This window comes from Lottia gigantea (assembly GCF_000327385.1).
Source record: "Lottia gigantea unplaced genomic scaffold LOTGIsca_131, whole genome shotgun sequence".
NCBI lineage: Eukaryota > Metazoa > Mollusca > Gastropoda > Lottiidae > Lottia > Lottia gigantea.
Window position 1 is genome coordinate 91,669 of NW_008707443.1, and position 72,089 is coordinate 163,757.

General features: G+C 31.2%; 4 protein-coding genes across 4 annotated transcripts; 3 read left to right on the forward strand and 1 right to left on the reverse strand.

Moving 5' to 3' along the window:
- Window positions 1-6,255: 6,255 nt before the first annotated feature.
- Window positions 6,256-19,258, forward strand: LOTGIDRAFT_238104 (hypothetical protein). The gene is made up of 13 exons (XM_009049184.1): window positions 6,256-6,304; window positions 7,746-7,807; window positions 9,302-9,358; window positions 9,942-9,996; window positions 11,223-11,317; window positions 11,541-11,657; window positions 12,022-12,175; window positions 12,588-12,640; window positions 13,057-13,183; window positions 13,780-13,865; window positions 14,417-14,530; window positions 15,416-15,517; window positions 16,069-19,258. Exons 1-13 carry the CDS (start codon window positions 6,265-6,267, stop codon window positions 16,168-16,170), a joined length of 1,164 nt encoding a protein of 387 aa, XP_009047432.1. The 5' UTR covers window positions 6,256-6,264; the 3' UTR covers window positions 16,171-19,258.
- A 331-nt stretch (window positions 19,259-19,589) lies between these two features.
- Window positions 19,590-22,854, reverse strand: LOTGIDRAFT_205122 (hypothetical protein). The gene is made up of 5 exons (XM_009049185.1): window positions 22,754-22,854; window positions 22,152-22,260; window positions 21,619-21,778; window positions 21,067-21,205; window positions 19,590-20,809 (listed from the first exon to the last, which is right to left on the reverse strand). The coding sequence occupies exons 2-5, from the start codon at window positions 22,236-22,238 to the stop codon at window positions 20,686-20,688; spliced, it is 510 nt and encodes a 169-aa protein (XP_009047433.1). The 5' UTR covers window positions 22,239-22,260; window positions 22,754-22,854; the 3' UTR covers window positions 19,590-20,685.
- A 9,238-nt stretch (window positions 22,855-32,092) lies between these two features.
- On the forward strand, window positions 32,093-33,528 carry LOTGIDRAFT_138976 (hypothetical protein; the record flags this gene model as incomplete). The annotated part of the gene is made up of 3 exons (XM_009049186.1): window positions 32,093-32,167; window positions 32,732-32,826; window positions 33,402-33,528. Coding segments are annotated over 3 exons (297 nt in total), but the record flags the coding sequence as incomplete, so codon positions are not given.
- A 14,664-nt stretch (window positions 33,529-48,192) lies between these two features.
- On the forward strand, window positions 48,193-59,479 carry LOTGIDRAFT_138941 (hypothetical protein; the record flags this gene model as incomplete). Its single annotated transcript, XM_009049187.1, has 16 exons — window positions 48,193-48,347; window positions 48,994-49,127; window positions 49,673-49,844; window positions 50,909-50,979; window positions 51,051-51,190; window positions 51,498-51,644; window positions 52,404-52,596; window positions 53,172-53,344; window positions 53,999-54,197; window positions 54,731-54,878; window positions 55,783-55,877; window positions 56,598-56,686; window positions 57,145-57,253; window positions 57,406-57,460; window positions 58,124-58,283; window positions 59,237-59,479. The coding sequence occupies 16 exons, from the start codon at window positions 48,193-48,195 to the stop codon at window positions 59,477-59,479; spliced, it is 2,283 nt and encodes a 760-aa protein (XP_009047435.1).
- Window positions 59,480-72,089: the final 12,610 nt, after the last annotated feature.

Genomic DNA, 72,089 nt, shown 5'->3' on the forward strand with positions numbered 1-72,089 from the left:
AATAATGAAATTTCATGAAAATTTAATCAAGATATTTTCAAAGATATTTTAAAGATATTACTTATTTCTAATTACAGTTTTGATCTTGAAAGAGTTTTTTATCTTTATTACATCTTTAGTTTTTATCTTTTAATTCAAAGTTCAAAATTACAGTTTTTAAATGGCAGTGTTTAATTCAATTTTTCTGCTATTAAATTCAGGGTGGGCAAAGTTATTCTTTAAAGTGATACTACATCTTAGAATGAAGATAAAATTTAAGTTCTCAAGAATGGTCAATATGAGTATATATTCATCAGTTAACATACCTGGTGTCATAAAGTCACAACAGAATCCCTGGAAAACTTATAGAACTAAATAATTATTGACAAATGCTTAATCTTAATATTAAGCGTTTTTTTGTTGTTTTTTTTTTTATAGTTAATTGCATTTTTAAGGATAATTACTAAGTTTTTTTGATTTATTGGATTATATAAGGATCCTGTTATGTTATTTATGACATCAGGTGTATCTACTGATGAATATAACAGCTGATAAAGCTTAATCAAAGTGATATAATCAGTTTCTGTCTTAAACAGCTAATAAAGCTTAATCAAAGTGATATAATCAGTTTCTGTCTTAAACAGCTGATAAAGCTTAATCAAAGTGATGTAATCATTCTTTGCCTTAAACAGCTGATAGAACTTAATCAAAATGATATAATCATTTTCTGTCTTAAACAGCTGATAGAGCTTAATCTTCTTCGACAACTTATAGATCTTAAACAGCTGATATGAATTAATCAAAGAGATACAGAGCTATAAACAGCTGATATAAATTAATCAAAGGGTTACAGAGCTATAAACAGCTGAAAAGATATAAGTTAATCAAAAGGTTACAGAGCTATAAACAGCTGATATAAGTTAATCAAAGGGTTACAAAGCTATAAACAGCTGATATAAGTTTATCAAAGGGTTACATAACTATAAACAGCTGATATAATTCAAAGGATATAGTGCTATAAACAGCTGTTATAAGTTAATCAAAGGGTTACAGAGCTATAAACAGCTGATATAAGTTAATCAAATGGTCACATAGCTATAAACAGCTGATATAAGTTAATCAAAGGGTTACAGAGCTATAAACAGCTGATATAATTTAATCAAGGGATATAGTGCTATAATCACTATCTGTCTTAAACAGCTGATAGAACTTGAATGGATATAGTGCTGATATAGACAGAAACTTGTGAAGATATTACCAATGTTACTTCATCAGCCATTACTGCTTAAACAGCCTGGCAGCTCCAGTCTGATCCACAGATAAGAAGATTTTCTTGCAATTTTGAACAGTAGTGTCTTGCAACTTAACAAAGAGTAACCAGCCATTTTAATGCCAATGTTTTCAATTTTCAAGGGTTGATTTGGGTCTTGAATATATTATGTAAATAGTCTTCAGAAGTACAAGAACTACACAAAAATTGTATAATCCTTTCAAATATACCTAGAAATTTCACTTTATATTCCTTTTGTCTTTTTCTATATCATGGCAGTTTTTCAAGAAAAGACGAGTCCTCATTTTAATTTTCAAATGTGGGGACATGTGGATTTGAAGCCTCAAATTTCGATGGTCAAATGTGTACACGATTACTGATTGGCTTAGCTAAAAAAATTCCAGCTTCTGAGACTACATTGATATCATGATATTGGTGATAATTGAAAATTGAACAATCCAAGTTTTTTGTTAAAGTTTAAGTGTACTGGACATTAGATTTTAATTTTGAAAAGGGATACGGATAGCATTTAACTTTATCAGATATTAAATAGACTATTTAAGCAATTATATTCAGAGAGAGCCCTTGCACCTTAAATAAAGTTTAATAATATAAAAAATTACAATCCAAAGGAGACAACAGAATGCAACAGATCAATTTGATTCATATTTTTTCTTTATTTCAACTTCTGTAGATGCTTGAAAAAATAAACTTCGCGCTGAGTTAAAATTTTTCTGAACATTATTTCGACAAATTTTTATATTTCACATTATAGGTTTCTATTTGGAAAACCCAGGCAAGTAACTTAATGTTGCAGTTAAATTAGAAGTTAAAAATGAATGGATCTATCACTTTTTCGAAATACTTTTTGCCTTTTAAAAATGCATATTTATTTATCTTTTGTAGTCCTATGTTTATAACTACCCTGTGTTTATAAGCATCCTATGTTTATAAGTATCCTATGTTTACAAGTATCATGTTTACAAGTATGCTATGTTTATATATGTTTATAAGTATTCTATGTTTATATATGTTTGTAATTATCCTATGTTAATAAGTATCCTATGTTTATAATTATCCTTTGATAATAACTAACCTATGTTATAAATATCCTATATTTATAATTATCCCATGTTTTTTACCCTATGTTTTATAACTATCCTTATAACTAACCTATGTTTATAAGTTTGCTAAGTTTATAACTATCATATGCTTATAATTATCCTTATAACTATCTTATGTTTATAATTATCCTATGTTAATAACTACCCTGTTTTATGACAATCCCACCCTTATAACTATCCTATATTCATAACTACCCTATGTTTATATCCATGTTTATAATCTATTCTATATTTATAACTATCCTATGTTTATAACAAAGTATCTTATACCTATGCCATGTGTTTATATCTATCCTATGTTTATATCAATCCTATGTTTATAATTATATTATCAATTTATATTATTGTAACAAGTCATTATTGATATGTTTAACAGCTATTAATAATCCATCACAAAATACAGTGTGCTACTTTGTTTTAAATATATTCACTGTAAAATACAACCGTTAAGAAAACAAGAAGCTTTCACCAAATATATTTTAGGATATTATAAAAAAGGGCGACCGATTTTCCCGTGCGATATGCTTGAGTTTGGGTTTGTATACACAAGCAACATGTTAACCGTTACTGCATAATAGCGATTGTTGTATATATATAATTGAGTGTTAGGTAATAGTGGATAACAACCACTCAAAATGGCCGTTTGATTAACCCTCTCTTCACTTCATTTAACTCTCGTATCAATCAAAAACTCGGCTTTATAAATCTCAAACCATATAAAATGGACATTAGGGTAAAAGATTTTTAGAGGAGAATGTCTTTAGTTCAACACATTTGACCTAAATACTGTAGTGCGCCATCTTGGTGTTACCTCATAGGTCGTTCAAAATAGCATTTTTATATGAACGTTGTTTTTAAAAATGTTTAAACGTTTTCAACTTACCTCGATTGAAATTGGTGATTAATATGAAAATCAAGGCGATATAACACCGATATAAATCAATATGCGCCATCTATTTTGTGATAACATGTATGCAATAGGAGCACATAATGCACTGCAGTATTTTCCGCGAGTTGCTATTACACTGTATGACGTATTCACTCATATGCAAACCGACTTGTTCAAATAAACCAAGAGAGCAGGCGTGTTCAGTTATTTAACGGCACTTTTCCCATGTTATAATAGCTACCACTGGATACAACATGTACAATGGCATTTATTACATTTATGGATGGAAAAATCTTACTACTGATCAAAATTCATTCGTGATTATATTATAATAGAGCGTCTGGAGTCTAAAAATAAATAATAGTTATGTCATCGATTTTTTACTTTTGGGCACAGACAGGGAATTAATTGGTTTAAGTGATCGTTTGGACTATTGGCCTAATTTCTTCTCTTGGTTTAGATAATGATCTTTTTCTTCTTGAATAGTAGAGAGTCAAAATAAAGAAAGCTCCGAATCATAAAATTATTTCAAGTTATAGGCTACGTAAACAGTTTGTCTACAGTTTGACCTCGAATTCCTGATAACTTCAATAGATAATTGCCAGAAATCATTTCAAAGGAATTTGCGTGGAATGAAAATCGATTAAATGGGTTCGAATTTCAATATTGAAGTCTTGGTCTAGATTTATCCTTTACATTTCTGCAGTTATATTTTTATATTCGACTATTAATACTTTTAGACCAATTAAACATGCATTGCATTATAGTCGGTCTGAATTGCGTAGTTTACATTTCTTTTGCCTTTTGCGCAATTGGTATTTTCATACTAATAAAACTTCCTTTGTGTCTTGTTTCTTAAAAATATAACTAGAAAAGTATCGGTGTCCTTGAGAATCAAAGAATTCTCAAATATCAAAAAAAGATCTGACGTCACTATTCCCGAATGAGCCAATTACAGGCTAACCTTGAGAATCTGAAACGTTAATAATTTTACAAATACAGCTACAGCTACAAATCTGCATTTTATGTGGATAAAACACGCTTATTTCTGAAGTCCAATAGGCCTAGTATGAAATATAGGACATTCGCGCTGATACTATTACTAATTTTGTTTGTTATGATCGATAATTGACTTCCTTAACTTGGTACTTAAAAAATCATTCACTCATGTCGCTAAGATATTTGTGGATAGAGAGGGGGGTTGGGAGGGGAGGGGGGCGTTGGAATCATTAATTTTTATTGGGAACGAATAGGCTATATAGGCCTATAGTAAAACTCTTTATGATGAAAATTATGAGAGCATATTCCAGTCCCGTAGCTATATTAGAAGGCAAAGAAGGGTATTGCCAAAATGGACACCCCCCCACCCCCCATAATAAAATTCTGACAATCGATCAACTCCATTTCTGTAACTAAACAAGCAAACACCATTGCCCCACCATTGGGTATTATATCACTTGCTACGCCGCCTGCGGGCCTGTGTCGTTCTTTATGACTGTCACGTTTAGCCCATTTCTTCAGGACTCTTTTTTTATAAAGGTTGTGGAAACATGTACCCTTGATGCACCGTTTTCTGAACTTCAACAATTCTGATTGCGCATTTTTGTTATATTTAGTAGCCAAAGGGCGACAACTCAAATTAGTTGTTGTCTGTCTTCTGTTATATCAACATTTTTGTTGTCTTAGAATAATCATTAACCAAAAGAGTTTCTTCCCTTTAATCATAGTTATCAATTTTTGGATCTTGCATTTACTACAGTAATGGGCTGAACATTGGGTAAAATAGCTCTTCGCTGATCGTCAAAAGATGACCCTGGATTCGCCATTTTTGGGGGTTGAATATATTTAGTAAGTCTTCAGAAGTACTAGAACAGTTTACAATTCGCATGATTTCATCAAAAATATCTCAAACTAGAACCTTCACTATATATATAATTATGTCTTTCTATATGACAGAATCTAAAAAAAAAAGACGAGTCGTGTTTCAACTTTCAAATGGATTTAAAGGCTCAAATTTCGATAGTGATGTGTGAAGACTATTACTGATTAGCTTAGCTAAAAAAAATCTAAGGTCCGATTTGTCTAAGGAATGGTGAATCTATCCTTTTTAAACAACGCGAAAAAGATAACAGGGATAATCTAAGAGAAAATCACGAAAAAGGATATAAAGGAGAAGAAGGTTATGCCATCGATCACATGCCATCGATCAAGGATTAATTTATAAAACTTGGAAAATGAGTCAATTTTTATCAGTGGACAAGCTGGTGACTTAATTAAGTATCCATAAACATTATCTTAAGCGTATTTTAAACAAAATTAAATTGACTTTTTTGCATTTACAGGGATTCCATTTAATAGTTATTTTGAAAATAATAATAGCCTATAAATAATCTTATTGGCTAAGTTTCAGAATATTTATTTTAAGAGGTAATATTCCTTTAAGTATTATTAGGTGTATTGATGAAAAATTATTATGACATAGATCACAATAAGTTTTTTTTGTATTAACAGTAAACACCAAACATCGTTTCAAGTTATTATTTCCTATTGAAGGAAATCGTTCTCACTTATATCTACAAAAATCGATACAGGCTGGTACAGGATAGAGATACGTAAAGTTTGGCTCATGAGATCCGAGGAGTTCCTTACTACGGTTGAGAAGGAAATGAAAAGGAAATCTTAAATCCTACGTTTTTGCACCTAAGATTGGGCAACGCCATGCATTGTGCAATGGATGCAATTTTTCCAATTGTCAAGCCTGAAGAGCAACTCACGGAGCCTAGGTTTCTAGATTTCATCTTTGGCTATTATAAGCGGTAACCACACTTGATTGTTCAGGCATTCCATTTTTCGGGAAGCATTGCAAAGAAAACGACCCCACCAAGGATTTGGGATCCTACCCAAAATGACTCCAATCGGCCTGTAAATAAGCCGATATCATAATCTGGTTCTTGCATCGCTTCCCTTTAAATGCTCAATCACGTGACAAGGGAAATCTAAACATGGCGCAGGACAGTAAACCACGCGTATTAGTACTGGGAGGTATGTATGATATTTTCTCTATGTCAGTCTCTCATTTTAATTTAAACAATGGAATTTGTCGTTTTAGTATTCATTGATGACATTGATACCGAAATAATTTCTGTTCTGCGCTCATCTCTCTTGTGTTGTCTTCATAAAGAAAATAAATGAATCACATTATTTTTTATGGTTTTGTTGACATTGACTTGACTGATCAATCATCCAAATTAATCACTGTTAAGATTTTGATTGATTCAGAAATAATTTCAACTTTGAATCATAGTTGGACGCATCATGTATTTTCTTTAAGTTTTTGTTTTTAAAGCTTGAATTATACATCGCCAAATATTGTAAATGAATGCATAGGCGTAGCTTGTTGGCAATAATTTTGTGTAGGCTAATTCAAATTGTTGTAATGTGGAACAGTGTCAGAGGAACTTAATATTTCATTTAGGCCTGATATTAAAAAGTGAAAAATGTTTTGTTCCTTTGTGAGGTGTTACGAAAACCTTCTTGGGATGAAAGATTAAAAATACTTTTGATGTGCATGATCATATCTTATGTTGGGATCAAATTAAAGATTTTACTTTGAGACACATTTTTGTATGAATTGAAATGTTAATCTCCAAATATTACTGAGAGTCTTAGTTTGTCTTTGGGTTGATCAAAATGCCAACCATTGAAAACAAAATTATTTGAAACTATGATTTTACAGAGGGAGATTTTCTGTTAAAAATGTTTCAATTTTCACATGAAATTTCTTGGAGAGAAGTGTGTTCATTTCAAGTGCAAAATTTTCAAAACTTATATATTCATGGACCCAAAGGCAATTTAAGACAATTGGTATACACTTGAAAATCATATTTTGAATATTTGTGACATGAGAGAAAAGTTCAATTTAGAACTCAATGTAGCCAGAGAATAGCTAGTACCACATGTAAAAGTAGATACATGTATAAAATGTAATTTGCAGTATTATTGTAAATGATAAATTTGTTATTTGACTAAGATTATGTCTGAATTAAACCTTTTCCTGGTTCATGAAATTTTACTTACAGATGGAATTTGAAATAGGCCTAGGCGTAGTGTATTTTCAAAATTTCTACCATGATTGCACACTGCATTGCAGTGTCTGTTTTAAGTTTTCGGCTGGAGATGACAATATTGTCAGGGGTGAGACATAGTATTTTAGGATCTTCAGCACAGAGATAACAAAAAAAATCCAAGGGGTTTCATGTTTGCTGTTGTTTAAATTCATTCTGAAGATGATATGGTTGTGTGTCAAACATTCAATGGCTTGTTTATTGACCTTGTTGCCATATTATATTACAATAATCCTTTAGCGATCCTATATTACAATAGTTTCCAGAATATGACAGTACTAATTAAGTTCATTTCTGTTAAGCCTCTTAGAAAGGGATTAGATTCTTTGTAAGGTAACAGAATCAATTTTTATTTACAGGTACTGGATTTGTTGGTAGGAATTTTGTGCACTATCTACTGGAAAATGATTTGGTGTCAAAGGTAATATAAACTTATGTTTTTATAAATGTGTCAGACTATAAAGTTAGGAAGTACCACTAGCTTGATCCTGGAGAAACTAGCATCATTAGCTAGCACCAACTGATCCATTGATCTGAATTCATCTACAACTAGGCCTACAACGTAAAAATGGCAGTTCTTATCGGTCTCTCAATGATTGTTAAGCTAATCCTCTTCTTTTTTTTGTATTCAAAAACTTAGAGATGAAAGCATATTATTTTCCTTAGAAGGGATACATTAATGGCTGATGGCCTCTAGCCAAATTAACAAGTGGCTATATGGCTAGATTCAATATTAATATTCATGTTGTTGACAGCTGGCCTAGTTATTGTTTACTATCAATATGGTATTGTATAGGAATTCTGACCTCACATAATATTACTGTGACATATTCTATTATTGTTGCCACCTGTACCATTGTTTATATTCTTATGTTCAGAACTTACAGAACTTTGTAAAGATATATATGCACAAATTAGATGTTAAGAATTCTTTTCCCATTTCTTACCCTATAACACTGTTCTTGGTATTAAAGGGATAGGTGCGCCATTTGTTTGACCAATCAAAACTTTGTCTTAGAAATGGGAATTTTGTAACTAAGAACACTGTCGAAATTTGGCCTTCAAATCCATGTGTGTCCAGAATTATCCTTGTTTTAAAGTGAGAACTCTTCAACTTAAGATACTCTGTGATATATAGTAAAATTTCTAGTTTGAAGTATTTTTAAAGGAATTATATGATCTTCGTACATTTCTAGTACCAATATTCTGAAGACTTTTTACATATATTCAAGACTAAAATCAACCCTCCAATATGGAGATGGCAAAATTCTTTCAAGTTAAAATTGAAGTAAAAAACTATCATAAAGAACATATAAAGAATTAGTAGCTTTTTTGAATCATACCATTCTATCAGATGTCTGTAGTTTTTCACAGTATAGGGCAGTAGTAAAAATTGCTACAAATATAGACTGGTTTATAAATAAGAGCTGCATTATAAATGCTTGATTTTAATGGAATTTTGGGATAGGTCAACCCTCCGTTTGAGCAATTGTACCTTAATTTCAGAAACAGGAATTTTTTAGCTAAGCTAATCAATAATAGTGTTCACAGCTCACCGTCTAAATTTTAGCCTTCACATCTATGTATGTCCAGAATTATCCGCATTTGACAGTTAAAATGACGACTCATCTTTCTTTAAGACTTTCCCAAAGTGAAATTTCTAATTTGAAATTTATTTGAAAGGATTAGGTGTTTTTTTGGTACTTCTGAAGACTATTTACATAATATTCAAGACCCAAATCAATCCCTGAAAATGACGCAATTGGCCTTTAACATTGATTCAAGCTGATGGAGATAGTCAGTATAAGGATTAGTACAAATTGTATTATTGAGTTATGAATAGTAATAAAACAATAAATAAAGGTACTATATAAGCTTATTAGATTATGATATTATGTAAATATTTATTTGGTAGATTAGAGTTGTTGACAAAGTTCCACCTCAAATGGCCTGGTTAAATCAACAACACAGGGTAAGTTTATATAATTTACATTGTAAACAAATTATTGATGTCTTGCCTAGCCTAGATAGTATCATATCTCAATTACTAGTGTCACTAGGAAAATACTAAGTAATGATAAGACAACATTTTTTTATATAAAGCTTATAAAATATATATATATTTTCTCTCATGTATTTCTTGCTGTAAGCTTTCATAAACTGAAAATGAAGATCAAGTTGAAGTTCAAAGCGTTTTCTGAAAATTTTCTTTTGTCCCCTGTAACTTTGTACAATGAAACCGTTCCATTTTTTTTCATCCGATTTTCATGAAACTTGGTATGATCAAAAACTGAGTTTGGGCAATTTGTAATTTCTAATTTTAACCTCTTTGTTTATTCCCCTTATTTCAAATATAGTGAAAATACAACATTAGTTCCTTAAGTTTATTTTTTATAGCTGTATGATCAAAAAATGAACCCTGTTGTTAAAGGCTATGATCAAACTGTGAAGGTTAAGTGAGAACTTTTGCAAATAATTTGACTTGCACCGTTGTAGGGTACTGGCATATTTCTTCATCTATTAGCACCTGTAAAAAGTGATATTTTTTTTTGAAGGAAAGTTTTACCAGTCCTCTAATTGAGTTTAAACATGGTAATTTGATCAATCCAGGTAAGCAATAGCTTGGAATATCCCCTGAATTTGGTTTTGAAAATACATTTTTTATCTCATCTCAACAACAAATATTGAAATGTGATGATTCCCCTCATGAATCTGAAAATTCTATAAAAACATGTATCAACATAGAAAAATGTATCAAGACATGTATCAACATAGAATAATGTATCAAAACATGTATCAACATAGAAAAATGCATAACCATAGAAACATGTGTAATAAAACATGTATCAACACAGAAACATGTATTGAAAAATGCATAACCATAGAAACATGTATTGAAAAATGCATCACCATAGAAACATGTATCATAACAAGTATCAACATAGTATAGAAATATGCATTGAAACATGTATCACTATCAGCATAGAAACATGTATCACAATCAGCTTGGAAACATGTATCACCATCAGCGTGGAAACATGTATCACTATCAATATAGAAACGTATCTATATCAGCATAGAAACATGTATCGCTATCAGCATAGAAACATGTATCACTATCAGCATAGAAACATGTATCGCTATCAGCATAGAAACATGTATCATCATCAGAATGGAAACATGTATCCTCATCAGCATGGAAACATGTATCATTATTAACATAGAAACATGTATCACTATCAGCATAGAAACATGTATCACTGTCAACATAGAAACATGTATCACCATCAACATAGAAACATGTATCACTATCAACATAGAAACATGTATCACTATCAGCATAGAGACATGTATCACCATCAGCATAGAAACATGCATCACTATCAGCATAGAAACATGTATCACTATCAGCATAGAAACATGTATCATTATTAACATAGAAACATATATCACTATCAGCATAGAAACATGTATCATTATTAACATAGAAACATGTATCACTATCAACATAGAAACATGTATCATTATTAACATAGAAACTTGTATCACTACCAACATAGAAACATGTATCATTATTAACATAGAAACATGTATCACTATCAACATAGAAACATGTATCATTATTAAAATAGAAACATGTATCACTATCAACATAGAAACATGTATCATTATTAAAATAGAAACATGTATCACTATCAACATAGAAACATGTATCATTATTAACATAGAAACATGTATCACTATCAACATAGAGACATGAATTAAAACAAGAAACATGTATTGATATAGATCAACCTCAAACCAAGATAACTAGTTGTTGTTGTTGTTTATTATAGCCACAACAGAAGATGCTTTTATTGATTCTGATGGACATGATTTTGACTATGTTGTTAATTTAGCTGCAGAAACAAAATATGGTCAGTCAGATCCAGTAAGTTCCTTTTGTTTACTAATAAATTTCTTTTGTCCAATAAAATTTCAGGAAAAAAAATCTTAATGTGCCTGCAGTAAAAAATTAGATTTGACTGTCTCAGTGAGTAAAACACATGCTTCTCTAACCTGAATATCCAGGGTTCAATCCCTGAATATGTTGTGATATATTTTTCAATCAGTGGTTTCCCCCTGTCAGTGATGAAGGTATATTATTATTATAGGTATATGAAGAAGGTATTATTAAACTTAGTAATACCTGTATGAAAGCAGCCAGTAATCATCCTAATATTAAAATGTATGTAGAATTTTCTAGTGGACAGATGCACTCTACAGATAAGGTTAGTATTCCGATTTCAGATTGAGAAGAATTTACTGTAATGCAGAATATGAAATTGGGTCAACTAGATAGACATTTTTTTTATTGTCATCTTGAATTTTGTGTTGTTTTTTATGAACCATGGAACAGTGGCAGGATGCTCTTATGTGCTTAGACATAGCAAGTTTGGGTTATTTCTGCTGCAATGGCCTAAGGAAATAAATTGTGTTTACTATTATTTTGATACTAAAATATTAAGATATTTTTTTTTTATGGGTGGTAAAGTACATAATCAGTTGAGTGTATTATTTTTGAGAATTAGAAACCAACGTCCAGATCTCATACAACAAAATGCCACCCTGAAACTTTCAGTTTTATTTTTATAGAAACCTGTAAAAGAAGATACTAAATGTGAACCATGGACACATCTTGCTAAACATAAACTACAAGTTGAAAAAGAACTGTCTAATTACCCTGATTTGAAGCATATTATAATTAGACCTGCTATAATATATGGTCTAGCAGATAGACAGGGACTCAGTAAGTTCATATATATATATATATATATATATATTTTATGCACCTACATTCGATATCTCTCTTTTAATGCTTGACTCAGTTGCATTTTGATATGTTCCTCTTCGGTACTTTAAATTTTCAACATTATAGTGTTTTATTAAAGTCATCACAATGGACTGTGACCATTTGTGATCCTGCAGCGACCAAAAACGTTCCGGATCGCCAGAAAACGTGACAAAAAAGCGAGAAAAAGTCCCATATGATTATAAATTCTTTAACAGTCTTACTCAATCTGCTATATGCAACCATATTGTGTTCCTAAGTCACGTCTCTATTAAATCTAAGGGCTTGGTGCATTTAACTATTATTGCATTCATGGAGATGTTACGACTTTTGTCTCAAGACATTCTCCATTGTCATATTTCATTTTCAGCTCCTAGGCTGATGATTGGTGCTATTTATAAATATACAAATGAAAAGATGAAGGTTCGTTATAAAAACTTTACGTAAAAATTGTACAAAACCATATAAGAATGTGGACTTAGTATATATTATACCTTTGACATTTCTTGATAATTTCATAGATGCTATAGTTTTCATCTGATTTGTATAAATTTATATGGGCATATGAAAAATAATTAATTCTTGGATGGGTTTGAATAAGAGGATATATGAACAAATATTTACTTATTGCATTTGATTTGATAAGTGTCCAAATCAGATACTCATTGTTTAAACATCAGAAGCTATGAAATCTGTTTGATCCTTTTTGATCAAGATTTTACTGAACACAATTTAAAGGTGAATTTTGTGAGATCATGGGTGGGCAGGTGAAGTTATCCACAGTTAATCAAGAAACCTAATATCTATATTAACTGCTATTGTATTTTGTATTGTTGTAGATGTTATGGACTAAAGATTTAAAGATGAATACAGTACATGTAGTAGATGTATGTCGAGCTACCTGGCATCTGTTTACGCATGGTAAATCAGGTGAAATCTATAATTTATGTGATAAAGGTGATACAGGTTAGTTTCTCATTCTTCTGGATTTCTTTCTTAAGGGGACACATTCACCATTTTTTGACCATTTGTACCTTAGTCTCAGAAACAGGCATTTTTTAGGTAAGCTAATCAGTAATAGTGTTCGCAGCTCACTGTCAAAATTTGATCCTTTAAAGCCATGTGTGTACAGAATTATCTGTGTTTGAATGTTAAAATGTTACTGATATCTATCAAATGTCTAGTGGCCCCTTGTCAAAATGATACTATGAAATAGATGCGGGATCATAGCTGGGCCAGCCTCTTTTCCTCTTTGTTTCCATGTAGAAATGCTTCTTGATATCAAAAGCTTGATATTTTGTAACTTGGATTTAAAGGAATATGCTATATGTTTTCTGACACTCAATGGGTTGAAGACAAAAGTCAAACTTGGCCTGACAGAGAACTTATGAGTGCTGGCATTGCCTGTATAATATGGTATTTGAGCTAAAATATCACCCCATTTTCTCATTCTGAAAGTCCAGAAGCTAATTTCATTCTTTTTGCGAAAGTTTGTCTACAAAGAAAATAATAAATATGTCTCTATTGATTTTTTAGCCACAGTTCCTCTTTGATTATTTCAGATCAAGGTGAAATTAGTGAACTAGTATCAGAGATATTTTCTATTAATTATGACTTTGTTGGTTCTATCATGTCTAATATGGCTAAGGTAAGTGTCACAAGTTGTTCAACTATTTTCTTGAATTTAAACTGTTGATTAGTTTAGTATGGATCTAAAATTTCCAAGCATTGTTTTTGATCTAAAAAATTGATTTACTACTAGAATTTGCAGTCAGCTGGATTGCACAAAATCATGATGGCAACTGTGATATTTCAGGCATTTTTGTGCTCAAGTTGTCTAAATTGGAGCTTGATTGAATTATCTCATTTATTTGTGAAATTTTAAGGTTTTACGCATTGGGTTGGTTACTTGTCGAGTTCTGCAGGTTCAGGATTGGTGGGATCAACAGGACATTGAATAAAACAAGTTGAAAAAGAATGCCTTTCACGTGTGCCGAAAAAATAGTAGGTGCATTCAGAATTCAAAATGGCGGAGAAAGGAATAGAAAGGAAAATTTGTCACATAATCCAGTTCAATACTGTTCAATTGAGTCCAGAATTGGAACTCATCTATTGAGCTCCATCACAGACTGCAACAAAGGATTCATAAATCCCTTGCAAGAATAATCCCACCTTATCTCTAATAAATATATATTATAGCTGAATATGAGTAGTATGGTAGAAGATATTAATGATAGTCACCTAGCACCCTGGGCTGATGCTTGTCAAAAAGATGATATTTCTAACACACCTTTAAATCCTTGTATAGATCAGGTAAGATTCCAGTGGCTTCAAAATATTGCATGATGTATTTATGGTGATACATGTTTGGTTGTGTATTGATAGTTTTGAGATACTATGCATTCTGACAAACCATATGTTTGTGTGTATTATACACAGATTTCTAGTCCTAAAGAGCTCTTTACTCATAACTCATAATTTGCTTAATAAGGGGTGTGCATTATTTAAAGTTAAATGATTTTTTCACAATTTCATGGAGGTAAGGTAGAGGTGCGTATTATACATGCTTGTGCACTATACTCACAATTATACATTTCATGAACTATTATATGATAAACATACCTATTTAGATGGTAGTAAATAGAACTATTATTTCAGGAACTATTATATAATAAACATACCTATTTAGATGATAGTAAAATAGTATTATTATTTCAGGAACTATTATTTGATAAACATACCTATTTAGATGGTAGTAAAATAGAACTATTATTTCAGGAACTATTATTTGATAAACATACCTATTTAGATGATAGTAAAATACTATTATTATTTCAGGAACTATTATATGATAAACATACCTATTTAGATGATAGTAAAATACTATTATTATTTCATGAACTATTATATGATAAACATACCTATTTAGATGATAGTAAAATACTATTATTATTTCATGAACTATTATATGATAAACATACCTATTTAGATGATAGTAAAATACTATTATTATTTCAGGAACTATTATATGATAAACATACCTATTTAGATGATAGTAAAATACTATTATTATTTCAGGAACTATTATATGATAAACATACCTATTTAGATGGTAGTAAATTAGTATTATTATTTCAGGAACTATTATATAATAAACATACCTATTTATATGATAGTAAAATAGTATTATTATTTCAGGAACTATTATATAATAAACATACCTATTTAGATGGTAGTAAAATAGAAGAAACAGGGTTTAGATATCTTTATACTAAATTAAAAATAGAATCATTACGAGAGGTTGGTACTCAATTGTATTTTTGATATGAAATTTTAAAGACCACTTTGTTTGAAGTTACAAATATGAGCCAAGGCTTTCTCCTTCCTTACTATGGAGCTGCAGGTGTTAGGTAACCTGAAGGTCTAGGGATCAATCCTGGCATAATAAAAACCCGATTTCCCCCTGAGTGATGCAGGTCAGAGAGGCTGACATGGAAAAAGCCTCTAGTCGTTTCGATAGAACAATAAATCAAGGCCTCTTGTGCTACATGTTGTGAACGATCCCTTGACAGTTAGAAATGGAAACAAGAGTAGGTTAATGCTGCTGTGTTTGCAAAATTTTGTACATAGCACACTGCACGGCATTGCCCGTCTTCACTGACCTATAAGCTGCAGAAAAGTAAAACTCTATAAATTTCAATTCATTTTCCCTTCCTTACCATGTTTATAGTTTAAAGCTGTTATTTTTACTGGCTGCTTTCTTGGGATAATGTCCCTCAGGCCAATCTGAACTAAAAAGGACAATTCAAATTCTGTATCGTTTTTTATCCTATACACTTTTCATTTTTCAGATGTTACAAGATTATTTAGATCTTGGATTATTTCCGAAATGTTTATTATCTGGTGAAACTCATTTTATCAGACCAGATGATGGAGAAGAATATGAATCCTGATTGAGTTATTATTAGATTTTATTACATCTTATACAACGACTCAGTTGTATGCAAATTATTTATATATTATATCATATCATTATCACATTCCATTCTTCCATACCATTTCATATCATTATTACTTTGTTTATCTAATTCCTTGATTTATATGAAGTTTTAAACCTATTTAAAGGTGGAGTATGGACTGAATTACTGGTTATTATATATGTATTTTGGATTATCTATGGAAAATCAGACTATCTTTTTAAAGAACTATAAACAAAGGACTTCTCCCTTAATTTCAATAGAAAAACCTTGGGTTCTCTCAATTGTTGAGTTCAGCACATTTATGAATTTATGAAACATTCAATAAAATGAGTTTGAACAGAATTCATAATGCTTTGCACATGTTCTGAAAAAAATAGTATGTGTAGACAGAATTCAAAGTGGCAGAGAAAGAAATAGATGGGAAAATTTGGAATATGATATATCTATTTTACCGTTTGATGGAGACATGATATGGTAATATTATTTAGAAGATAGTACATACTCCACCTTTATACCGGTAATTCAATCTCACTCTTCTTGACTCGCTACTATCAACTGATAATGACTGCTGAGGTTAAATTAATTCAGTTTCGCCAAGATTATGTGAGGATTATTTTTATCATAAACTGCTTGATGTCTGCTTTTCATCGAGTGTAGCTTACTTAATTAATTTAGCCTCCAAACTGACTGTCTTCCTGATTCCATATTTCAATTTCAACGTCATGAGATGAGCTTGTACTAATGAACTCAAAGAATGGTACTATATCTGTTGTTTCTATGGTTCCTTAAACTTGAATTTCCAATTTTTGCAACATGAGTAATTTTAAATTCCAACTGTTATGTATGCATTGTTTATATTTTCCAAAGAATTATATTGTAGTTATTGATGTTGATGTTTGTTTAAGCTTGGTTTTATTTTTTCGTGTTACTTCTTTGATATTACTAAATGAACATTAAAGAGACAACTGCACCATTTTGGGCGGTTAATTCTAGACACATATGGATTTGAAGGTTCAAATTTGACGGTGAGCTATGGACACTATTTCTTACAATAATAAAAATCTTGTGCAGTAAAAGCCCCAGTCAGATATTACTGGTAGATATATTCAACTCAATTCATGTTCCCTCTTGTATGTCTCAATATCATTAACTTCATATCATTCCCTTCATATTTGATATTTACATCAGTGCCTGCTTCTCAATCAGAAGAGATTTTCTAAGCTTATTGTTAGCTTCTTTTGTATTATATTTGCATAATATAAATTATATTTGATTTAAGGTATAACAGTCCGAAAGAGTTATTTATATTAATTCTTGGATTGCATGGGAAATTGAAACAATACAAGGCAGACATATATTAATAAATTATTTTGAAATAAAATTGCTCTAGATTCTGGGTTAAATTGCCCAAAGATTTTTTAGGGAAGGTTGCATAAAATGCCATTTTTGGGGGTTGATTTTATTCTAATATGTAAATAGTCTTCAAAAGTGCTAGAAATATACGAAAATCACATAATTCCTTTAATAAATACTTCCAACTATGAATGTCCTTTCTATATATCACAGAGTATCTTAAATTGTTGTAACGTGGATAATTCTGGACACACATAGATATGAAAGCATAAATTTTGACTGAGTTGTGAACACTGTTACTGATTAGCTTAGCTAAAAAATTCCCTTTTCTGAGATGTAAGTATGATTGGGAAAAAAAAGGGTGAACCTGTCCCTTTATTTAGTTTAGATGAAAAATGAAAAAAACATTGTTCAGTCAATATTACTTTCAACTATTAAATGTCCTAAGGTTACAGGGAATTATTAAAGGATACTTCCTCTTAGAATGAACATAAAATTAACATTCTTAATCTTGGCCAATGAAAGAGATTCTGTGGTATATTTATGACACCCAGTCCACTGATGAATATATACTCTTATTGAACAAGTTTGAGAATTTAAATTTTAAGTGCATTCTAAGAGGTAGTATCCCTTTAAAAAATGTGCTACATGAAGATTTAGCTCTATTTGAAATTTGCTATAATAATTCAGGGACTCTATTCACAAGCACTTAACCATTATAATATTCAGATATTTGGAAATATGTTGGTACAAACAATAGTAAATGTTCTAATGTTAACGATAATTAGGCAACATACCTACTGTTTTGTTTAAGTGTTTTAATTCTTTAAGGCTAATTATAGAGGTATATTGTTTAATTATTTGGTATCAGTGGTAAAAAAAGGAACAGGTTGTGTAACTCTGTAATTGTAAAGGGATAATGGTACCAAGAATTGAACTCTAACAAATAATTAGATAATATCTCTTTAAACTAACTGTGTTATTCTCATATTCCCATAAAATCTAGGCATTAACATATCCTTGCATGGTTTATTTCATTGATTTTTGCAAATATTTTATCATTTTGGTGCTTTTTTTACAGTTCTCTAATGTTATTGACTGTTTTCAAACTGGTCTGTGGTTTTAGGCCTAGTTTATCCCATTGCTGCCAAAGAATTCAACTGGTAGTATAATTATTTCCATTATGAATAATTCAACAATTAGAATAGTGAAACATCTGCCTCTATTCCAGCCTCTGATCGATTGTGCATGCAATTTTGCATAGTATTCCTTTGATGGAACAGGAGAAGTGACATAAATGGTGTAGGGATATTATGTTGGTATTTCTGATCTAAAAAAATAGCCATCTTTGGCAACGTATTTAGGTTTTAATAAAAATCTTTAAATCCCCTACACCTTTTGAGTTGCAATAAATCCCCATGCAACAGGGCCTTTTTCTGTCTCTACACCAGCCAACAACTTTCAAATTGCTATTGGAGGCTAGAAGAGAGGCACATGTTTTGGGCTACAATTTGAATAGCTTTATTGGATCTAATTTTGATAAGATAATTCCATCAAAAAATTTAAATATATTTTAGCTACTAAGGGTTTAAGGGAATTGATTTATTGAACAAACCGCTTGCTAGCAACAGATAAAATATTTCTTGAAAATTATATGATAAAAACAGAGTTTATGGTGATCAGTCAAATTAAAACATTTTAAACTTTCTGTTGTTGTTTATTCCATACTCTGCCTACATATTACATGCTCAATTTACGTAGCCATTATTAAAGAGATTTAAAAAAAAGTTTAAAGGGTACACTGTTACTGACACAGATTTGATTTGCACCATTCCAATTTTCAGTCAGCCTTCTTTGGATCTTGTAATTCTATTAAAACTAAGCGTCCTTATATAGTATTAACAGATTTTGCAATAGTGGAGTCTTTAAATGTTGAGTTTGAGTGGAATTGCAGGAACCCCAGACATCTTATTGAAAATTGGAATGATATAAATCAATGCTATCAGTATCCCTGATACTCATAAAAAGTTTAGAACTCTCTTTACAAAACTTTAATGTGATATCTTGTTGCAGATCAAATTTTTTATCCATGAACATAACAAAATTGTTGATAATTTCAAGTACTATCATTGATTTCATGGTAAACTTTTCCTTCAAGCAAGTAAATAATTCCACAGCCAACAAGTTAGCCAAAACAATTTAATCCTGAATATAGACGTCATTTTGTTTATATTTTGATTTCCTTGAAAATTTTAATTGATTTTGATTTTAAAAGCTACATATAGTTTTGAATCCAAACCCAGAAAATATGCCTCCCCTATACTTGAACAAGAGATACAAACACAAAATAACTATATTTAAAACCCTCTAGGAAAAACATAAATAAACCAAACCTCCATTTTGACCTAGACCTTAATATTAATGTACAATTGTAATTTGTACATGGTACAGTAAGGTTAATGCCACACCTCTACAGATATCGTTAGCTCGGTATACAAAATTTAACTGTACTTGAATTCCACCGTAATTATTTTTGCCAATGCCAAAAGTTGTTTTTACAATTCCCACAAAAATAATTAGCAAAATTCAATTCACCCACTCAAGTCCACATACAGTAGTGTCTCCTTGAAACGAGGTCATGTTGAGGTCATTATTTATTCTGTAAACTACCCTCATTTATCAAAATGATATTTTTATGTCAGATAACAATACGATTTCTTGTATGCAATTCACCTAACAACCAAATTGTTTCTATAACAAATCTGGCCCTACTAATCCTCGGCCTTAATATTGTCACGGTTTGGGCCAGACTCAAAATGTCACATTTTAAAGGAGTTGCTCCACTCCATGTTTGTATAGCCAGTTGCTGCAAATTTTTACCATTACAAATGCCAATTTTGGAAAACCTTTCAATACTTGCTCTACAATACCCCTGTGCCTCGCAGGGTACCAAAAAACAGTCAAGGGATAGGCGTTACTTACACAGTTCTACAAAAAAAAGTGAAAAGCCTACCCCTTGATTGATACATTGTATGAATTGTTGTATACACTAAAATAAAACCACATTAAAATAGACAACCCATTCCAGCTGAACACAATGTTAAAATCAACCAATACTGATTTCAACATTAACAGCTATGATTTGGGTAAAGAAAATCCCATTATATTGTCTAAAACTGAAGCAAATTTATACGGATCTCCAGGCACATATGGCTTTAAGTCTGTAAAGTTGACTGACTCTAATGTTTCTACCAATTTACTGAAAATAATATAGTAATTGAAAGACAAATGAAACAATCTGACTAAAATACACATCTGATTAGCCCAAAATTCCTTGCATGTAAAGGGGCAGTACACAAAATTTTCCTTATCAAACACAAATTTATAAGCGAGCAGTTATATATTTATTTGACGATCAGCACAGCCATTAATTTGCGGTATTTTTCAAACAATTGCCAACAACTTGCAAAATAAAATAGTGGATAGTTTCATATATAAACAGGTTTATTCACTCACCTAGTGGTACAATAATAAAGATAACCAACATCAGCAAATTTCTCAGCAACTTCATACTGATGATTATCCATCAGTTTTTCATTAATAACTACTAATAGAGGTTTCTTTGCTCCTAATACATCCATAATACTACCTGATCCTGTAAATCATCACAATAATATATAAAACTGATGATTGATAGAATAACTTCTGTTAAGTTATTTTAAGAAGCAAATGGTAACTAGGTGAAATGTGGATCAATGAATTAGACAACACTTAGTTTTTCCCTCTGATCTTATGAAATTCATTAAATGTAAGCTAAAGCTGTAGCTCATTTTCTAATTTAGGAAGGCAGAGAAAACATCTAACGTAATTTCGGCAGTTAGAAGTAGAATAAATTATTTTGTTTCATGGCACCTCCAGTGACAAACTTGTTAATAATTTTACAAATGTCTACTATTTTTTCTATTTCCTTCTCTAATAAATGAATCCCGAAAATTATCGCAATAAATCGTATCATTAGATGAGTATCATATAGTGTATCAAGGCTCTAATGAATTACATACTCCATACCTGCATGACTAATAACTAATGAAGCTGTTTGGATGTCTTCCTCTAAAGAGTTTTTAAATTGGTAATATTCTATATCAAAGTTTTTAACATCTGGAATATCTGGTTCAGTACCATTTCCTATCTGTAGCATTAACTCTGTATATCCTAGTTTCTTTAATACCTACAAAATTTCAACAGTGTTTGCTAATATGGACAAATATCTAAGAAAACATAATATTATCAACTTAAGATTGTTTCATAGAATTATTTTTCACCTCTATAAACCATTTAAGTAGCCTACTGTATAATGATATCATTTTTTTTCAACCCAACCACACCATTTTCCTATTAATCAATACATTTATGCTTAATCACTTAAGATGTAGGAATCTTAGTTGAAGGCAACTAAAGTCTAAGTTGACCCCTCGTCCCAGCTATTTTGAATAGAGAACCATCCTCCTTATATGAAATTAATCTGAGAATTCCCTTTGTGCTTTGTTTAAGTAGCCTACAGGTAGCCTACTGCATTTCATCAAGAAAACTCTGGTTTTTACCTCCACTGTTTGAGATGATGAAACATGGTGTATGAGCTCATCAAATTGTGTGGTTCCTACAGTCACAAATACTTTTTTATCAGACATGGAACTATTCAAATTTGATCACCTAAAAAATAGAATTTCACGCCATAATTTAATTAGTCATTTTCTTCAATGTACATTACATTGCATATAATATTTTATAATCAAATTCTAGCAGTACAATACCATAATCATTTGAAATTAAGACATTAGGCTATTAATATTAGACTGCACACATTGAAAAATGACTTGGCAGCATGTTTTAGCTGGAGCTAAAATGAACTGGTTGTAGCATTCCTAAGCTCCACCTACTTTGATCTAAGATTCTATTTGGCTCTCATGATTGAGTTATCCAAAATTTAAACCATTATGGTTTTCCTCAATCACACATTTTAAGCAAATTATTTTTCAAAACATCAAGAGAAAAATGCAATTTATGTTACGATAGAGTTTAGATGAACATTAAATAGGCCTTGGGCTTGAGTTTAGTTTAGTTTAGATGAACAATCAACAATGCAAGGTGGATCTATTTGGAGTAGCCAAGTGTGAGTTGAAATCTGTCCTAGACAAATCCTTACAGTTTGTATTCACTACCGATATTTTAGATTCAGCTATGAATGAGTAGTCTTCACGTTTCTGCACTGTTATTATATTAGCCTATGTTGTTGTTGACGTCGGTGTATCAATTTCGTTTCGGATAACTTTTGGTACAGAATTTTAAATAATCTTTAATCAGCAGCAAAAAAATAATCTGAAAAATAAAATTATGACTATTTTGGGAAATTAGATATGAAATATTGAATTTCTATATGTCTAATCTTGAAATTCTTTTTAATCATAATTAATTTTTGAGGTTCATGGATTTGACAAAATAACAACAACAATTTTAGCCAATCACAAGAAAGAGAAACAAACCTTCACAGCAATGGCCGTCAACTTTTTGGACTTGGAGGATAAAGACCCCAAGATATTTTGATAAATATCTGGCTATAGATTAAGATACAATTTTGATATAAAGGTACATTTATATAAGCAGTTACTATTTTCACTAATCATTAGAGTAGATTCATTGCATAGTCGTTTTTATTCGTAATACGCATTAATATTTTCAACACCTGCACAGGAAATTAATTTTTATCATCTGTCGATCTCATTGATAACATTTTGATAGAGGCATAGAGCCTAATACTAGTGGACTCAGAGGTTAATAGTATGTCGTAGTCCTCTTTCAGAAAGTCTTTTTTTTTACTTCTCTTCATAATGCATAATAGTATAATATACTCAGGTCAGGCTTCAGTTTCACAATTTGCCCTAGTATCAGCTTAGATCTAGTTGTCATCTTATCTTGTGTAGTTATGATTATCCAAGCCTGTTAGAATCAGCTCCTCGTAGGTGAATTTCTGGGGACAGTTTTCATCCTGATACTTTATGGGGACACATAGATGTACATATGACGATATGTTGAAAACCACCACATTAAATGGTTATTCTTTTACAATATATTGCAGGTTTTAATTTAGAATGAATAATGAAGTGTTGCCAGATTCATCTGGTGCCCCATGGTCCACTACAGCTGTACCAGTAGTGATTAAAGAGGTAAGTTCTACCTTTGCCAGGTTGGATTATATTCCAGCTGATCTCTTAAGATACTGTACCACCATTACACTATGGCTATGAGATCAAATGAATTATCAATAGGTCTACTTCACTTTAGTAAGATGCAGATTATTTGAAGGGGAAGGACAACACATCCAAAACTGAAATCCAATAACCTAATATGTAAGATTAATCAATGAATCAGACATATGGCTAAACTGGATCAATCAATAAATGACATTTTAAATATAAGCTTATATAATAATGTCTAAGATAGCCCTGTGTGCTGTGAATTAAGTATTTTCACAAGAATAGCTGAGGGGAAATTTGATTTTTTGTGGATTCTGTTATTAAGACAACTGAAATCATGGTAGAAGGTCGTCAGTCTTTTAGCCTCTATCACAAAGTTTCCCTTTACTTAACTTACCCATGAAAAACTATACCAAGCAAAACAATGAATATTCTTATTATTTTACTTCAATGACATGAAAATAACCCAGCCCAGCCCTAGTCACACCTATAATTCAAAAGCCATGTTTTAAATTTTTATGAGATATGTAAGCTTATAGTTGATGTAAGTTACTTATTCAATTAGGATGAAGATGAAGAAATTGTAGTAGATGGTGGTGCAGTAGGAGAAAATGATAAAAGTATATCAGCTGTTTTAGATACAGCAGGACCATCACATTTACCAACATCACCTATACCACTCAGTCTACAGTCAGAGTTAAATGTAAGAGCTGAAGTAATTGTAGAGCAAACTTTAGGTATGTGGACTGTTTTCAGATTTTTTCTTCTCACTAATAAGTTTTTGAAAATGTGACTTATCTTTGAGTGCAGAAATAGATGATGATGTAAAGAGGTTTTCTAAATTTTCACTGATAGTATCAATTTGCACCATTCCAATTTTCAATCAGACATCTCTAGTTCTTGCAATTCCACTAAAACTAAGTAATTGATGACATCACTAATTGCAAAGGGCCTTATGTGATATATAAAGCATATTTTGCGATTGGTGACATCATTAAACGCTTATTTTTAATGTACACACGCCTTCATCCAATGAAATGAAGGAGGGGTTAAAAATAATGAACCCCTCAGATGGGTATTAACAGAAATGAAGAGATGATTCAATATTTTTTGCAGGTTTAGGACCAGGTGAAGAAGAAATGTGGCAATCTATTGAAGAAGATATTGATGTTGTTTCATTAGATGCTGCTAATAATCGTAATGTGGTTGAAAATCGAGAAGATAGAGGTAAGAGATACAACTGTTTAAGTTTGGTAGGCAATTGGTCAATAAATTAAGATTTTGATTTACAAATAAAATGACTTACATATATATGAATAGAGCTATCTGAATAATAAGTACAGTTATATTCTGAAGAAACAATATATTATAAAATTTGATTTGAATTGCCAATTGTAATGATATATTTTGACATCCAAAAAAATTTTGGATTGCCAACTGCAATATGATCTTGCCTAAATTGAACCATGGTCCTAATTCAGTCTGATGGGGTAATATTTTCATGGGCTTACAATCATTCTATTGTTGGCAAGATCTAAGTGCATCAATCTAAAAGCAGTGTTGGAATACTAAACGAGAAGAGAAAGCAAGTTGATACTCCTGTGCTGATGATATTACCTCTGTGCATTTGGAGCCTTTTTTTTAAACTTTTTTTAACTGCTTGATTTATTTCATAATCTTATCCTAACTTTGTTTTTCAGTTCCTGTAGATGCAATTCATACAGTTTCTGCTCAGAATCACAGTTTAACAGAAGATTTCAGAAGCTACATGGGTCATCTATCTGATTTGAGAGAAAGTCCAGTTAGTCCACCCATACATCCACCATGGGAAGAGACTGCTTCAGGTGCCTCGGGAGGTTATTTCTGTCCATCAGAGGAGGATGGCTGTATGTGGAATGGAGTGAGCAAGAAACATAGACCATTGCCTCCATGTTCTCATGGGGCATCCAATGTTCCTTACTGTGCAGAAAATCCACACAGTACTGCTGAAAGAAGAGCACAAGTTCCTCATCAATCAACCAGTTATCAAGCCAACTCCCAAACTGATGGAATGTTTGATTCAACCAACCCGTATGCATTGTTCAATCTACCAGTACCACTACCTCGTAATTCTTGTTGTCAAGAGAGAAACAATGATCGCAGAAGATATGGCATTTGTAATTTAAAACGAGAAAATCCATCTCGTAATGGAGGCAACAATAGTCGTAGTCTTCATCAACCAAGTTCTTCTCAGGGTGCCCACATACATAATCCTGGTTTTGTACGCCATTCTCACTCACCTGGTTTTCTTCCCAGACCAGTTGATAATGGTCCAATAGGCTCAGTACATGTACACACCAATAGAGGCCTTGATCATGGAATGCCTCGACCACATTCCTCAAGTTCTGCACATTTTCAAGCTGAAGCTCAGAATCCCAGATCGTTGGATCCTTCAGAAACTTCTAGTCGAACATCAGGACATCCTAATCACTTTGTTCGGCGTGATCGCAGAAGACCACCACCACCGCCAGTTATGGAGGAAAGGACTCTTCCTGATTCTGCTGCAGTAGCAAGATCTGTGCCAACAGTTCCACAGCCAACTCAAGCGACAGTTGACATGGATATGGATCATGACTATGTGACTGATTGTGAACAGCCAATGAGAACCTGCACAACAGTTCAGGACATGGAGAAATCAAACTGTATGAAGAGTTCTGATCAATCTGAGATGACAGCCCAGACCAGTCAAGAGACCAGTGAAGCTGATTCTACTGTAGAATATGATGTGGTTGGTGCTAGGTCTGATTCCCCCATTATTCCTGATGTCCATATCACTGATGTGACTGAAGACAGTGATGTAGAGGTTGTCAGAATTGAAACAAATAGGTGAGTGCATTTTGTGTAATATTATGTGTCAGCTATATCCTTATAAATTATTGAAGGAACAGGTTCATCATTTGTTTGACTAATCGTATGTTAGTCTCAGAAACGAGAATTAGTTCAATATCGATATTTGAGGCTTCAAATAAATTATTGATAAACTGTATCCTATTTTGTAGAACAAGAAACAGACAAGAAGCTTCAGGAAGAGCAACTGTGGTTGTTGATTTAACAGAATCAGATGATGGTAGGTACAATTCTATTAGATACAGAAATTCTTTTATCACCTAACCTAAATTGTCATTGCTGATTTTGATGGTTGAGCATTGATATTTGAGGGAGAAAATTTAAAACACAATTCAATGCAAAGTGTCTGTCAGATTGCTCTACTTTAGGTTTCACTTTACCACAATTCTTGATTTTGACTTGTTTTGATTGGTTGAAAATAATATCATTAGACTGAAACTGTTGTAAAAGACTCGTAAGATTACAATTGAAAAGAAAAATAAAGACAAAAAAAAGACAAAATTGTGATCTAATTTTAATTTGATTAAACCATTAAATAAGCTTATCCATAATGGCTGATCAAAGATGCAGAGAACTGTGCTTTCTGTTGTAAGCCGGAACATATTAAATAGGAAGTGACTATTGTTACAGCAGTATACTATATAAAACAACAGATGTATAAATGGTTTTCAAGTTACAGCAGCGTAACACAATGTCTAATTTCGGGCAAGTTAAGGTGCAGGCACACAAGCTGTCATTGTCAGAGATTTTTGTCTCCGGCTCGAATCTTGAGTGAAATCTTTCATGTGCCCATGACAAGATTATCTTGTCGCCGACAGGATTTATAATATCAAACAAGTTTGATAATTGTCTCCAATAGTTTTATCGCCTACAAGATAGACTGTCATCATCCAATCAAATTCCTTTTCCTTTCAATTGCATGCTTACTTGATTATCGATAAGGTGGAAAACAACAGACTGGAGATTTTTGTCTCCTTGTGTGTCCGTGCCATTCGTTGAAACTCAACACACGACTTAAATCGGCGACAAATGTCTCTGACCAAGACTGCTCGTGTGCCCGCACCTTTACGGATGACTATATCTTGCCTTTTCTTGAATTATAACGTAATGATATGATTTAGAATACATGATAATTCATTAGAAACACCAATTAATCAAATAGTTTGCTTAATTTGACACTAAAAAATAGGAAACTCATCTTTGAATATAGAGGTCATAATGGAAACACATGACTATATACAATATTAGGATATAATAAGTTTTTGTAATTAGAACACTTTTTTTACTGTATATATAACAAAAGATATGTGCCATCTGCCGTAACTTTATAAAAATTGATTGTAAACTATGGCTGCCATAACTTTTTCCTGTGTCTATTAAATAAATATTATGAATTAATATAATGCCAAGATTTTATTGAATAAGTTATATCATTGAAGAAGTGCTTGTAGAAAGCTATTATGGAGAAAATTACCTGTAATTTCAACAACATTTATTGATTGAAGATAGAAAATCAATAACAATTATTTTATACAAGTAGAACATCTCTTCTCTCTTTCTGCTTTTATATTAGGCCAGTAAATAATATTCACTGTCAATTGGGTATTTTTAATAGTATTTTTGGGTTCGATGGTGTCAGTTTATGCTAATTTGTGTAATATTGGTATGATAGTGATATGCATTATGTTGAATATCTGTTTTTGGCTGAACTAAATGATCGAATAGCACAATATTTTTGGCAACATTGACAAAAAACAGAAACCCATATAAATTTGAACACTGGGATAAAGAATTAGTCATAATAACAGTTTTGAAGAAGCTTCAACCCTTCAAGGGGTTAGGAGAGCCTTCAAATCCATGTGGGTCCAGAATTAGCCGCGTTTGAAAGTTAAAATGACATGTTATCTTTTCTTGAGACACTGCCATATATAGAAAAAACATCTATAGAAATAGGGAAAGAAATTCCTAGTTTGAGATATTTTGAAGGAATTATGTGATTTTCGTATATTTCTAGTACTTCTGAAGACTATTTATATATACCAAGGCTCAAATCAACCCAGAATGGCGTAACTGTCCCTTTAAGCAGTATCCAAGCAAAATAACCTCTTTTGCAATCCAATATTTGCTAGGATTAGCCAAATTTAAAATTTATCAGGATGATCTGCCAATCTAATTATATTCTTTAAAGTAAATAACATTTACTACTGGAACATTTTGAATTGCTACCAAATTTTTAAGAAATGCGAATCGCAATTTAACTTGATTAGCCAAAACTAAATTTGGTGTGTTAATCAAAATTTTCAATCTAAACTGAACCCTGTTTGCAATGCTTAAAATTTTGTTGATGTTTTTTTCAAAGAATTACATGTCATGGCCTTACAAATTCTAGTGTTGGTATTGAATAGTAAATATTGACATTGATTATTGTTTTATTTTAATTATAGAGAACAATAATGTTTCCAGTACAGCTAGTCAGACAGTCAATGAGATGCCGATATCAACCCAGCAAACTACTTCACCCCCAGTACCTCTCATGCTTACATCACATATCTCTATACCTAATAATAGTAACATACCCCCACCCAACCCTCCTCATATAACCCCACGCTCTTACCCTAATTTACATCACTATCACCTTCATCAACCACCCCCAGCCCATACTCAAACCCTACAACACCCTAGACCAGCTCATTCTTGTCGATCAACTAACCAACATGATCATATTAACTGTCAAGATTACTGTAATGGGGTGAGTATTTATCATTTTGCCAGTTTTGGTTAAGTACTGTACACAATTCAACATTTTTGGAACCATTATTAGCAACATCTCGGCTATACATCTTATCTTGTATGCAATTTTTATACACATGGCAACAGTTCTGTTACGTGGTGAGCGAAAAGTATTACTTCTAAAGTGGCATGATTTGATTAAATGTAACCAATAAAGTTGTCCAAATGAAAAATGATTCTTTGATGGTAAATTGTCGTCTGCTTTTAAAATTGTAAAAATGAACTAATGGTGTAAAGTTTTGACAAAGGCCTGATGGTCTGAATATGCTTCTTCGCCTTACGTGTCTCATTTTGTTTTTGTAGCATTGCTCATCAAACAACTGTCCAGAAAGATTATTTAGAGATGGCAATCATTGTCGAGCACACAACATGGTGCCTAGTAATCAAGGCTCAAGTAGTCACAATCAACATGTCACAAATCAACATGGCGGACATGGTGTTCATTCAGGATATGGAGGTCACAATGGACAACATCCTATACCCCACGCTACACCTTCTAATACCCATAATCATGATTACAGACTCCATCATCCATGTGTTGGTAAGCAGACACCTCATTATCATTTAAAGAGTGTTGGATTAGGGTTCAATTTGCGGCTTGCAAGATCATGGGGTCCTATGGCTCATGTAAACTTTAGGGATCTGGTTTTTGAATAGCAAGTTGATGAACACTCACTTTAAGGCTGTTTTCCACATGTTTGTGTACATGTGCATGCGTATTGATAAAAAATACTACAATTCAACTTTTTCGCAAAGAAATTTTTCGCGTGAATGTCTTATCCAATCAGATTCGCAAGCATTGGCTAATAACATTCATGTCATATCATCATGATGTCAAAGGTGCTGTGTATTTAGTGAAAAGTAGCTGTTGAAATTTTCATTTGAATTTTACTTTAATTTCAGGATCTTGCAGTCATAATCATATGTCTCAAATACATCGGCCAGCTGCTCAACAACCTCCTAGAGCCCATTATCACCATCATCATCATTACCATCCAACCCCATTTACTGTACCCCACATGACAATGACACCCCATCCACGCTTTGTTCCTCATCAAGCTACAGAGATGTCCTGTAATCATGTTGATCCTACATCTAATGCTGCCATGTATGGTGGTCGCGATCCAATGTGTGGTAGAAATGATCCAATGCACCAGCATCAGCATCCATCTGTGCCTGAAATGGTGTTACATCCACAACCACGCCCTGTACCTGACCCTATGGTACTACATGCTCAACCCAGACCCTCCTGTATGATGACATCACAACACTCACAGGTCCCATTAGCACATTCAGATATTTTGATGCAGAGGTTGGTATATTTTGGTTTAAACATCTTAGAGTTGCTACCAATCTACTAGCTTCTCTAAATAAGTTCCCCACTATGTCTTAAAAAAAAAACTCTGGCTCATTGTGCCTCAAACAGTGCCCATGTAAGATTGATATAACTAGGTTAATACTACTTATCCTGGCCTTTCATTCTGCATGGAGGGGTTTTCTTTCATTAGCTCCATCAGATTCAGCAAACTAATGTAATTCTGGTTTTCATCTTAGAATATGAAATCTTGTTTTCTATTTAATTTATTTTTTATTTTCAGTGGCAGTAATCAGACTGGTGCTGGTCCTTCTCACCAGACACCACCAAACCTACAGCATCAGCATCTACATCATCATCTCTATCATTACCATCTCAATCCATCTCGCCTTAATCCATTCTGGCCAATGAGACTTACCCCATTTATGGTATGTACTATCATTGATTCTTTTTTGGACTGAAAACTGTTTGTTTTTTATTTGGATAAAGTATATAAGCATTTGCTTTTCCAGCCAATAGCTAAGAAAAAATAAGTAAATTACATGATATTGAGATGCTTGACATCTTGACAAGCCCCATTTTAGTCTCATATTAAATTATTGAATCTGTCCCCCAGGCTGAATGTTAGACATTACCATGATACCTTTACATTTCTTTGGTGTAAGTAGGCTTAATTCTGACCAGTGTAAAATAATCGTTGTTATTTTACGCACTATTTTAAATCTGATTTTTTCCCATTTGATTATTCTACAGCCACCAATGCCAGAGATGCCACCATTTCCTCCCCTTCCTGCGTTTGCACATCTACCAAGAAATATGCAAATGAGATTAGGTGGAATGGTTATTCATGGTCCATTTGAGGTAAGTAATTTTATTTAAACAAAATTTAGTTGCTTTTCTATTTAGGATGATAAGCACTAGTGCATGAAAGCTATCTAGGGCTGAGTAAAAAAATCAATTATGGTCATTAAGAATTTTAAATGTCAAAGTTGCACTGTACCTGTCATTGGCTATTTCTTCCACAAAGTTTCCTTTCAGCATGTAACTTTCCCACAATAAACTATAGTAACTGATCAAAGGCAATAAGCATTCATCATTATATGTTTTTGACACAGAAATAACCTATGTAATTAAAGATTTGGACATACTTGATATTAAGTATTCAGAACAATTTTTAAGATATTACTGTCAATATCTCAATTTGGTAATCGATAACCAGCCCTAGCGCTAACTTTTTTAGGTTCCTGATGGTTTCTCAATGTTAATATTTACGTTTTATTTTTAGTATGCTTTTGATGGACGTGGTAGCAGTGCTAATCGTGGAGCATCACAAGCTGTTATTGAACAGAATACTCTGCCCCATAAATATAAACAGGTTAGTTCAGGTTATTTTACTAGTGTTCTATCTTAATAGGTTGGGTACCTTTGAATTTGTTGAAATGTGATCAGTTTTATAGATCTAGATACTGAATTTTGTGTGCTTTCTGACTCTATTCTAGTTCACAAAGGGCCAGTTATTTTCAACAAATTTTTTTTAAGAATTTTCGCCAAAGTTGAAACCCAAATTTTGTTATCTATACAAATCTGAATCTTTTATGAGTTCATCAAGACATTGTCAAATATTCTTCAATGTCCCTGTAACCTATACAGTACTATTTACGAAGTTAAACGAAGCAGGGAAAATCCTGCCACTTGGCTGTTGGCTGGTACTATGTGGTGCACAGGCACATTGAAGAATATCTGGTAATATCTTGATGGATTCATTGATACATAACAAAATTTATACAAAATTCTCAAAAACTAGCGACCCAAAAGTGTGATTTATGTTCGGCCCAAACATTCCTATATTCCACCCATAAATCACGTCAGAGGTATGAGTATGGCCAGCTTTGTTAAGATACTGGAAATTTCAACCTGTTTATGGTGCATATCTAAACAGGTAAAAAGATGTGGAGATGAAGAAGAAGAAAATGATGATCAATTAGAGAAATGTACTATTTGTTTGAGTGAATTTGAAGATGGTGAAGATGTTAGGTAAGTTTCTAATTTTAGTTGTTCTGTATTCTTAATATTTCACTGTCTTGTACCTAAAAGTGTTGATGTATATTCCTCCTGTACTTAGACACTCTCTGTGTTGTAAGGATAGGTATAGAAGCTCAGAGAATTTATGGGGAGCCCTGGTGGCACAGTGACGCTTGCTCCCTAACCCAAAGGTCCCGGGTTCAATCCCAGCATAGGTCAAGATAATACCTTTGGTTTTTTCAACCAAGTTTCCCCCTGTCAGTGAGATGAAAAAAGCATCTAGTCGTTCGAATAGGAAAATAAACAGACTTTGTGTGCTGTGGAAATTGAAAAAAGAGCGGCCTTATGCCACTGTCCTGACAAAATTTCCCTCATTGCACCCAACATGACTTTGCTTGTCTTCATTAGCCCACATGGTGCAGAAAAGTAGGACGTAAAACTCCATTCACTTCATTGTTTTTCAAAGAATTTATGGATAAGATATCTGCTTTTGTTTTCCATATCATAATACCTATTTTGTACATTGAGTGCAGACGGCTAATAATTATTATTATACCATTCTTCAATGAGGTTATTATTTTTTTCAGACGGTTACCCTGCATGCATCTATTCCATATAGAATGTGTTGATCAATGGTTGTGTACCAATAAAAAATGTCCAATATGTCGTGTTGATATTGAAGCTGGATCAAAAGACCAGATATCTGCTGATTAGTTTGTTATATTTATTTATTTTCTTCATTTTAAAATGGTCACTTAAATTCTACATCACTCTGCTTGTAGCTTCATAAAAGATGTAGCATGCAACATTGAAGGTACGACAAACATCAGGATCTATATTTAAAGGTCATGTTTGGTGGTGACTTGCTTTGATAACAGCAAAAACATAAAGCTGAAAAATGGGTAGACTAACTAATTTAAGCTGTTATGAATATTTCTAATTGGTTACAGATAGATATACTTTTTCATCTACATTTAATAGACACATTAATATTTAGCATTTTCAGTATTTATAATTTCAAGTCATTTTATTAAAGCCAATCTTGTCAAATTATTAGGTGCATTTCATTTCTAATACCTTGACAATGTGATAATTTGGCTGGAAATGTTGCATGTTAAAAGCTATTTGATGCTTTCTTAAAGTATGTGTACTTCTAAATGTAATTTAGGCATTGAATATCAAAGCTTGCCTTTGTGTCATGTATTTTTCATCCTTATATAATTACAGTCTAATTAGAATTAGACCTTCGATCCGTTTTTTATTATCTTTTATTTTTAATATAGCCACTTCAGTTAGGGTCTTACTTCAGCCCTCTTGAACATTCGTCAAATTAACCTTTTGTTCTAACCTGAAAAACATAGCATCAGCGTCACGCAAGCGCTGAAGAGCGTATAAATTTGACTACTGGCATCATCGAGTTAGATCATAAGGTTAATTTGACAAATGTTTAAAAGGGCTGTCCTTAGACCCTAACTGAAGTGGCTATATTAAAAATAAGAACTAATAAAAAACAGAACCAAAGCTTGGTCTAATTTTAATAAGACTGATATAATTAGCAATTAACAATCTGCTTTAATACATATAATATAATGTGCAATATTCTGCATTTTCTGACTTAAAACACTTAATTTGTTGTATTTACAACTTTATTTATGGTGATTTCAAATTAAGCTGTATACCTCAATACATATTAGCCTTAGTGTTTTTTTCTTACTTAAATTGCTTATTTTCACATTGTCTTAACTAATACCAATAAAATTGCTGTTTGACTTAAAGAGATTGTAAAGAGATTTTCTAATTTTTATGTGTTTTAGACATCTGTTGATCCTGCAATTCCACTAAAGTTACTAAACTAAAATGTTTAATGACGTCACTAATTGCAAATGACCTCATGTGATACAAGCATATTTTAAAAATAATGATGTCATGAAACACTTCATTTTAGTGGAATTGCAGGAACTGTAGACAACTAATTGAAAATAGGAAGGTTCAAATTGATGCTATCAGTGTCCAATACACATCAACAATTTAGAAAACTTGTTTATATTCCCTTTAATTGAGGTCATTTTCCTATTACCGGTATTTAGAATTTTAATTGTATTTTGAAATGTGCTATATGTACTGTAACGAAATTACTATATTCATTATTTTATTTGTATTATTTCATAAATTTGTAAAAATCATACAAAAAAGTAGGTAGTCGAAATTCAAGTATTCTAAATTCCAGGGATACCTGACACCATTTGTATTAATGTAAAGTCTCATTTGAAAGACAAAATACATTTGAATTTACAATAACAAAAAACTCACTGTTTAAATAGTGCTCAATATATATATTACGAAATGATATTACGAATATGAAAATAAATTTGCCACGCTCTAGTGTAAAATGAAATGAGAGAAAGCATGTTGATTTCCTTCCAATTACGAACAATTGTATGTAAAATTGAATAACTTAACTCAATAATTTATTGATATGAATATTATTTCATATTATCAACTGTTTTCTATGACCGATAATCATGGACAATAATATCTAGATTTAGAGTCATGCTTGAATTGTAACAGTCTGAATAGAAACTATTCAATCTTGAATCATATCAAATGAAAAGCTATAGAAAGTGTTATAAGACTATATATCTGCAAGCTATCGTATTTTCTTTTCAATAATAACAGAGATTAAAGATATTAAATACAATAGAAGAGTGTAAAAGGTCATTAATGTTCAACCAATACTATCAGTTTATCTATAGATCTTATCTAGTCCCTTTGAACTTTTACTTTCATTTTTGATTTAAAATAAATTAATTTGGGCATTATATTTTCCATTAATTGTCACTATTTCACATTGTTCATTGCACACAAATATATTTCATAATAATATTTAACTGAATGCTAAAGTAAAAATAGAATTAGTTCTTTTTGAAATAGAAATCCTTAAAGGGATTGTGAAAAAGTTTTCTAAATTTTTTTATGTGTATCAGGGACACTAATAACTTTAATTGTACCAATTAATAGTCAGATGTCTGTAGTTCCTGCAATTCCACAAAAAAATTTGATGACGATGTCACTAATCGCAGAATTTGCTTTATCACATAAGGCACTTCGCGATTAGTGTTGTCATCAAACACCACAGGAACCACAGACGTCTGATTGAAAATGGACTATTGCAAATTGATGCTATAAGTGTAAAAAATTTTGAAAACCTCTCTACAATCTCTTTAATCCAATATTTTGAAAAGCTAAAATTATAGCTGTTTAAATATTTGTTTTAACACCTTTTTGAAACTATTAGTTATCCATGTCACTTTTTAGAATAAACAATGGACTTCATGTTTGCCTACAATTAAATCAATTTTATATCTCCAAGTCACATATTTAACTCATTCATCTCAAATTATATTTGGCACTCGCAATATTTTGCATCATATATTTCTTCGAATCATACTTTGTAAAAAATTAGTTGGTGAATTGTTGGAGCAAGGTATATGTTGTATTGATTAATAAAATGAGGACTGGTCAATTCAGACTAGAAGACTAGATGATTGTGACTATGTTATGTACATATTTATGAAATTTATTTATTTTATTGCCTCTTATGAAAGAACTTTTCGTAAATTGGTATTAATCATTTCTATTTTTTAAAAAAAGAAGAAAATTTTAACTAAAAGATCAACTTTTTTCATTAGAATTATCAAATTTTTGATTTATTGACATGCTTATCTTTAATATTAAGATTTTTTTTTTTTCCATTTGCCATTTTGTCTACAGGTTATTACACAATATATATGTACACTTTCCATTGTACAAATTCATTTAATTACTTCCCCTAGATGTTTTGCCAAAATTGTAAATTATATTTTCAAGTATATTACACTTAGAAAGTGGAAGAATGAATTATATTTTCCAGGTTATACTAAGCCTTCCTTCAAAATATTCTTTCTTTTGTCTCTGTAAATCAAAGTTTACTAAAAATTTTTTATGTGAATTGGATTATCAGTTTCAAAGCAGTATTGATAATCTTATAATGACTTTGCAAATATGAAACTGGGCATGTATTATCAGACCAAAATTGTAGACATTTTCGATTAAAAATCTCCAAATATAAATTTAACATATAATATAGAAATTTATCATAAACGTTTAGTACTGTATTGGAGTTGATATTTGATTGACATAAAAAAGAAATACGATTAACCAATCAAATAAGTTAAGAGTAGCTTTTAAGGCAGTCTCATTAAAAATTTTGATAACTTATTTGAGGTCTTAATCTACCTTATTTTGAGAATTTTACAATTCTTGTTGATTCAAAGGAAAATATTTTTTATGTCCAATTTGGGATAGTTAAAGGCCTCCCAGCTGTGAAGTTTTAATAAGGCTTGGTATAACTTATAAAGTATATAAAGGTTATAATTATTACATTATGATTATTATTATTATTATTCCACTCTGTAATTATGGTGCTCAATATTTTCACTTTAGTGTATAGTCATTTATACTATCTTGATTACATAAGAGGAAGTAGACAACAATGGTAGAAAATTATGCTCTTTTGTAATGAAGGTAGAATTAGTTCATTTTGTTTGCCCTTTGTCCACAAACATCGTATGATTTTAGCTTTTAAAGTTGCTTACAAGAAATTTTGAAACTGAAGTTTGGATTACATCAAAAATTTTAAGATATTTCTAAGTCTTCTAGTTTTAGAGCAGCTAGCTATATGACATCGATCGCTGTAAATATTTGCTTATCTTTGACAAATCATTTTCTTGATCTGGCCAATGACGGGTCTCAAATCATTTAGTTTTGATCACTAATGTGTTGAATTCAGGAATCAAAGCTCCTAGAGAAAATTAGAATACGTGTAACTCAAGGCTGTTTTATTTATTTTTTTGTCAGTCGGACATTTTTCAATTATCGGGTTGGTCATCAAGTTATTGTAATATCAAGCAGTGATTAATGGCTTTATATTTCATTAGAGAGTTGTCATTAAATTTTGAATTAAACAGACATTGAAAGCCATGTAATAGCTAACCTATACTTGATGTCTGATAGAGAATATTGACCATCGGTCATTTGAGCCAAATCAACAGCCCAGGTGTAACTTTGACATGGAAATAACACACACAAACATAATCAGTCATTTTGAATCTCTGTCTTGACTTAATAAGTTGAATTTTAATAAAGGTTATAATATTTCAACTAAGCCATCAAATCACATTTAAAGTTTTATAAATGGCTTTAAATGTGAATTAAAGGCTTTATTGAAACATAACCTTTTTAAAAAACTGACTTATTAAGTCAAGGAAGAGATTCAAAATGGTTGTGAACTATGTTCAGATGTGTTATTTCCATGACAGAATCATAAGCAGTTTCGTATGAAAAGTGAACAAAACGCAAATACATATTTCTTGCGGAAGGCTACAAAAGGACAAAGGGTATATGAAAGTTTCCCATGTATTAGAATATTTTAGTTGGCTATAGAAGCTGTGATAGATATTAAAATAAAGAATTTAGCCTTAAAAAATAAAATTATGTTGTATATTGGTATATGGTATTATTGTATGATATGAATGTACACTATATATTTAGATTTTTAAATTTAGAGTATATATAGTTAGCTATAATTATATTTATATTTCATTCTTCTCATCTTCATTTGATTATTATTATTATTATTATTCACATTGAAACCTCATTCAATCAGGCTTAAATTGCTTTGGAATATTGAATTTTAACTTGATTATGCTCTCCTGTTAAATTTGATTCATTAATATTCAGATTTGCCTACACGTATTAAAGGAATTGAAATATTTTCCATAGAGCTCAATTTCAGCTATGCAGATCACTTTTCAATATGGAAATTGGAAATCCAGTTCTGCTGAAATTCTTCAAAACACATTGAGGAATTAATTGTAATCATTTGTAGGATGTTTTAACATTTTCAAATTACTGATGTCATAACAGTCAAGAATTGCAGAATATCTGGTTGTCAGATTTTAAATTCAAAAGTGATACAGGTAGCTGCAATTGAGCACTACGAGTGAGTAAAGCAAATTCTAATCTACTGCAAAGAACTCAAACTTTGCACAAAAGTATATTACCTCTGATTTTGCTGAATCAGTATCAGATATCTAAATTTATTAGAAACAACTTTGAAAAATCAAATGAAAAGAATACAGCTCAAATCATGAAAGCCACAAAAAAAATAGTTTAAATGTAAATTCATTTGAAAAGGTCAAATTCTGGAAAAAAGAAAAGCAACAAATTTTGAAATTTAAATGCAAAAAAATAGATATCTAAATTTTATGTTAAGTTATGTTTTGAAATTATAGGAAAATATTCCATATAAACTTTTAAAAACTTTAATTGAGTATGAAAATTTTGATTATAAAATTATTAAATACGAAAATTTAAATACTTATTTTGGTCTTCTTGAAGCTCAGATATGTGGAGTACTGAATCATTTCATTAAAGTCATTTACAAAATAAATTATTATCAGATAATTGTTAAAAAAAAATTATTGGAAACTTTGAGTTGTTAGTGAATATATTTCTGGTTTGTTATTGTTATTAATGATAATCATGAATTATTTTAATAGATTACAACTCACTAATTATGTAATGCATTTTGTTATATTTGGGAATTAAATTAATGCTCTTGCAATGGTTGTTTATTTTTGTGTATTGATGATGAGATTTCTACTTTTTGTTGTTATTATGTTTTTGGTGGTTTTCTGTTGGGTTTAGAATGTTTTTCCAATCTTTTTAACAAATTATATGGTATTGTATATTATTAAAAAGGTTTAATTGACGACTTTTATATTCTGTATTTTTTGGTACTTTAGTATTGTTATTGCTCTAATATGGAAAATTTTACAGCTGGTTTCATACAGTTTACTCATATTGGAAATTCAAGTTGGATGTCTCTAACAAAACATTTTTTTCAGAAAATTGCAAAATATATTGCATCTTAAGATATTGAAATTTCAATTCAATAATTTGCTGTGTTTTGGAACTGAACTTTTAGTTTTGGTCAACTTTTTATGATGGCAAAATCAAATAACTTGGAATATGAGACTTGTTGAAAAATTTAAAACTCAGGATGTAGCAATCTTTGATTTTGAAATCAACCAATCAACTTTTAATCTTTAAAAATAGACAAATGAAAAAGACATGGGGCTTTTAAGGTTTATCATTTGGATCCAAAATAAACTGAAAATCAAAGATATATTTGCTCATCTGTATCAGATTCAAAACACAGGGCAGTCCACTTTTATTTTTTAGGTAGAATGAATAGTAATATACTATATAGATTAAACTTACATTGTGTTGATCATTATCTAAACTACCTAAATATAAAGTAGACTAGTGGTGATTATGTTTTAGATCTTACCTGATGTTTATGAATACATACACCTTTTTGACTATAGTTGAGAATATGATATACATATATTATGATAATGAGAAAATAAAAGACAAGGTAGTTTTGTAACTGGTGAAATGCAATGGTTTGAATTTCTAGTAATTAATATTGTTAAATTATTTAAAGAAATAATAATGTCTATAGAAAATAAACAAGTATTTGCTGCTGTATTTTTTATGTTCTTTTCTCTGTGGAATGGAGTGGGTGTACATCATATTATGTACATGGGACTTGGGCCTGACTAGATGACATGATACAGAAATTCCGAGGCCTGTAGCCAGACTTGATTGTTCAGTAAGGGCAAGTAATACATGTATATCCGAAGGGCAATCCATGTGGCAAACCGCCAGGAAATGTCCGGAACAATTTTGGCTAATTATGAAAAGCGTGATATTGAAGTTGATTTACAAAGCGTGATATTGACGTAGATTTACAAAGTGTGATAATGACGTTGATTTACAAAGTGTGATAATGATATTGACGTTGATTTACTATGCGTGGTATTGACGTTGATTTACAATGCGTGATATGGATGTAGATTTTCAAAGTGTGATATTGACGTTGATTTACAAAGTGTGATATTGACGTTGATTTACAATGCGTGATATGGACGTAGATTTTCAAAGCTTGATACTGACTTAGATTTTCAAAGCATGATATTGACGTAGATATACAAAGTGTGATTATGATATTGACGTTGATTTACATACATTGTAACTTTGAAGTTGCCTTACAGAAAAGTTAGCCCTCGACTTTTTTTTAGAACACTGAGACGTGTATATATTTGTTAAGTTACTACAATTTATACTGACATGGATATTATTTATAACCCGTAATACGGACAGATGAAATTGTGTTATATCACCTTCTAAAGTTAGTCGACTATATCATTTAACTTCAATATAATCATATACTCGTATGAATTGTAATACATTAGCGATAAATTAATTGTTTACATGACAACAAAAATTGTTATCAGTAAAATGTACGGTAAACTTCCTGGTACTACCAGATTGGGTCACGGTGTCTTTAATACAGCTAAAAATACAGTAAAACAATTTGAAGATGATTAAACGATACTTTTAACCCTAAAAGACAAAATTAGATATTTGAACATAAATATACTACCAAGTTAAGATTGGGACATGCTATATCCTCGGGTAACCTTTTAAGTAACCAGACTTTATTGTTCGGAGGGGCATGAAATATATTTGGAGGGGTAACGATGTTTGGTGTTGCAGTAATGGAATTGGTCGGTTGTCACATCCCCCCGGGCCTACATAGACTAAGTTCGGATCAGCAGCACCGTGATGAGAGGCGGCACCAGCCTCTCGAGACTGAGGGTACAATAAATAGGGGAAAACTGGATGGAGTTTTACGTACTAATTTTCTGCACCATGTGGGCTAATCAAGACGGACAAAAAGGGGGAAGGCTGACTCATTGGGATGGGCAGAGGGCAATGTCCAGGCTGTATTCAAAGTGCGGCAACTTTGTCGAGGCGTCATATAATCATAGCGCGTCTGTGAGGGTTCTCCAAAGAAAATTTTCAAAATATTGAAATGATTTGGTACATCATATTCTTAAATTTGTGAAAATATAAAGTTGAGGTTTAAGTTGGGGGTGCAAACCATTTTTTTAGTACCCCCACTCGCGCCGCCACTGACTGTTTTACTTTCAAATTCACTTTTAAATTATTCTACTCACTGACTGTATATGGTTTGAAGAATATATACAACGAGACTGTATATGTAACGTGATCCTTGAAGATTTATATTATAGGTAGAAATTATTAGTCGAATGATATCTGGATCTATTCTTAACAAAAATCGTGACACTATTGTACTAAATTAACATAATAATATATAAGTAAAACGAAGTATCACATATACCGTTACGCAATGTACGAGTATCCACGAGTATGCAGAGGCACATATTTATATATCGTATCATAGACTATTTTGTTTAATAGCCAATTCAAGACTCTTGTAAATTTGAAAGAGTGTGTACTGAATATTATATATCAAGATCTTTAAATATACAGAACTAACTTATAACTTCTACATGTTATAGGCCCCTAACTCAATTCTGCTCACACTTCCCTATATAAAATACAAAACTATAATGCATACTTATAAGTTACACATCATTAATGCATATTTCTTGAAATATAACTTATCTCTGAAATGATTTACATAACCAACATAATTATATATATGAACTTATATGAAAAGCAGAAATTAAACTAGTAGGAAATATATAGGTTTCTTTTTGGAAAATGGCAGAATCGGCCTTTTTTGAGTACCGGTATAATAAAGAGGATGGCGCCAAGTTACATTTTACCTTTAAAGGGACATGTTCCCCATCCATTCGACCAATCGTACATTTGTCTCAGAAACGGGAATCTTTTTTAGCTAAATTAATGAGTAATAGTGTTCACAGTTCATGAGCCTTCATGTGTGTACAGAAAGTTAATTGACGACTCGACTTTAATTGAGGGGGGCGGGGTGGCTCAGTGAGTTAGACGCTTGCTCGCTAACCTGAAGTTCCAGGGTTAAATCCCGTCAATACCTTCGGATCTTTCAACCCGGTTTACCCCTACAGTGAGCAGGTAAGAGGGGCTGACATGGGAAAAGCGTCTAGTCGTTGGGATGGGACAATAAACTGAGGCCCCGTGCGCTACAGGCTCCCTCGACAGCTCGAAATCGAAAAAGAGTAGGCTAATGCCGCTGTCCTGGCAAAAATTCCCTCATAGCACCCTGCATGGCGTTGCCCGTCTTCATTAGCCCACATGGTGCAGAAAAGTAGGACGTAAAACTCCATTCATTTCATTTTTTCGACTTTAATTGAGACTCTGCCATATATAGAAGATACATGGGCTATACATAGAAAAGACATATATAGAAATAGAAAGTGACATTTCTAGATCTAAGACAGTAACCTATATTTGAGGGAATTATGCGGTTTTCGTGCAGTTTTAATACTTCCGGAGACTATTTATATATGTATTCAAAACCTCCCGAAAATGGCGAACGATGGAATTTAAGTCACGGCTTCGATTACATTGATTATCGTGAAAAATATGCAAATGTATACAATTGACCAAAGCGAATTGTTATGGACAGAGACATAAGAGTGACAATAGAGAGCAGTATATAGATTGACAAGCTGTATTGTTTTTGATTGATGACAATCTAGTATTTATAGCTTCTATCTGTCACTTCTCTTTATTCTAACCTACAATTTATCATATTTTTTACACATAACTTCATCACAAAGCCTCGTGTATTATATCCGAGCGTCCTTAAGATTTCAGTTGGAACGAACGAGTGCTCATTTCAGCAATATGAGCGACTATACTGCAGTTGATATGGGAAAGAAAATTTTGAAAAGTGGACTGCCATTTACGCGCATTTCGAGAGTAGGCTAACTTCAATATCATCCACTAAACCATGCATTTTAATAACCATATATTAGCCACAAAAAGTGGTAGGGACCAAACATATCGTGTCTCCACCACTCTCCATTTTTGGGAAATGACCATGGCCCCGCCTGACCTCAAAACATACAAAACTGAGCCGTTTTCTGTATGCTTTATAGATTAATTACCGAAATGACCGTTACATACTCATTCAGATACTTCAGAATACATCATTTCAAGGTCAAATTTTCAATAAGTATGATCTTCCAGCCGGGTTTGATTCCCCCAATAAATATTCTGCGCACACATAAATATGATATTTTGTTCTTCCCAAGCGACACCAATTCCACTTCTGTATTATGCACTATCGAAGAGGTTTGAAGTATATTGATCACAGAAGGGTTCCACGGAGAAATAATTCACCGTGTTAAGATTTATTCTTTTCCAAACTTATTATAGAGCACATGGGAGGATCGAAGAGGTTTTTAAGTCGATAATTTTTTATCTACATGTATATGTAATATTCGATTTATCAACTCATCCGTAAAAAGTATGCCTACCAATCAATGACTGTTGAGTGGGACCACTAAAATAAATGTCATGCACCAGTGAGCGTTTAGCCCCTTACGCTCAGGCAAGCACAAAAATACGTATGTTAACATTGTAAAAATCGTATTTATTCCCATTATGTTTTAGCTTTATTCATCTTTGTTATTGGAACCTCGTCCACTATAAAATGAAATATACTCCATAAGTAAAGTTTTGAATATTTCGAGAGCAATCGACGGAGATTTCTGAATCCACAAGGCCTTAGAATAATCTTTGCGGTTTTTCTGGTGCTCCTAGAGATATACAATGGTTATGTACTACAGCTTATTTCGACTATTCTTCGGAAGCTCTGCAGCATTGCAGCTACCTGATGTTTGTATGTGTATATAGACAGAAGAAGAAGATTAATGAAATTAAAATTTCTCATCAAACTATCAATATCATTGGGTGTGGTTGTTATTTTTTGGCAGGGTGAGCAATAGGCTAAGGTCTACGTTTCCAATTCAAATTCAATGTTACATTGTTGGTATCATATTATCACCGAGGTGGTCATCAGACTCACTAAATCCAATTTTAATTGTTATTTGTCTGGCAAGGATATTAAATCAGACCTTTAAGCAATTATGACTCGAATAACAGATAAAACTGTTGATATCTTTTAACCCGGATGCAGTTATCATCCCTCGTGACGTCTAGCTCAGGTCACGCACATGCGCTCTACATGAACACAAACAGAAAAAAAGAAAATGGCTTGTCGAACGAGTTCGATCTCTAATTAAATGGTTTTATGAAGGATTATATGTCTTGATTGGGGCTGAAAAATTGCCAGAGATAAGGATTATCCAACGTCTTTCAGTGAGATCACCGTTAATCGGCAGGAAGTGTAGATAAAATGGGATTAAGAGAATGGTTTATGTTCACTCTGGTGATTACTTACGGAGGTAAAGTACAGAGAAAATAAAACTGACTGAAAAAGAGGTCAAACAATATAGTTGATCAGTCAAATAGAAAAGACTGTCTTGCCTAGTCATAGATTTATAAATAAGTTGTTTGTTAAACTATTGATTTAAATAATTTCTACTGTTGCTACAGAAATAGAACCAAAATAGAAATGAATTAAGAAGATCCCGAATTTAATGATTTTCTCTTTTGAATGAAGACGGCCTATTCTTTCATGCCATGGAATTTGGTGTTGTTATTGATTTTTGGTTGTTTTCATTTAATAATCAGCTGTTTGCTCTGTCATAAAAGTGCAATACATTCTAGGTGCTACCAGTATCAGGGAAATTGATCAGTTTCGTCTCATAAATGCACTTAGGCTACATTTAGGACTAGCCTATTTAAGTCATTACTAAAGCCATAAAGGACAGACAAGATTTATTATTTGTTAGGCCTACTTGTTAAATGTTCAGTTCAGGAATGTTAGTCCTATTTAAAACCTTACAACTTACTATAAGCCTTAGAATGTTGATAAAAATGATGTCTTCAAAATTTGTTTTTACAGAGGACAAAATTTTTGACTTTTTGGGGTTTAAATTTCTAGGAGAGAAATATGTTTCTTTTCAATGTAAACTTACAAAAAGATTAAATTTTTATCAATGCAAAGACATTTTAAGACTATCAGTACTATTTGAGGCTGATATTCCCATTCTCATTTAAAAACTTAAAAAAATTCAAGAAACGTTTTGATTTGCTCAGACAATAATATAATTTGATCTAGGATCTATAGGCATATTTCAAGCTTGTTAAGAATGTTTTCATACAAGTGGTTGTTGAAATCTGAATTGTGATGACGAAAGGAAAGACCTTCCCTTAATAGTAACCTTGAATAAGAAAGAAATATTAGCTATTAATATAATGAGAACTCAATTTTGACCAAATGAACCAATCAGCGTTAACTACACACACATATTTCTGTAAATAACTTTGTTATCTTCATCTCTCATTATTGTGATTTTGTGAATTATGCAAAGCAAAAATCTTAGTTACTGGTATTTGAGAGAAGGTTTTAAATTAGTCAGTACAAAATGCCATGCTTGAAACTGCATATAATTTTCAAATCAATTAGAACACACATGTAAGCTAATGTCATAAGATATACTGTGGTGATTCATGGCTCAGTTTTTGATTAAAAAAATTGTTTCGAAGTTTAACACGACAAGCTCACTAAGATAAGGTTTCATCACCTTAATATTGTCATAAAATTTGTAGCTATCATTATCATAATCACCATATGATTTGTTAATTAACTTTGATTGACATTTCACTTGAGGTGTTATAAATAGGTCATTTTTTTTGTTGCCTTGTTGAAATATTCACTTATTATATAAGTTAAGTAGGATATTATTGACTGTTCTATGTGTTATGGTAATGCAGAAATGGGTGGAGAAGTTGAAATTTGTTGATTTTTATGAAATATGTAAGCTTTATCTTTTGGTAACTAAGATACTGTATTAAAGATGGGTTCCCTTATTTTCATTTATGAAAATGAAAATGCAAATGCTAATAATACTTGTATAGAAAGTAGAGGTGTTCTAATGACTTGGAAAAATACCAGTTTGTTTCAGATATTATCGTCATGATCAAAAAAGGCCAAAAAGTTTTTTTTTTGTTTATCTAGACTGTACTTACATAGACATTAAATTTATGATTGGTTATATGCAATAAGAAATTATATGATTGAGAATATATGATAATACATTAGAAACATCAATTAATCAAATAGTTTGCTTAATTTGACACTTACCCATCTTTAAGAACTGTTTGTTGGGTCATTTGATACATATTCTTCTTTGATTTTCCAAAACAAGAACAAAAGCCACTTTCATTTTTTCTTAAAGCAATAACATAAGCCACTTTCATTTTTTTTTTCAAAACATTTACTAGTGCCTGTCAACAAATTCAGAACAATCATTATTGGAGTTCAGTAAAATAAAAGATAATTCATCAACTTTTTGAGTTAAAAGTTTATTCTTATTCTTTATTTGTCTTTCATATTAGGATCTGACATGTAGACCATTACCATAAAAAAAAACTTCCAAAATATTAATAAATCAAACTGCAAAACGAAACCCGCAATTCAAAATACCATTAGAGTTAGATAAATCTGAAATCATTAAATAAGCTTATATGGCAACATAGTCTGACTTTTCTTTGTACAACTGCGTAAGTTAAGACCCCACCTCGACTTTTATTGCAAAATATTTGGAATGTCTTGATGGACTTACTAATGGCTCAACTTTGTATAGATACCAAAAGTTTTGCCAAATTTGACTTTTGTCATGGTGAAAATTCTCAAAAACTAAGGATCCAATGGATCGAAACAGCTCCAGACCTTTTGAGCCTGGCCTAATCTTGATTTGTCGATTTGTTGGGCTAATAGCAACCTAGAAACTAGGCATTAAACCTGAGATCTTTCAGCCATTGTTATTGTTAGTATTTAGTATAATATCATCTTTATGTTAAAAAGAAAGGTGATATCTGATGTTATAAGAAGTAATTTAAGTAGCTCAGATTGTATTCTGTTTGCTAGTCACTTGATATTTACTGATTGACCGATTTCAGTTATCCGGTATTAGTCTTTTGTTATTTTACTGTCGTCTGTTTCAAGTAGTGGTCCTTATAGTTGGTCTGTCTGTCAACCTGTACTATCAATACTTCCCTTCGGCATTCATCAGTTCAATATTGTATAAAGTGTTTGTTCTTTGGCTTAAAAGAAGTTACAATTTTTGGTTTAAAGTTTTGCATATGTAGGTGCCTATGAGCTGAATTTTAGGCACAACATTGTCACTTTGGATTTGAACCCAATTCTGACTCATGTTATATAAGCTTATAAAACTATAAGGAGCTATAAAACATAGTAATTTCATTGTAAAAAATGTTATTAGGAATAAAGATTTGATGTGTTATAAGTAACAGATAGGGAGAGATTTTAAACACAATCTTTAGTAAAACATTCATGATAGAACATAGAAAATGTAGCACAATATGGAAATTTCTTTTTCAGAATTCCATAAATTAGATGATTATATTCATCATTATGAACCATTAAATTATGATACCAAACAGTTTCATGCTAATCATGAAAGAGTTAAACGTTCTATTGAACCGCATCTTTACCTCAAATTTAAAGCATTTGATAGGTGAGTAAGTTTTTGACAAAGAGAAAATATCTGAATATTTTAAAGGTATACTACTTCTTAGGATGACCAAAAAATAAAAATTTTAAACTTGGCCAAGAGTCTTTGTTTATCAGTGGATTTACCTGGTGTCAAAACTAAGCTTCTACAGCAAAATCTTTCTATAATCCAATAAAGCCATTAAACTAAGTAATAATCCATTATTTTTAGTAAGTAACATACTTAGAAGAAGAGTGTTTCAATAATTATTAAGTTTATATCGTCTTATATAGAAATTCTATTCTTTAGTCATGGCACCTGGTAAGTCCAACTGATGAATATATACGCATGTTGACCAAGTTTGAGACTTTAAATTTTACTTCCATTCTAAAAGATAGTGTTCCTTTAAAATGATGGCAACTTAAGGGATGTCTCACTTAAACTGTAAAGTAAGCAATGAGAAATCCATGAACTATTTAGCCCTTTATCTGTTCAATAATATGCAAAACAGGTAATTACTTATGTCTTCTGTTGCCCTCGATAATGCAGAAATCAATATTGTGCATTCATATACTTACAAATTTTGCATTCAAAATCCCAAGTCCAAAATATGCCTATATGAGTTCATGTTTTATCAAACAGTAACCCAAATTTAATGATTTATTTTCAGAGATTTTAATATAAAATTAAAGCAAGATAAAACTATATTTAGTGATACACATCGTCATAAAAATGAGGATGGTAAAACAGAATCCTATATTGATACATCATTTATATATCATGGTCATCTTACAGGTAAGCCATGTAATTTAGCGCCTTGGGTTTGAGTCCACCTTAAATTTAAAAATCTAGATATGCCTTAAGACTAATTGTTTTCAGAGTGATATGATTTTTTCACCAAAGTAGGTTTGGTGAGATTAAAGTATTTTACCCTTTTTTTTCTCAATTTTTTTTTTGTATAAAAGTTTGTTACAATTCTCTGTCTTATTTAATTTTTGTGTTATGGTTATTGGGAGAATTGATATTTTTGACCTTCTTACGCGCAGCCATAATCTATGATGGTCCTTAAACTGTCAACTTTCTAAAATGGAGCAATATGAAGAGCAATATGTATGTCTCAGAAATGGGAATTTTTATGCTAAGCCAATCCGTAATAATGTTCATAGCTCAATATCGAAATTTGAGCCATCAAGTCCATGTGTGTCCAGAATTACACGTTTGTAAGTTAATATGACGACTCGTCTTTTCTTAAGACGAACCATGGCCCCCCATTTGTTATATTGTTTCTTTTAATTTTCATTTAAAAAGGGGTATTAGTATATATTGTATATGTATAATTTTTATTGCAGATGTACCAACAAGTTATGCTCATATGGCAGTTATTAATGGAACAGCAAGAGGTTTCATTCGTATCCCTGGGGATGCTATATACCATATAGATCCTGCAGAAATATATCTTAAAAATCCTGAATTTCATTCAGTTATTTATTCTGAAAAACACATGGATCTGGATCCTTATCAGTAAGTGTTCCAGCTAATAATTGACAATATCACATGGGGTATAAAATGATGTCTACTTTTGGATATGCATCGGAAGATAAAACTGAAAATTATATTGTTATTAGGCCTATGTTCATATTTTGTAATGATGAACATTTTGAATTCTGTCAACTGTGACATGACATGTTACTAACAATAAAAATTTATCTAGATATCTTTTCTTGGCAGTGTGAAAGTGTGGTCCTACTTCTAAGCTTCACTTTGATCTTTGTCATTAATCAAAGACAGATGAAACGTTTAGCTTCTTTATTTTCGCTTTGCTCTTTCACTTAACATAGTATCAACTGGCCTTAATATTTACACTGTAAATTTTATTAATATAGAAAAAGAAGAGAAATGGAGAAAGTAATAGGATCATGTGGGTTAGATGCTCATAAACAAAAAATGGCAGAAATTGCTGAATCTGCTAATTTTAAACCTAATAGAGCTGAAAGGGTATGTTTGTCTGTTCTTCAACTTTTTGGTACAAACTTTAGCTTTTAATTCTCCTATTTTCAGAACTGACTTCATTGTATAATGAAGAATGTATGAATTTTGTTTTTGTCATGTGATCCAAAATAATGATCATGCTCAACTTTCATAAAAAGTACATTTTATATCTGGCCCTAAATATGCCAATATCCTATCTCTATATCAAGTTGGTGGAACGAGTAAAGCTTGATTTGTCTTATCTTTGCATGTCAGATTTGGGCCAATGCAGATTTGGGCTAATTTCTGTTTTTCAGATTTGGGCTAATCTTTGCATGTCAGATTTGGGCTAATCTCTGCATGTCAGATTTTGCCTAATCTGTGCATGTCAGATTTGGCCTAATGTGCATGTCAGATTTGGCCTAATCTCTGCTGTCAGATTTTGGCTTATCTCTGCATGTCAGATTTGGAATAATTTCTGCAAGTCAGATTTGGGCTAATCTTTGCATGTCAGATTTGGGCTAATCTCTGCATGTCAGATTTAGGCTAATCTCTGCATGTCAGATTTATCTAATCTTTGCATACATGTCAGATTTTGGCCAATCTCTGCATGTCAGATTTGGGCCAATCTCTGCATGTCAGATTTGGGCCATTCTCTACATGTCAGAATTTGTGTTGATCTTTGCATGTCAGATTTGGGCCAAGCTTTGCATGATTGTCCAAGCTAATATAAAATGTTTACATTATTTCAGCATAGAGTATATGAGGCCAGTAATATTTATGCTAGAGAAAGTAATGAGCAAGATAGCGAAAAATATCATCGAACACGCAGAGATAATCTGGGAATTAAAAATACTTGTAATTTATACCTACGATCCGATCCTATGCTATGGAATCATGTTAAAAATGAGAAATTTGATAAACGGGTTTGGTAAGGAATTTTTTTTTAAATTCTGGTTTGAATTATGTCCATCCTTTTACAGTTTTAAGAGCTCAGTTTTCTATGATTTTCATGTTTGAATTTAACTATATTTTGATGAATGGTTTTTGAGTTATTACCCTTGACTTAGTTAAATGCATAAAGAATTGTTTGTTTGTGAAAACAGTTAAAGCTACACTTTTCAAACAATTTAATTTAATCACAGAGAAGATAGAAAGTAGATAAGCTTATATGATGATGAACAATTGATTTGAAATATATTGTAGACTGATGAAAGAACAAAAGAAGAGATCATCGCCTTTTTCTCCAGCCATGTAGCTGCTATTAATGAAATATATTCTCGTACAGTATTTGAAACATATGATCGTAATATACAATGGAGTGGTGTTAATTTTGTAGTACAAAGAACTAGCGTAAGTACCTGGGATTTCATTTGACAGGGGTTGACCCTTTTCATTTCACCTTTTTTCTTTAAAAAACTTAAATTTGTACTTTTTTCAATTTCAAGGCGCCACTCTTGAACTGTCATTCGTTTGATGATACTGCCAGCCAGGTTTCTTCCCTCACCAATGCTGGGATTTTGTGATTTGGACCAAAGATGTATGCTGAGAAGCATTTGACACTCAATGCACCTTTTGTTCGCGTCACAAAATCCTGGCATACGAGAGGGAAGCAATTTGATTGGTCGGCGGTGTCATCAAGTGGAAGACTGTTCAAGAGGATCGTCGTTACACCCTAACTGAAAATAAAAGCTAATTAAAAACAGAACTAAAATTTGGTCTAATTTTTGTTAGACTGATGATATTTATGTATTATTTATTATTTATGTATCATTTATATGGGTTTATATTTATATTGTTTATATTTATATTGGTTTACATTTATATTGTTTACATTTATATAATTTATATTTATATTGGTTTATATTTATATTATTTATATTTATATTTATATTGGTTTATATTTATATTATTGATATATATTATTTATATTATTTATTGATATCATTTATATTATTTATATTTATTTATATTATTTATATTGTTTATATTTATATTGTTTACATTTATATTATATATATTTATATATATTTATATTATTTATATTTATATTGTTTAGGTATATATTATTTATATTTATATTATTTATATTTATATTGTTTATATTTATAGATAATGACAAATACTGGGCAGAAATGTAATACTGCAGCTCAAACAGCATATTGTAATAGTAATATTGATGTCAGTAATTTCCTCAATTTAAACTCACTAGATAACCATGATGATTTCTGCTTAGCCTATGTTTTTACCTATCGTGACTTTAATCAAGGTACACTTGGTCTGGCCTGGGTTGGAGCTGCCACAAGTAAGTTTATTTATATAAGCTACTTAAAGCAGTTATGTAATAATTACTTGTCTAGCTTACTCTACATCTACTTTCTAAGGTGAAGTTGGGTTTTAATTCCAAAAAGTTTTTTAGCTCATGTGACTCTATAAGTCATAATATGATTTAAAGGGACAGATTCGCCATCCATTTGACCAATCGTACCTTGTCTCAGAAACAGAATTATTTAGCTAAGCCAAGCAGTAATAGTGTTCACAGCTCACCGTCGAAATTTGAGCCTTCAAATCTATGTCCACAATTATCCATCTTTGAAAGATAAAGAGACGACTCTTAAGACTCTGCCAAAATGGCAAACTTGTCCCTTTAAATCTAAGTAATTGTGTTTTTTTATATCTCATGAAATTCATCTATTTTATTTGTACTCAATGTATATTTGATATTCGATGCAGGGCATAATTTTTGAAATATCTAAATCTGTAATTCAGTTAGATTTTGTATTTTGGATAGATAATCATCATCAGGACAGTAATAGAATGAGGGTTAGCTTTCCAAAATTGAATTTCAGATATAATGTTAAGTTTTAATTGTATTTACAGGAGCTGCTGGTGGTATATGTGAAAAGTATAAAAAGTATCCAGAAAATGATATCGAAGTTGGTAAAAGTTTGAATACTGGTATTGTTACAATTGTCAATTATGGTAAAAAAGTGCCCTCCAGAGTTTCTCATTTAACCTTTGCCCATGAAGTTGGACATAATTTTGGATCACCTGTAAGTCATCTGACCTATTTTATCCTACATGAATCTCCGGCAGTGATTCAATTAGTTAGAAACATTCTGCCTTGTTATTCCAGTCAGTGATGAATGTTATGTTAAAAATGCCTGAAAATGGGACTGTTCCAATACAGGAGAATGGAGAAATCTATAACATAAAGTTCATGCTTTTCATCAAGTATCGAAACACAAGCGATACGATATATCTATTATGGCATGTCATATCACTATGTATCTATTTAGCGATGTATGGTGCTAGCTAAGGACAATGTACCTGTATTAAGATAAATTCTGGTATTGGAATTTATATTTATAGTAATACCATACCACCTGGTTAAAAAATACTGAAATATTATCATGTATGGTAGTTATCATGATATATCATCAAATTTTTTATCATGGACAATTTTAACAAGTACTTGATATTTGAAACTCTTATTTTCATGATAGTAAAGGTTGTTTTTTCTTACATATAAAACATATATAGAAAAGAACAAATTTATGATTAAGAAACCAGTTAAAATCAGACTGAATATATATATCGCAATATATACCCATATCCTGATACATTTATGCTTAATATTGTGATATCAACTTGAACCAATGTCGGCCAGCACCAATGCCATTACTAATAACATATATTTATTGTAGCATGACACTGGTGTTGAGTGTGCACCCTATGGTACCAGTGATCCACAAGCTGCCATGGGTAACTACATTATGTTCTCCAGTGCTACTATGGGTGATAAAGATAACAACGACAACTTCTCTAAATGTAGTAAAGATAATATTACCAGAGTTTTAGATGCAGTTATTAACAAAAATAATGGCAAGGTCAATTGTTTTCAATGTAAGTTAGTTAGAATATCATCATCTTTTTTAAATATCCAACGTTTCTACTGTGTTGCACTGTGGTCAGTTTATTTCATATCGGGGATAAAGCAATAAATATTCATACAACTTTACAATCCACATGCTTTATGGATACAGCATTCGGTGAATCACATGAATAAAATACACGTCTTTTATGAAAGATGTTGTGTTGATTGGTTAAAATATCACCAACAGCGTCCCACACATATTCTATATTGTCTTAGTGAACGAAAATACTTAAATTTTTTGGTAGAGGAGGGAATGTTTGAATATATTAGGGCTGCTTGGTTGGTGATTCTACACATTCAGAATAAAACCTGTTCAGAAACTCTCCAATCGAGTATCACCCTAGTGAACATTATGTTGGTCCCCATTTGATATTTGGTTGTAGGGTTTGGACAAACCAAATTATGATGCCTATACATTTTAACAAGAAAGCACACCACAGAATTTGTATTTTTAGTTTTGTAGTAAACAATGATCAGTGACTTTAATGTTTTATTATTTTAGCCTCAACCACTGCTTTCTGTGGTAATGGATTGGTGGAAGAGGGTGAAGAGTGTGATTGTGGCTATGTATCTGATTGTACTGATAAATGTTGTTATGCTAAAAATTCGGAAGGTAAAGAATGTACAAGAAGACCCAACAAAATATGCAGGTACAATTACTTTATAAGGATTACTTTTTTTTGTACATTAAAGGAATTTTAAAGAGTTTTATAAATTTTTATGCCTATCGAGTTCACTTATAGCATCTATTTGCACCTTTCCAATTTTCAATCCGATGTCTGTGGTTCCTGCAATTCCACTAAAACTGTGCTTTTATGACGTCACCACAGATGGAATGGCATAAATTGATGCTATCAGTGTCCCTGTTACACATAAAAATTACGAAAATCTCTTTACAATTTCTTTCAGTCTATTTGACAATTACTTTTACTGACGTAGTGGATTCTTCATCATTTTTTTTATGTATGACAATTACTTTTGTGATACTGTGTTATATTTCCTGAGGGACAATTATTTTACTTCAATGCTTCAGTCAATGTTCCATAGTTAATTCATAATACGTTTTCTTTTAAACATTAGTTGCTGTACCACTCTTTATGTATGACAATTACTTTTATACAGCAGTCACTACATCACAATTTTTGTATGACGATTACTTTTATACAGCAGTCACATCACACTTAATGTATGACAATTACTTTTACACAGCAGTCACTACATCACACTTAATGTATGACAATTACTTTTATATAGCAGTAATTTCATCACAATTTATGTATGACAATTACTTTTACACAGCAGTCACTACATCACACTTAATGTATGACAATTACTTTTATATAGCAGTAATTTCATCACAATTTATGTATGACAATTACTTTTACACAGCAGTCACTACGTCACACTTAATGTATGACAATTACTTTTATACAGCAGTAATTTCATCACAATTTATGTATAACAATAACTGTTATTTTTATTCAATAATCATTGTACTAGTACTACACTTTATGTAAATCAATTATTTTTACTTTTTTGTATGTTTTTTTTCAGTCCAACAGCAGGGCCATGTTGTAGTGTTGAATGTGAATTTTTGCCAAAATCAGAAGTCTGTCGACCATCTGATTCTTGTACCAAAGAATCATTATGTCAATATCCTTTTAACAATCTAGTTGATATAAAACCATGAGGGTAAAATCCTAGTTGATATAAAACCATGAGGGTAAAAACCTAGTTGAGATAAAGCCATAAGGGTAAAAACCTAGTTGATATAAAACCAAGAGGGTAAAAACCTAGTTGATATAAAGCCATGAGGGTAAAATACTAGTTGATATAAAGCCATGAGGGTAAAATACTAGTTGATATAAAACCATGAGGGTAAAAACCTAGTTGATATAAAACCATGAGGGTAAAAACCTAGTTGATATAAAGCCATAAGGGTAAAAACCTAGTTGATATAAAACCACGAGGGTAAAAACCTAGTTGATTTAAAACCACGAGGGTAAAAAGATAGTTGATATAAAACCATGTAGATACAAAAACCTTATACTGTGCATCCTGATCACAAAATATGCTTGTATCATATAACTTATAAGCCCCTTTGCGATAAGTGACGTCATCAACACCTAGTATATGGAACCTCAGACATGTGAATGGAAATTAGAATGGTTCAAATTGAAGCTATCAGTTTCCTGGATACCTATAAAAAATTTAGAAAACCTCTTACATTCCCTTTAAATAACCAAATACTGACTTGACAAAGGTCCAGTAAGGGGTGTATGCTTACTATTTTGTGTGATAATCAATGCATACTGGTAATGGATGATTACGTTCTGCGGAATTTTAACAGTCAATTTCCTTAACCAGAGTTACAGGAGGAAGTTCATCATGTCCTGAACCAGGAAGACAACCTAATAAAACTTTCTGCAATGATAAAACTCAAGTTTGTTTGGAAGGGGTATGTATTAATACTGCTTTTTTGATGGTCAACCAGGTATGGCCAGTTGGTATTCACCATAATAATGTCAAAATCACTTTAAGAATCACAGGAACCGAGACAGTGGTACCAATTTGCTTTTTCCCCAATTCACCCCTTCCATAATTTGCTCCTTACCAATCTTACCCTTTCCTCATGGCCCCCTCTTATTTCACAATTGGGAATTGGGGCGAATTGGGAATAAGTTGAAGGGTAGGAATGGGAGAAATGAAAAAAAAAAAGGCTCTGTGGGAAAGGGTAAAATGGAAAGAGAATTGGCAAGGGACAGAATAGGGGGTGAAATGGGAATAGATTTGGGGAAAATTGGAGAGAGGCAATACATGAAGGGGCGATGTATCATTAATGTCTTTCAGTAATATCTGTAACAGTAGAATTAATTAATTAGTTCAATTGACAACTATTTCTATCATGTATTTTAGGAATGTCGTGGCTCAGTTTGTTTAAGAATTGATTGGGGTGAATGTTTTCTCACGTCAACTGAAGGTGATAATGGTCCATCTAAGGAAGAATTATGTTTTATAGCTTGTAGTAAGTATATCATGTTCTAGATTGAGAGGAAATTATTTCATTGATCCCGTTGGTAAAGGTCATCTTCACAATGGTCAAGGTATTACGAACTTTGTCTTATACCTTGACTACAATAGCCACTTTTCTTATATCACAGCTGTTTGTAAATGCAGTGATTTTAGTGGATTGTGTGCTAGCAAATACTACAAAACCTCAGAAAGTCTTTCTGTTAAGGACTCTGACTGATGTACAATCTAATCAAATAGCTACATTGCATGATACAAGAAAAGTGGCTATTGTAGTCAAGGTATAAGAAAAAGTTTATAATACGTAGACCGTTGTGTGACTGTGTAAAAGGTATGATCGACTACATTAACTAAAGATTTTATAAGGTCATATAAAGTTTTGTTGATATAAGGACATTTATTGAACTTTATGAGAATATATATATGTCTAACTTGTGCCGTTTTATTGCAGAAAATCCTCAAACAGGAGATTGTATTAGTTCAAAAAATAAAGATGCATTAGCTAAACAGGAGAATAAAGATTTTAGTGATTTATTAGATAATATCTCACAGTCATCAAGTGGTAATAAAGATATAGGAGTACAGCTTCCAGCTGGTATGTTTTATAATCCAAGATTATTTCTTTATGCCTATGTGACTAAAATGTGCCCTCGATTTTTTTGTCATGTGTATAATTTATTTAAAAAGTGAGTACATAGCGAGTTATACAGGATATTGTAAAGATTCACTTAATTCTGCTGTACTAGTAAAATTTTGTACACAGCATGGTGTTTCTCCTCTTCATTGACCAACTCGGCTAAATAAAGTTCATTTCATTTTGATCCAAAACAAAATATTCTCGAATTTTATATACTGAATTTTACAGTCGATCATATTTATTTTTAGGTTCTCCATGTGATAATTTCCGTGGGTATTGTGATGTCTTCCATCGTTGTCGAGGTGTAGATGCTGAAGGACCATTAGCTAGATTAAAAAATCTTATATTTGATCCCAAAAATTTACAGACCATTAAAGATTGGATAGAGGTTAGTAACTATTTGAATTATTATTATTATAGGAAAATTGGTGAGCAGTATTATTGATGGCTATAGGGTTAGTCATTATTATTATTATCATTATTTAAATCCTTATTATTATAGGAAAATTGTTGGGCAGTATTATTGATGGCTATAGGTTTAGTCATTATTATCATTATTTATAACATTATTATTATAAGAAAATTGGTGAGCAGTATTATTGATGGCTATAAGTTTAGTCATTATTATCATTATTTATAACATTATTGTTATAGGAAAATTGATGAGCAGTATTATTGATGGCTATAGGTTTAGTCATTATTATTATTATCATTATTGATATCATTATTATAATAGAAAACTTGGTGGCCAGTATTATTGATGGCTATAGGTTTGGTCATTATTATCATTATTGATATCATTATAGGAAACTTGGTGGGCATTATTATTGATGGCTATAGGTTTAGTCATTATTTTCATTATTGATATCATTATTATAATAGGAAACTTGGTGGCCAGTATTATTGATGGTTTTAAGTTTAGTCATTATTATCATTATTTATATCATTATTACTATATGAAAATTGGTGGGCAGTATTATTGATGGCTATAAGTTTAGTCATTATTATCATTATTGATATCCTTATTATTATAGGAAAAGTGGTGGGCAGTATTATTGATGGCTATAGATTTAGTCATTATTTATATCATTATTATTATAGGAAAAATGGTGGTCAGTATTATTGATGGCTATAGGTTTAGTCATTATTATTATCATCATTATTGATATCATTATTATTATAGGAAACTTCGTGAGCAGTATTATTGATGACTATAAGTTTAGTAATTATTATTATTATCATTATTTATATCATTATTATTATAGTAAAATTGGTGGGCATTATTATTGATGGCTATAGGTTTAGTCATTATTATCATTATTTGTATCATTATTATTATAGGAAAATTGGTGGGCAGTATTATTGATGGCTATAGGTTTAGTGGTAGTAATGGGAGTTTTTATTAAAGTATGTGCTGTACATACACCTAGTAGTAATCCACGTAAAGCAGCTGCTCGTAAACTAACATTACCACGTCGTGGCCAGCACAGTCAGCCGCCGCCACCTGGTGGTAATAAACAAAATAGACGTAATCCGCAAGGAAACTTTTCGGTAAGTAAATATGAACTTCACTTAGACATATAGTCTTCTGAATAATTGCTTTTGATATCAAGAAACAATCTGCTAATGCTGCTGCTCTGGTAAGAATTTCTCTAATTGGTCACTGCAGTTATTCACATCCTTTTATGTTTGACATTGTTGTGAATAGTGTTATTCTTGCCTTTCTAGTGCTAATGCTCCTTTTATATTATGAGTTCTGTATCATGACGAACAATGTTTTTTTCAGGATCCCCCACCACCTTACAGTGGACCCTCCCATGGAGGACCAGCTCACGGTAAAGGACCAAGATATAAAAATGGTGACAAGAGACGCCGAGATTTAGAACTACAGAATATATAAAAATCTACTGATCTTGTGTTCAAATTCGATTTTCTACTTTCCATTTAGCCAAATGAAGGCAGCCATTGATTGTGTTCTCTCTATAATTTTTTAGATATAATGTATGATATTATAATATAACATCCAACTGAAAGTAATATTGACTTAAATAAAAATTAAGAATTATTGAATTAAATTACAATGGCATATTATTAAATACGGTTAAGAATTGGGGAAAATATTGAATATAATAAGAATTATGAATAATTGAATACTGAAAGATCTTAAATATTTTAAAGGATATACTTTTATAAATAATTGCTTTCCTAATTGATACAATTTGTTTTAACTGTCCTTATCACTTTTTATAATTAAAAACAGACAACTGGTACAGATCATTTCAGAACAATTTAAAGGTGTGTTGACACTCTAAATATTCTGACCATTCTCACAGAATTTTCCAGAACTACTTTAACTAGGGAAAGTTAATAAGGATAGGGTCTACAGACTGTCCCGTTTTCACCTTGAAGTATTGCTTAAATAACATACAAATCAGATATTTGATGTCATTTCTAAAAATACTATGAATTGAGCTCTATCAGCTAGAAAGGCAAATATTTATAAGAATATATCCCTGTAATTAATATAACATGAATGATTATTCCTAAGAATTTAAAATGTTTAATTTAATGGAAAATTTCATTTATATAAGTATATGAAATAAGACTTAAAATGGAACTTAAAATTGGAAAGTAGGTTTCTGAAAATAAATGCAACATTATTTGAAAAAATTTTTTGATAGTATTTTGATTAAAATATTTGCAAAAATTGAGAATATAATTTTTATAAGCAATTGAAAGCTGAGAAATTGAACATACCAGCGTTAGGAGTTATAAAAAAGTAAAATGCACATTTTGGAATGTTTAAATTCCATTGTAAATCATGAAATTATATTTTTCTATAAGTTTATCACTATTTGTGTTTTGTAATATAAACTTTGCCTTCTTTCATCTCATCATAATTTAAATCATTTAATATTAATGATTAGTCTAGCTGTAGCTTTCAGCCTGTTAATCTGCTGGATGGATAGGTTGTTGATCAGAATATTTCAGAATTTATAGACTGATACTGCTCATATGTGAACTCAACCTTGGTATTGACTTGATGTACAGCTTATAGATTTTATTTTTTGTTTATTTGTTAATCTATATTAAATTTGCTCATATTTGAGTGCTCCCTTGTTAATTTTATATTTATCATGATCTGAATAATTATGGACTGTTGTTAAAAATAAAAAAAATTGTGTTAATATAGACCATTGGAAATTTTGCACTAGCGATGGAAATAGACTTTTCTTAAACTCATGTAACACCACCACACGTTAATTTATCTATCTAATACCTTGACATCATTGATCACTTTTCTTAAACCGCGAAAGCTTCTTAATGCAGCAATTTGATTGGATGCCATGGAATATAGCAAATCAGAGAATCAAAGACTGAAAAAATATGACTGCACGTGTTTAAGGACTAGGATTGGCTTCATTTACAAACTTCAGTACCGGTAACTGGAAAAGTGGTTAATGATATCAAGGTATTAGACAGAGTTAATAATAGCTTGACGTTGTAAAGATGATACAACTCTTGTCTACCGCGGTTATATTAAACATGGCATGTGCCTTTGCTAATTTAAAATTCTTGATTTTTGAAATACAAACACTTAAAGCAGTATTGTGCTAAGGCTTCTCTGAATAAGAACTTCAAAATTAGATACCTTTATGTATCTGCAGGTTTTCAGATTAAAAATATATGTTTAAGGTAAATGAATATTAGGTGTTTGGATTATTTTTTGTTAAGTTAAATTTTGCTTAGTTCGTATGTAAATATATTATGATTTTACGCAAGTTTGAAAATATTCTAAAAATGTCAATTAAAGTCCTTATTTTGTAGAAACATCATTATAATGGTATTTGGTGACATCACAAATCCTTTTAAATAGATATACATGTAGTCATCTTGAATTTACTTTAAGTTCAAGTTCAAACTCCCCACATCACATTTCAAAATTGATATCTGACTTTCAGTTCCCACACAATTAAATAAATATGTACTGTTAAAGTGCTAAGGGACACTGAAATTAAGATCTATCTGCAGTTAAAAAATTATTTGATGAATATGTTTAATGAATTTTTTTTTTTTTTTCAAGAAGCTTAAAAAAATGATCTTGCAGCTGTAGATATCAGGACCAGCTTTACTTCTAAATGTACCAATAAGATCTTTGCAAGGTTATAGATAAACAAATAATATGTAAATAATACAGAGATGTAAATATTATTAATGATTATGTATTGCATTGCTAGGCTGGATATAGTGTATTTGTTATTCAAGTTATTCACCCTTTGATCTTCAGTGATTTCTTATATATTACCAATTTCAACCCATATCCTTTTTTTTTCTTAAAGGGATTGTTGAGAGGTTTTTTAATTTTTTTTTTTTTGTGTATTGGGGACACTGATAGCACCATTCCAATTTTCATTCAGACCTCTGTGGTTCCTGCAATGCACATTATTATATGTCATATGATTAACTCTTGTGCATGTCAAGCCTTCATTTACAGACCATTGGGCATATTCTAAGCACATAGTATCAGCTTGTTCATTATTGTTATATGTATTCAATACTTCTAGAGTAACAGTCATCTTAATTTTTGTGCTCTTGACCGATGGAGCTCATTCAGTTTCATAAATAAAGTATTTATAATGCTCTGGAAGTGACAATAGTCCGAAGTTGACAAGTTATGATTCATGAAGGCTACTTTCTTTATTTACTTTGTTTGGAACATTGTTATGTGCGTGTAGTTGAGGAAAGGTTGATTTTGAAATTGGAAGATTTTTTTGTCGTAATAATATACACTATATCCAGCCAGACGGGTAGCTAATAAACTATAACACAAATTATTAATATACTGTTTATATATTATCATTTTTTCTGTTCAATTAAATTTAGTTAATTTTTTATTTGTCTAATTTCATTTGCATTCAAGTTGTGGGTTAGATATCACTACATTAATCTAACGATTTTTTAAATTTTCAACTGGCTTTTGAAAAAGATTTATTTGTACTCTACAGCAATGTTGTATTCATTTTGTTTCAAATTTGTTAACTGATTCATTTGTATTTAAATGGCAGTTAATATACAATAGTATCATTTAATAATTATTTACCATTAAATTTGTGATAAGTGTAAAATTTTGAAATAATTTATATAATATATTGTATTATTGTTTATATTACACTGTAAATCTTTATATAAATTTGGATGTTATGTGATCAACTCATTCTATCATTTGTGTTCATTTCCATTAATATTGAATAAATGTTTTATACTACATGTTCTTCAGCATATAAGGTTAGTCAATGGAAATAGATCCTAATTGTTGTCACAGTCCATGAAGATATATCCTACATAAGGTCAAAGTCCATAGAGGTAAATACTATCCTGTACATGGAAATAAATTCTTTAAAATCACAGTGCATCCTGTACAAGATTACAGTCCATGGACATAAAAACTACCATGTACAAGGTCACAGTCCATGGACATAAAAACTATTCTATAAACTATTCTATAAACTATTCTATAAGGTCACAGTCCATGAAGGTAAAGACTTTCCTATAATAAGGTCACAGTCCATGGAAATATATCCTATATAAGGTCACAGTACATGGAGGTAAATACTAACCTATACAAGGTCACAGTCCATGAAAAAAAAATCCTATATAGGGTCACAGTCCATGGAAATGTTTCCTAAACAAGTCACAGTCAATAGAAACAATCCCAGGAACTAACAATCTTTTAAAGCAAAAACGACCTGATGTAAAATCATATTCTCCAAAATATTCAAAGATTGCGTAGGAGTGCAAGGAAAATCTGTTGAAACATTGCTTAATTCTTCTGAATATTAATGGTTGTTTGTGTCAATAGACAAATAGGGTAACACTGGGGATAAATAATAAACACAATGTATGTGAGTATTCCTTTAATAAGAGGAATAACCAGCCCCCCTTTGTCCCCTATTATAACAGTGTACAGTATGTAGGTATAGGGGATCAATGTTAAAACTCTTTTGATACCTATCAATATACTTAAAGATACATTCATACATAGAAAATAACTGTTTAGAAAAACAGAAATTTATAAATATGTTTAATATTGGCAGATAATGAATATAGTGGTTTGAATACAGTGTTGTTATGAACAGTGGTTAAATAAATCTGTATTAGTTATTTTGTATTGATTTAATTCTATTTTAGAAAAAATTATATAAGTTCTCCTTAACTTTATTTCAAATGAGTTTTTCAAAGTGTGTCAAAAAATTTTTTCGAATTAAATTGGAATCAAGATTTTGCTTTTTGAAATGTCTTGGATTCTGTATCCACAGAACCAGTGAACAAAAACAAATATCTGTATTCAAATCATTAGGTTCAATACTAATTCATTATGATTCGTCAAGAATTTTTTGAATTTTTTTATAAAAAAATTTAAGTTACAAATACAAACCTGTAACTTATAGCACTATACTTGCCAACCATTAAAACAATATAATTTAAAAAATATTCAACAAAAATAAAAGTTTCTTGCTAAAATTAGAATGTGGAACCTGATTATTGAGTCAATCAATAGAGATTCATCAATTTACTTCTTTTTTTTCAAAACATGCATTACAAATTCCAGGCAAAATATTTAAAAAAAACAATTTGCATAATTTGTTGCCTTTTAGTTCCATAATTTAGATAAAAATCATCATTTTTCTCCCACATATAATTATTTTACAAAAACAGCTACATTTAATATTAATTCCTCATATGCAGATTGATATTAGATTCATTTACAGATTCAGATTCATGTATTTAATTGATTTCTTTTGCCCAAATTGCAGTTAAATATTTTTCATAAAGCATAAACCAAATTGTAGTTCCTTGTACACAGAAAGCAGAAAATATTTTAAATATCTCAATATGTCTAATTGCTGTTCAGTACATCACTTATGACATTGAAAGCCTAATTATTTCTATAAATTTCAAACCTAAATTCCATTAGAATAATCCCAGACCAAAATCCTGATATTTAAGTGTAGCTGTCCTTGTAAAATAACATACATGAGGAATTTGTGTAAATATCTTAACATACAAAATAATTACAATTACAATTGAATATCTAAGTAATTTACAGTCATTACTAGTAATAATTGAGAAATATCTCCATGTTATAGAGATAGAGAATTAAAGAGATTCACAAAGACAAAAAACAGGACGTCAAATAAAATACAAGACAGAATACAACAACAACATACTCTAACAATGACAAAATTATTTCTATACCAGAATTTTATACATGTTATTTATATATATAGTTTGGTACAAATTGACCACAAATATGGCACCACTTTTAGAACTAGAATATTAGCAGAGCAGGGTTCCTCCAGGCAAATTCTTGATTACAGTCTTTAAATTTAAAATCAGGATGAGCTAGACTTATGCCCAAAACTTCATTTAAATCAGAGCATGAATGCACTGAATAAACTTTTGTTCTTTCAAAGCATAAATGCCAATCATTTAAAATATTTTAGAAATCCAATTGTTAAATTTGAAAGATTGTGCATCTGAGAATTTGTCTCTTTCTTATATAACTATCTGGGCAAAATACTGTGAAATCATTAATTTTCATGAACACAAATGTCTTCAGAGGCCTCTTCATGGGTACATAGATTCTTGGATTGCTCCTTTTCCAAATGTATATTTTGGACTTTAATATTGGTTCACATTTGTTTCCTGTAGACATACATTTGAAAATCGCCTAACGTTACCACAAAATTGAGCTCACAATAATCATGATTTCAAAGTATAAGTTATAGAAAATAACTGTACATGTACTAGTAGTGTAAAAATGCATTGCAATGATAATTACAACAAATGATGAAAATGGAAGTAAAAAAATTAAAAGTTAATGAAAGACTCTACTGATTTCAAAAGTGGTTATTTTTGTACATGCATAAAACATAAAAAAAATATAAATAGTTTTTGATTACCAGTAACAAATGTTGAAAATAATTTTTTTTTCAGATAAAAACATGATAAAATAGCTAAATTTCTGTTCTGTAAAAATGATCTGTTAATTAGAGGTAAAAATCCTGTAAAGTTACAAGCAATGAGGTATTTCTTATTTTCAGATTCTGAATTTAGCTAGCAATATGAAACAAAATTTTAAAAATAGCTTTCAAAATTATTTTACAAGTCTTGATCTTATAAAATTTAGTTCACATCTTTTTATCATTTTCCAAAGATCAATAATTAATGTTATTCAAAATCTACCAAGATATTTTAAGATTTAAATAAGTCAATCATAATCTGTCAAAATATTTGAAGAACAGTAAGGTTACATAAGATCTGTCAAGACTTTTAAAGATTTGTCAAAGTTATTTCAAATCAAATAAATTATTACAGATATTTAAGGTTACTTAAGATCTGTCAAGACTTTTAAAGATTTGTCAAAGTTATTTCAAATCAAATATATTATTACAGATCTTGAAGATTGTTGCAGATCTATCAAGACTTTTCTAAATTTTATTAGTGATTTCGGATCTATAAAGTTTTTGAGTATTCTTTGAACATAAAAGAACAGTAAGGATACTCAAGATCTGTCAATACTTTCAAAGATTTGTCAAGATTATACAAAATCAAATAAATTATTACAGATCTTTAAGGTTACTTAAGATCTGTAAAGACTTTTAAAGATTTGTCAAAGTTATTTCAAATCAAATATATTATTACAGATCTTAAAGATTTTTGCAGATCTATCAAGATTTTCAAAGATCTGTCAAGTTTATTCCAAATTCCAAAGATGCATTTAATTTTTGTCCCATGCACATCGTTAGTGCAGTTCTTAAATTAATAGAACTGAATCTTGTAACTATCATCTATATCAAATCAAAATTTAAAAAAAAGATATAGAAGCGGTCTTTGTTATTAGTGTTTAAAACGGTGAAGGAATAAACTACAAAACAAGTTATATCTACAAGTAATGCAAATTTGCGTATTTCAGCCTGTTCAAGCACTCTAATAAAATACTCTAAACAAGTTTAACATTAACAATCAAAAACAAGGTAAGCAAACAAAAATAAATTTTCCGATCAACACACAAAATTAAATATAGCACTTGAATTTCATGAAGAGTTTCGAAGCCAAATAAAATCTTTAAAACCAAATCATAAACATCAGCAAAGTATTAACAAACAAATTCTAAAAATGAAAACTCAAAGAAACATAAAAAGAAAAAAAAACACAACAGGTTCAAACACAAACAGTAACAAAGAGGTATTTGATGGTTTGACTTCTGTGAACAAAAGAAAAAAAAAATAATGCATGTAACATTAAAAAAAAAAAAAAAAAAAATCAAAATATTCATGAACATTAGCAGTGCCCCCATATCAACTCCTTACAAATTACTTGACTTCCCTGCTCTGTCGGCTAATATAATATAGAGAAAGATACTAACATACATTACAATAGTCCAAAACGACAATTACACGGTATAAATATTTACTGAACTTGATATGAGAGACTACTGATATAATGATGACGACCAGTCAAGTTCAATAAATATTAACCCCAAAAAATAACATAGAATATTATAAAATGTTAAAAATGTACACTTATACACGTTACGTGTTTTTTTAAATCTTTAAAAACATGTAGGCGGGTGTTATTTACTTGATGTGTTGCTGTGGCTACATTGCATCCTGCCACAACAAACACTTACCCGAAATTTAGCATGCCCCATCACCACCCCTGTACAAATATTGACTGTAACTCCCTGAGACGTTTTAGGGGTGGTAATATGAGGTAGATTTGTCCACACTGAGGTAACAATCCCGACCACACAAGTCGGGGCGGAAATCAAACAGGCGAAAAATTTACTCCTGGTTTTCAGGTCATTAGTTCGAATAAATACTGACAAAAATTATGTGGTAGCAGCAAGAAGGAATTGTTTGACAGAAAAGATGGATTATTAGTTTAAGATATAAGCTGCCCAGAGATAGGGACAGACACAATCATGTTACTAAAATAAGATCAAAATAACAACAATATAAACATAAAGTTATCATTCTGACACTTTCCTTGATCTCAATCTATCTTTCACCAAAATAAACAAATTCTAAATATTCAGATAAAACTGTTGTTAGGCTCCACATATTCTGACAACAGCCTTTTCAGATCTAATAAATTTGGCATATGTTTGCTAGTTCATCATTAAATCTACTTTGACAATATTGCCATCAAGACATTGTCTTATTTAGTCAACCAAATCTCCACTAAATGCGATAATTTCTAGCTTCTGAAAAATTGGATATGACGTACCAAGAGATGTACTAGAAGGTTTGATAATCAAAATTTAATTGAAAAGTTAGGTTTGATAAACCAAGATTTACTAGAAAGTTAGGTTTGATGAACTAAAATTTAATAGAAAATTCAGTTAGGTTTGATAAACCAAGATTTGCCAGAAAGTTAGGTTTGATAAACTAAAATTTAATAGAAAATTCAGTTAGGTTTGATAAACCAAGATTTACTAGAAAGTTAGGTTCGATGAACTAAAATTTAATAGAAAATTCAGTTAGGTTTGATAAACCAAGATTTGCCAGAAAGTTAGGTTTGATAAACTAAAATTTAATAGAAAATTCTATTAGGTTTGATAAACCAAGATTTGCCAGAAAGTTAGGTTTGATAAACTAAAATTTAATAGAAAATTCAGTTAGGTTTGATACACTAAAATTTAATAGAAAATTCTATTAGGTTTGAATCTTTACTAGAAAATTAAGTGTAGATTGATAAAACCAAATTTACTAGAAAGCAGTGATTTATTAAAAATTAAGTTTTGATATACCAAGATCTTCAAGCAAGGTGCCAACTCTAAGAGAATCCTTTACTTCCAGGAATTATGTACAAGAAATAAAAAATAGAATGAGATCAAAGATTAGAAGGTGTTGAGATCAGATAAACAAGGTATATATATAATAATCACCGGGCAATAGAAAACACCTCTATAACACTAAGGATGTTATGTAAAAATTTTGGCTGCGTAGTCAAAGCTGCCTGAAATCCCACTTTGTTTATCTAATCTCAAATATTTGAAAGAAAAATTTACATTGAAATAACCAGTAGAAATACTAGTATAATATCTAATTCTAAAACCATTATATTTACTTATTTTTACAGGTTTATAGTATTACGTTACCGTTTCTCTTTACTTCTACTCCATGAAATAAAAAAAACACACACGGTAACAATCTGACACATTGCAAGCAAGGTAGAATTAAGGTTACCCTGAGCACACCCATTATCACAGGCAATAATATGCTTTTCTCTTTAATTTCAGGTACCCAAAAGAAAATGGATTCTGAACATTTTTTGAAATTTGGAATAGTTTTATCTAATTAAAATTCCAATATTTATTTTTAATCAAAATCCTATCCTTGTTTAGAACTCCAAAATTGATCAAAACACATCTCAGTTGGGTTATAGCCTTTCAGTCCAAATTTTCAAACCAAGGACTTGACTTCAGAATCCTCTTCTCGTTTGAGTACAGAAGTTAAAGAGTTGGCCACTAATTGCCAATGATAAGTCTTAGTGTTTTATTGAGGTAAATTGTCATTTGTCACTATATAATATACTGCCTTATTAATATCATAAGTCTTCCTTTACAACAACACCCAACATTACAATCCTTTTCCTCAAATAATAACACAATCACCAACAACACCACGCTTTGTCGTCACCAGATGAAAACCCTGGCAGATACTATATACACACAGTAGCAAGCAATAGATAGTTCCTCCATAATAGTCACTTTAATATACGTAGTAATAGTGAGGTATTTTATCCACAAAAATTTCCTGCTCATCATCAAAAAAAGAAATGTAAAAAAGAGATTTGTATAATACCCGCATGTTTTAGTTTTTTTGTTTGTGTGAATATCCTTTTTTTTTGAAGCACTGCTTCATTCAGCCGTAAGGTAATCCGGCTACACCCGCACGTAATCTTTGAGGTCAGTAGTTTTCATAGTTTTTAAAAAAAGAAAAAAAAAAAATTATAAATCACACAACGGAGTGAGAGTTCTTAGCTGCTGAAACGGTTCGACCGTCTCTAACCGTTGTATGTATTTGGTGAGGAGCCATGTTGATCTCTGAAGGAGGTAAAGAGTTCAGTGTGTGGCCAGGATTAGGTGACGACAACGCCGATGACATGTTTCCTGTCCGGACAGATGATGTCATGTGGTCTTGGGAGCAGCTAGGGGGGTCAGGAGGAGGTGGAGGTAAATCCATTTTGACCGTTGTAGGTGAGGTAGTTGTTGACTGGTGGTAGTGTTTGTTCCTGAGTAATAATGAGTCATCTGATTGAGGTGATGTGTGAGGACTTGATTGACCAGTATCGGTTATAACTACAGGTGTTGCTGCCTCTATTAAACAGGGATCACCATCACTATGGATGGTTGGAGGATGAACTGCTGCTGTTGCTGCTATTTGTGGTGGTTGCTGTTGTTGAAGGTTATTGATGTCCTCCTCACTACCTACACTATGATTGATATCATCTAATGATGCACTCATCTCACCCTCAATAAAACTACTACTATTGGCAGGCGTATCACTGCCCTCTCCTGTTAAACTGCCATCAGTGGCGGCAAGCATTGCGGCTATCAACCCATGATGCTCCTGTAAATACATCGTTCCATACTTATGATATTGCGATAAGAATGAAGCAAATCTTAGTTCCATAAATTTCGATATGCATAAAGAATCATTCTAGTTTTTGATACATCTGACAAGTTTGTTTTTTCTCAAGTGGGAATAACAGATATTATAATCAAATCTTATTGTTTGTGTATATGAGCTTATTGAATATCCATCATACATAATTTTCATTTTTCAGTTTTGTTCCATCATCTGTAGAGTTCATAATTAAAATCAAAAGACACCAACCTCCTTATTGCTGCTTACATCAAGTTGACTATTGTTGCTGCTGGTGTATGAGGGAACATGACCATTAGCTATGTGGCCATTTTGAGTTGAAAACCCTCGAGTTTTAACTCCATTTGGAGTAACTATCATCATCCCTCCACCCTAAATAAATACATTTAATTTCTATTTTAGAATCAATTTATATGAACTTATCAGAGAATTATTCCATTACTCCCTCTCTTGACATTAATAGAAAAAAATACAATATAAACAGAAATGGCAAAATCTGTACACAAAGGGAATCATGACAGTTAACAATATAGTAATTTTAAAACCTTTATAATTTGGATCAACAGGGAACTTAAGGTTCATTAGTTTACCTTCGAGTCTGACTGCTCATTCTCTGTTAATGTAGTTAACATGGGAGTGAAAGCATCAGCATCATGTAAATCCATTGGTATATGTTCTGAACTTCTGGGTACATGACCATTACCATTCTGTGGTATATGACCATTACCATGATATATGGGAGGTGGAGGTGAATGATGATCCTCATTATAAAAACATCTGAAAATATGTTTAATCCTGTAAGTAAAATGTTAAAGTGGCAATGTTTTCCTGAATCTATTATGCTTTAAAAGAATATACTGATACAAGTAATATATGGACTCGTTCTTTTAATTCTAAAGAATTGTTGGTTGCAAAATCTGGAATTCTCAACAAAATTACTTCCTTCAAGCTGAACACTATGAAGGATGATGCGAACCTATGGCACCTGTTTTCCGTCAGATGACAATCCAACTCGTAATCAATAATATAGCAAGTCGTTGAACTCATTGTTGATTTCTGTCATGTTCTCAAACAACTTCCCCTATCATTATTTTTTATCACAATTTAACCTTTAAACCATTGCAAGCAATATCATGTTCAGTACATAATAAATATACTTACTTTTTACGAAATACAATGACGAGTATACAGATAATAATACAGAGTATACCAATAGTAACACCAACAATAATACCAACTTGTTGTCCTGTCAGATTACCTTGTACAGATCCACCTGTAATATAAAAACAAAATATCTTTGAGGCATGGCATTTTTAATCATCATATGCTTGTTTTATCAGTAACAGCACTTACTCTTATGCCTAGTTCACACCAACAACGAATGCCGCGCTTTAAATCGGCGAGCAAAGCGCCATCATTTTTTGTTTACTTTTCAAAAAATATCACGATCTAAGTAATGTTACGCTCTGGTAAGCTCTGATACGAATTGGTTACGCTTTGTGGACGAATTATTTCCC

Coding starts and splice junctions, on each gene's coding strand:
- LOTGIDRAFT_238104 (XM_009049184.1), top strand. CDS start 6,265: ATGGCGCAGGACAGTAAACCACGCGTATTAGTACTGGGAG. Junction 13,184..13,779: donor ATGTGATAAAGGTGATACAG/GTTAGTTTCTCA, acceptor TGATTATTTCAG/ATCAAGGTGAAATTAGTGAA. Junction 15,518..16,068: donor AAATAGAATCATTACGAGAG/GTTGGTACTCAA, acceptor TTCATTTTTCAG/ATGTTACAAGATTATTTAGA.
- LOTGIDRAFT_205122 (XM_009049185.1), bottom strand. CDS start 22,238: ATGTCTGATAAAAAAGTATTTGTGACTGTAGGAACCACACAATTTGAT. Junction 21,779..22,151: donor CATCATCTCAAACAGTGGAG/GTAAAAACCAGA, acceptor GAAATTTTGTAG/GTATTAAAGAAACTAGGATA. Junction 20,810..21,066: donor CTTTATTATTGTACCACTAG/GTGAGTGAATAA, acceptor TATTATTTTCAG/TAAATTGGTAGAAACATTAG.